The following is a 72,089-nucleotide window of genomic DNA, read 5'->3' on the forward strand; positions in this document are numbered from 1 at the left end:
CCATAGGAGAACCTCGAGACTCCATTTTCGTCCAGGACTACAAACATTTAGGTCAGCGGACCCCCACCCCTCACTTTTATTTTTGTATTACTCCCAATCAGTGGGTGGATTCTTTCGCTGGATCGATTCTATTGTTTTTCGTTTTCCTGTTACCATACTTGTATGCGATGTACCAGCCTAAAGTTTGGTGATTCTCTGCACTGCAGGTATGACGCTCTATTGACAGGTTCACCTTGGTTTGAAGCATGTTAAATATTTCTGATCCAACTTTTGATTTATTAGTGAAGCCACTGCTCCAAATTGTAGAAAAACCAGAGTTGGCACGAAGGTGGATGATTTACCTGGATCTATTGTTTGCCAAACAAACTGTTGAGTGCTTATAATAGATAACCAATTAGTCATCTAGTCGCCAACAGGATTATGTCAAAAATCTGAAGGCTATATTCCAAATTCAAGGAGAAAGTCTCGGCTGCTTATTTCTTATCTCTACCAATTTGGACGAGGAAGTCTCGATTTTTCTCTCCCATTGTGCATCATTTTGGTCCGTAGTTGTTAAATTTTACAGATGTAATTTTGTTGATTTGGAAAATGAATCTCGTGATAAGTAATTCTGCTTCTTTTTTTAAAGTCTAGTGCTAGTTGGTCCTGCTCAACTAGGTTCTATGCAAAATACCAAATTTAAAGAAACTAGTTACGCAAATAACAGGTACAGATGCTGATACAAATGTAAAATGCAGAGGACATAAATGACAAGAGATTAATAGAACAACCTGCACTGTTGTAGCTCAAAATGTTATCTAAGCAAGGACACCATTAGACCTTTAATGTGTTCATATCCTAGACTTAGTTCACATGAAAGTAATAGTGCAAGACAAAATCCAAGAAGTCAATATTTTCACATTCTGCTAAATGTTGAGATTAGTGAAACAAACCGTAGAAATGGCTTATATAGGAAGATCCACATATCATTGTTGGTTCAGATCCATGTATACTCTAAGGCATTGGGTTTTTTCATCTTCATCCCATTTTGCTATCTTGTACAGCTGTACATTCAAGTATGGTCAGTTTCTAATTTCGGAAAATTTACCACGGCCATAGACATACTTTTCTTTGGTCATTTTAATTGGTTCATTTACCCTTTTATATCCAAGCCTTTTCATAAATTGCTTATCCAATCTGATATTCATCACTTCCATTTTGTCATATTGTCAATAATCGAGTTAATAGTTCTGAAACTTTGCTTCATAATTATATGTCTATTTTTTTCAGCTTGTAGCTGGCTTTGGCGATGGGTACCAGCGCTTGGCTTGGGTCGGTGGCATGACCTTTCCATTCTAAATTGAAGTTTGTCTCAAAAGGTCAGACTATATGGAGGTTGCCATGTGAACATGGCAAGGCAACTGAATAAGTTTTCCATTGACAGGTGAGACCCCAAAGCGATGCTACATGACCACATGTTCTAACTAAAGCTTCACTTTTCATCTTAACCATTTGTTGAGTACCATTTTTGATGCTTGTTACATTTTTTTTCTGCCATTCAGGCATGAAGGCGGCAACTACTCACCATTGCAAGGAGAAAGGCATAGCTTCTGCTCTCAACTAAGAAGCCTGGCAGTTATGGCAAAAGGAAAGGAACTAGCAAGTTGTTAGTGGTTAATAGTATAAACATCAGTGTTTTTCACTCCGCATACTTTGTTACACAAATTTATTCTAGTATAAACTTTATGCAAATGTAGTTGCACCCATAGTTCTTACAGACACGTGTGTGCATCAGTGTATACTATCTACCATGACTTGGAGGTCCTATGTCGTGTTATCAGAAACATGTTTCTTTTTTCCAAGATTGGCACCTGGAAATCTTGGGTGACATAATGTATTCAGAATTTGATGTATGAGAATTCTCTGTGTGACATAATTTATCTTACGTTTAGTTAGTGGACCATAATGTATCTTAAGTTATGGTGTGTTACCAGGGCGGCAAATTCTTAGAAGCATGTGTTGTTACAGCGAAACACTCTATTAGTTCTTATATATATCGATGGGTGGCTGAATGACTTGCCTGAGATGAGCTAGTGGACTCTATTAGTTCTTATATCGATGGGTGGCTGAATGACTTGACTGGGATGAGCTAGTGGGCAGTGGCAGCAGTTCTTATATCGATAATTTCCCTGCCGCATCCTAAACTTGTATATCAACTACAGTAGACTAAAGCAAAAAAAAAAAGTACATTAAAAATAATCTGCCTTTCAATAATATAACATTGTGCATGTTAAATATTTTACTACAATTTGAAAGGAAATGCTATGTAAACTATAGAGCAAGTCTTATATGGAATCGTAGAAAAAAGTGTAGAAATAGTGTGCAATATGAACTGTATTTATCTATGTAGTACAGTCGAAGTTCCACTTCACCTTCTAACCAAGATTCTACAGTGTAGAATACAATTCGGCCAGCACCCCTAACGGCTGTAACACCTGTTGAAAATTCCGTTAGCTCACTCTACTGCTACACATAGGAATCTTCATCCATTGAATTTCTAGCACACTATATCCAATGGCTAATGATGGGTGCATAGCTAGCCACCATGGTAGCAAATCCGCGTCGATGAGCTGGACTATTCTCGAACCCCCCTTAAGAGGGGTTCTAGAATAGCTATTCTACAACCCCCTCAAACCACCTTCTACTCCCGACCCGACCCGACCGACAAAAAAAAAATAGCCCCGATGCGAACCCACTCCCACGCAACTGAACCGCCTGTTGTAACCTCCCCAAATCCAATCCCGCCTCCTACCTTATCGGCGCCAGTGAGCGAGCGGCGGCGGTAGCCGACGCGAGGGAGCCGGTGACGGAGTCCGGCGAAATCCCCCGAGGAAAATACACGGACGCCTCCCTACCCCGGCGACCCGGCGACCCACCGCCCCACATCCTCCAATCCAGGCGCGCCCCACCTCCTCCCGCCCAGGCGGCGCCCCATCCTCCCGCCCTGACGGCGCCCCACCTCCTCCAATCCCGGCGGCGGCGAAGGTCGGTGGATGATGATGGCCGGTGGCGGGGGACTGAACCGGCGACGACGAGGGGGCAGCTGCCGCCGCAGGAGCTGCTCGACGATCTCTGCAGGTTCGTAGCCCTAACCCCCAATCCCACACCCCCGCAAGTTCATTCGAATCCAAATCCAATCTGCTCGTGGCAGCCGGTTCGTGCTGAACGTGCCCAAGGAGGATCTGGAGTCGTTCGAGCGGATCCTGTTCCTGCTAGAGTGCGCGCACTGGTTCTACGAGGACAACTCGCTCGAGAACAACCCCTCCCTCAAGTCCCTCTCCTTCAAGGACTTCACCACCATCAGTAAGATTCATTCTTTGTCTTCTTAGGGTAATCCTCGATGACACCCATGACAGGGTAATTCATTCGTTCTTCCTATAACATATTATAACTGCCTCCCTCAATGATAAAATTGCACCATTCTTCTGACAAATTGCCACTCTGCCTTGTGTGAAAAATACACTAGCTTGCTATCATTGAAAACTTGCATGTTACATTCTTTTTTCCCATCACAGAAGGTAGTCGTAGAATTACTGTCATTTCCTGTTTATGAGCTCTTACATGTCCATTGTCCATTGTGAAATTTGGAAAATAAATAAAACTATGTTCAGTCTGTTTCTCCACTTGCCTTTCTGACAGAAATCCCTTGCTTAATTAAATGAAGCTACATGAGTTTGTGCTAACATGATTTGCTATGTTATCTCACTGAAATGCAAGTTCGCTTGTCCACATATGCACAAAAAGGTGAAGTTCGCTTTTATTTAAAATGCAAGTTCGCTTGTCCACATAAACACAAAAATGTGAAGTTCGCTTTTATTTAAAATGCAAGTTCGCTTGTCCACATAAGCGCAAAAATGTGAAGTTCATTGTTATTTAAAATGCAAGTTCGCTTGTCCACATAAACACAAAAATGTGAAGTTAGCTTTTATTTAAAATGCAAGTTTGCTTTTACTTAAAATGCAATTTTGCTTGTCCACATAAGCACAAAAATGTGAAGTTTGCTCTTATTTAAAACGCAACTCCTTGCATCTGTCCACATAATCCTGCTTTTTTTCATGTGAAGCTCGCTTCTTTTTTTAATAGGACTTAACTACCATAACAGTGCCCACAAACAGCATGGCAACAAGCTAGGTGTTCTTGCGGCTGCCTCCCGCTGTTGTTATTACAAGTGCAATTCAGGCTCTTCATTTCATTTGGATGAAGCAACCGAACACAAGTGCACAACCAGAATAAAGATGTGGAGATGAAGAACTCATTTTTTCTAATCCATGGAGTTCATTTCTCCTAAATTTTGAAGTTCACATCTCCTGCTAATTGGAGCTAGGTAATTCAGTTCCCCTCACTTCTTATTCCCAGCACAAGTTCATTATTTTATTTTTGGGCAGTTCATTTTCTGCGATGCACAGTTAAGGTCTAAAAAGTACAAAAGAGTAAAAATTCAGAGAACTACAATATAATTCGAAAGTTCACTTTATTTCTACAAGAGGTTTAATTAGTCCGATGTTGGGACTTCAGTTAATTTTGGCAAAGTTCACATTTATATTGTGTGGAGTTCACTGGCGTTGTGCCTCTGTTTGGGAGCAGCGAAGGCAGTTATTTTTTGGCAGGTAAAATTAGTAGGTCCTGAAAATAGACAAACAAGTGACGGTAAAAAACACATTCAGATAGCACGTGTGAAGTTGATTTTATTTATTGGGGCAATTCGCTTTGTCCAACACACGTTTTCACTTTTTCGGGGAAGTTCAGGTTTATTCTCTGGTAAAGTTTGTTTCGTTCAAGTGCGAAATTAGTTTCATTCTTAAAACTTGAAGTTCAAATCTCAAACTATGTCAGTTCGCTATAAAAAGTAAGAAAAGTTCACTCTGTTTAGAAATAAATTGGCAAGTCTTTTTGCAAACAAAAAATAGAAATATGACATGCTTCTCCTCATAAAATAAAATTAAGACCGCTTGCTGGTGTGTACCTTATAATGAACCCAACAAGTCCACCTTTCTTGTAAAAGTTGTAAGAAAAGTCCATATAATATACACTTGTTAAATTTGAGAAGTTCATGGACGTTTAAGATTTGATGGAAAATAAGAGAAGCCTTCAAAGCTGCCACCATGGAATAAGTAGCGGTGATGTCTGCCTTTAGTCTTGGGAAGTTCACTAACATGTAGTTCGATGTTCAGATTTTTCTTGGATTATGGTCTGCTAGCTGCAATGCTTGAGCGTTCCAGTTCGCCAGCGCCTCCCTCCGGTAACCACTGTGCTCGATTGGGAAATTCACTGTGAGCATCCTGGAAGTTCACCTCCACACAGTTTGGTTCATTCGCAGACTAGATATTACATCATTTTTGTCAAAGCAGAGGGTAACATTGAATCTCCGGCCAACGGTGCTGCTCCCTAATTTGGTGAAGTTCACATCTCCTGCTAGTTTAGATATTCCTGCTAGGTGAATTAGTCTTTCCAAATTTGATTTTATTTGTTAACTGAATTTCGAAGCTCACAAATGAAGAAATCTGAAGTTCAGAAATAGAAACAAAGCTGCAGCCATTGCTCCTGGTACTTGGTCTCGCCAACGACCTCACAACTAGCCCCGCGGTAGTTCCCTCTATTCATAACTGAAGTTCATTTATAAATTTATGGGCATGTTTTATGCTTTCTGCTGTTATTGCTGTATGGCTGATGGGAAAGAATAGAAGCTCACTTTATCTATTTGACAAGTTCACTTTTATATTTCCAGGGGTTCGGGAGCACCATGCTGTTCTGTGTTTGTTGTCCGGTCGGTAGTTTCGTGAGACGTTCAGATATAGGAACCCAATCTACAAAAGGTAATTAGGACCCAGGTCAGCCTACTCATCTCGATAATAACCTACTTAAATGTGAGCAGTTCAATTAGGCCAAATAGGGAGTTCACATTCCTGTTAAAAATATATAGAAGAAAAATGCCCTCAGCACACTTGTTAGTTTATTTGGTGGTGGAGAAGTTTAGATATTCTTCGGAGGAAGTTTAATCTATGTTTTTGAAAAGTACAGTATGCTTTTATTTAATTTTGGTTTGATTTGTGTGCTTTTAGCTTGTAATTATTTAATCTAGGTTTTATCGGGACAGGTGCGGGATGGTGAAGTTCACTTCTTCTAATCATTACAGTTCAGTTCTCCTTAATACCATATGTGACCCAGTAGCCATGGCGCAGTTTACTGTAGGCCATGTTGCAGTTTGCTCTTTGTACATTGGAAGTTCGCCTTATATAAATAATAAGTCCGTTCATACTGCTGGTTACAAAAGATGATTGCTGCGAACAATATCTTATATTTGAAAAAGTACTATAACTTTGAACTCCCTGCTGTCAACTCCCACAAGAACCACTCCGCACTCCCATGAGCTACCTTTATAACTGACTTATTGACTAAACTGAACTACATAGTTAGCACTACTGTGCCCTGTAGTTTTATTTACGTGGGATATTTAGAAGCTAACTTTGTTTCTTCAATCTTAATATTTAGTTTCTTGTCTCTTCTGGTCCTAACCATAGTCTCTACATACTGATCCAAGTATAACCATTGCACTGATGCAGGTATACTCTACCTTTTATTCCAGGAAGTAAATCTGACAATACTTGGAGCTCTCTTAAGATGGCGTTTGGGGTACTTAGCGGAGGTTCAACTACGATCTACATCCCGTGGATTCGTTGGTGTCAACATGTCAGCATCATATACATCAGGGAAGTGCACTCCATACATTCGGGCAGTTCACTCTGTGTGATAAATTTTTAGAATGTACCACGTTGTTTCTCATGGTTCAGTTTTTTTCTTTCCTGAAGTTCAGTTCATCATAATGCATCAAGTTCACTTATCATAAGCTATGTGTTGCACTGTTGCCGCCTACAGGATGACGTGCAATTTCAGGGAATGTATGATTTGTGGCAGGCTGTGAATGGAGTTACCAGCACATGTGGTAATAACATGTAAGTCTTCCCTTGTACTGGGTGCCAGATACTGATACAACATAGCGACATAATTATTCATACTATTAAGAGCGTTTTGGTGCCTCGTTGCTTACTATAAAAAACACTTCTGGCAGTGAAGTATATTTGATATAGAAAATCAGTTCATGCAATTCTGTGTGTTGATGCGTGCCTAATAAAACAAATAGAACTCATTTTGTTCTTGGAGAAAGTTCACTTTTATATTGTCTGGAGTTCACTGTCATTGTGGCTGATAAAACAAATATTTCAAGTGTTTTATTCACCCAATTCTATCTTTGGTGCCAGGTAATTTAGAAGTCCACTTGCATTGTCCGAGCATTACACATATACAACAAGGACTCCTCGAGTGCTGCCACCCCGACAAGGCGATGCTGCATAGGACGAGGACATAAACGTGGTGCCAGCCTTGCACTACTTCCTGGTGGTGGACACGGCTTGCCAGTCGCTCCCTTTTAATGGTGGCGTCGAACCCAACTGTTGCGCCGCTGGGGCGTCTGGTGCAAGAGCATTGCGGCACGGCGTAGGCTGACTGAAGTTTACTGATACCAATTCCTGAAGTTCATGTCTCCTGATAGTTCATTTTAGAGTATTTCTGCTAGTTGGATTTTTATTTCAATCTGCTAGGTGAATTATTCCTGATGTTCGCATTTGATGTTTGTGCTGCGGGGTGGATGATTTTTGTACATTAACTGTGTGAAGTTCACTCTTATGCATCTAGGGGAGCATTACATTTCTTTGTGAAAAAGATGTTCAGTTACCATATAAAAAAATATGTAAATTCACTTGTCTTTGTCAGTACACCTGGGCATCTGCAGTGCATTGGCAAAAAAAAAAGCATGTGTATACAACTTTAATACCAGAAGGTTCGCTCGTTTGGCTTTGGCATTAAACAAAGAAAGTACATTTTTCAAAGGGAAGTTCGCTCTCTGGACTACATATGTTCATTGCAACAGGGATGGAAAAAAAGTTGGTACTGGAAGTTCTCTTTTATTTTATTTGCTAGGTAGTTTGATTCGTTTCTATGCACCTGATTCCTAGAAATAACTGTTTCTATGCACCTGATTCGTAGAAATAACTAGTAGCACACATTATTATCAAGGGCGTTCTACTCTATATTTCGTGGGAGTTCGTTTAGCCTATCCGAGAAGTTTATTCTTTCCAGTGAGAAATTTATGTTCCTATATATGAAAAAATTCACTAAAACACACATGATGCCTATATTCATCCAGTAAACTTTTCAGAAGTTTGTTCAATATTTACAATCTCAAACTTCCACTTCGAAAGACTAAGCAAAAAACACATAGGAGTTATATACCATAATTCGCGACGGTAAGTTCACTAACACTCGTAGTTCACAAATATTTACAATCTGAAAATTCCATTTCAAAATACTAAGCAAAAAAAACACATAGGAGTTCGAAAAATGCATAGTTTCGTATATACCATAAATCGTGGTGGGAAGTTCACTAACACTATCCTCGTAGTTCACAATATTTACAATCTCAAAATTCCACTTCGGAAGACTAAGAAAAAAACACATAGGAGTTCGAAAAATACATAGTTTCGTATATACCATAATTCGCGACGGGAAGTTCACTAACACTATCCTCGTAGTTCATGCATGTAGTATGATGTTCACATACTTTTTACAGGGCGGAAATCCTACATACTAAATCCATCCATACGAGCTCCGATTAACCAAATCGAGCTCCTCCTTGAGTAATTGACACCAATATGAGCCTAATATCACTAACATGTCGGCCTGCCTCAATCGACTACTGAAGGCGTGTAAATTTCAAACCGTTGGCGTGCCGGCGACCATCACTATTTTTAGTATATATCAAATTACTTTCAAACAGTTAATAATTTGGGAAAGTGTTCAACACGAAAAATTTGCGCAATCTCCACACGTTTCTAACGGTATATCACACACATCAATCCGGCTAATGGTTTGAAAATAGCGCAAAAAATAGTACTAACTCGAAGAAGTTCACGAAAACGGATTTGAGTATTTTCAAATCTGCTCTTAAACCGTGAAAAATTTGGGAAAACCATCTGAACGAAAAAGATGCGCATTTTCCATACCTTTTCAATGGTATATCGCATGCATCCATCCGACAAACACTTCGAAAATAGAAGCCAAAAAACTGTACGACAACTCTGAATTCCGCGAAATAGTATTTTAGTATATTTGAAATTATTTTTAAACCGTGAAAAATTTGGGAAAAAGTTCTTAATGAGAAAGTTGCGAAATTTCCATATCTTTACAACGGTATATCATATGCATCATTTAGATAAACGGTTTAAAAATCATCCTCAAAAACATTGCCCGTTGAGACATAGAATTCTCGTGTTCCGCCGAGAAGTTCACTTCTGTGTAGCGGGAAGTTCAGAAAGGGTTCGAGAATAGCTATTCTCGAACCGGTTCGAGAATAGCAGACCTATATATATGTATATATTTATATATATAGTGCACATATGGGGCACCATGGTGCCCGGGCACCAAACGTGTATTTCGTACATACCTGGAGTGTACGTGTCTAAATTACACATACCTAAGGTTTACATACCTAACATATACACATAAAAATTACACATACCTAACATTTACATACTTAACATACACACATGCAAGTTACACATACCTAACATATATATACACGTATCAGTGTACGTACACCTTAGATATGCAATATCTTAGGTATGTATCACTTGAGTATGCATATCTTAGGTATGTATACCTTAGGTATGTGTAACTTAGGTATGTATACCCTCAGGTATGTGTACTACAAAGCAAAAATACGCGTATCTACGTATGGTGCCCGGGCACCATGGAGCACCAGTTAATTTACCTATATTGTGAGGCAACTTAATCAAATGTACGTATTTTCATTCGAGAACTTGTCAAAATTCAAGTTAATTAATTTATCAATGCTAATTAGTTAGGGTTTAGGGTTAGGTTTAGGGTTTAGGGTTTATGGTTATTAGGGTTTAGGGTTTTATTAGGGTTTAATTTTAACTTGTTGTGAATTAAAATACAACTTTTTTTTATTTGTGTGCTACAATTAATCAAAACTAGATCAGTCGAGTGCGCACACACATGAATTATTAGAGGCACCCGCGTCTTTGCGCATAAAGTGCATGCATATGTGTGTTGTTCTGGCCACCAACGATACATCGAGAGAGAGAGAGAGAGAGATTGAAATCCCCAAGAATTAATATGTTCAAATATATATATACAAATATATGCATGCATGGTATATATATTGCTATAGGCCATATATCGGGAAGCAAGTTTTTTCGAGAACTCTTCAAATATATATATATATATATTCAAGTTTACCTATGCTAAATGTACACTAGTGCACATATTTATAGATGACCCCCTTGATGCGCAATTGTTGGCCATTTAGTTTGAATCCCATGAATTTTCATACATGATCATCCATATGAAAGTTTTTTTGAGAACTTTCAAAATTAAATACAACTTTATCGATGCTAATCGAAACTACTATTGCACACATTAGAGGACCCCAACCCTTGCACAAGTGTGTTTACCACCATCTATAGATTGAATCACAAGAATGTTTATACACATGTGGTATGCCATATTATATCGTGAAGCAAGTTTTTTCGAGAACTTGTCAAAATTCAAGTTTATCGGTGCTAATGGAATCTAGCTAGTGCACATTAATTAGAGGACACCCCCCCCCTTTCGCAAGTGTTGGCCATATATATAAAGTTTGAATCCCAAAAATATTCATATATGCATGATATAGGCCAACAATCGCGAAACAAGTCTCTTGAATATACTGTCAAAATTCAAGCTTATCAGTGCTAATAGAAACTAGTGCACACTAGAGGACCCCGTTGCGCAAGTATTGGCCATCTATATATAGTTTGAATCCCAATAATGTTCATACATGGTAGGGAATATGTGTAAAGCAATTATTCCCGAGAACTTGTCAAGATTCAAAATTATCGGTGCTAATGGAAACTAGTGCACATTAGAGGTCCCCCTTGCACAAGTGTTGGCCATCTATATATAATATGAATCCCAATAATGTTCATACATGCTAGGGCATATGTGTGAAGAATTTTTTTTCCGAGAACTTGTCAAGATTCAAATTTATCAGTGCTAATGGAAACTAGTGCACATTAGAGGACACCCTTGCACGCGTGTTGGCCATCTATGTATAGTTTGAATCCCAATAATGTTCATACATGATAGGCCATATGTGAATCAATTTTTTCTTCCAAGATCTTATCAAGATTCAAATTTATCGGTGCTAATGGAAACTAGTGCGCACTAGACGAGCCCCTTGCGCAAGTGCTGGCCATTACATGTAGTTTATGTGCAAAGGAATTTTTTTCCCGTGAACTTGTCAAAATTCAAGTTTATCGGTGCCAATGGAAACTAGTCCAAAAAATTACATAGAGGTCCAAAAGAACTAGACAATAACTAATAGGACCTGCAACTTTACAAAAAGGACCCCAAAACATATAGAAGAAAAGCAATTGAGTCCTTCTCGACCGCACATCAGATCTCTGCTCCGCATCCTTTCCAGCAACTCCTTCGCCGGGGACGCACCACTTGGGACGGTGTCGCCGGTAGTCGCCAGGACGAAGGAGAAGAAGGGCCTCAGCAACGGCATATTGGCTCTGAGAAGGGCCGCTGAAAGGCCAAGATGTGCACGGGCAAGACTGATGACGCCATCGTATGCCCCGAGCTTGTGAACGTTAGCAGCTTGACTTCCCCATTGGCCAGATCTGAAGCACTGACCAAAGCAAGCCTCACCATTAGCGCCATCACCTTGATGGCACTAGATCGGGGTTTGGCTGGCAAGATCCGCCAGATCTGATCCGCCAGATTCACCATAGGCCAGATCTGAAGCCGATGACGAGATCCCCGACTGCATTGCGCCATTCTCCTCATGGGAAACACTTGATCTAAGATTACAACAACACTAACTCCCTCGGATCCAAATTAGCTGACTCAACTTTTCTTATCGAAATATGGATGTATCCACACATGTTTTTACTCTAGATACATACACGTCTAAGGAAAGTTGAATCAATACATTTAGATCGGAGGGTGTACGATATATACAGAGAGAAGTCTGCCTCGTCTCCGGCCGGCGAGGCCGCCGGAGAGAAGGGGGAGAGGAGCCGGGAGAGTGGGAGAGACTCGAGAGAGAAAGAGAAGAGGAATAAATGAGAGCTCCCTGGGAAAGAACATTATTTTTTGTCGTTCTGCTCGTAGCTTGAAACTGAAAATTTCGGCCGCGCGCCAAATCATCTCGCAACATCGATTCGAAAATCCCGTGACCAGTTTTACCCTTTTAACCCTGGTCTGGAAGCTACAACCCACCGACCATGGAGGGCTCATTCGGTAACAATGAAATATCTTGCCTAGATCCCGAACCCTCCCACACGCCCACACCCACCCACCAACCATTCGTCCTATTCGCTCAAAAATACTCTCACACGCCAAAGCTCTGACTCTCTACAGTACTAGATCTGCTTCGCCGCCGGCATACTCCTCCACAGCGTAGCCTTGATCGTGTTGGTTGTCCACCCACCAGATCCGCTCCCCTGCCGCCCTCGCCACCGACGGATCTGATTCACCGCCGACCTCGCCACCGACGGATCTGCTTCACCGCCGACCTCATCCACAACGTAGCAATCAACGCCTTTCCTGTCGATGCACCGGATCATGTCCAACGGAGCCGGGTCTACTTCACCGCGGCCGCCCCTCCACAGAAGCCGATCTATTCCACCGACTACCTCGGCGCAACGGCTGTATCAACTTCACCGAATCCCTTGCTAGCCAACCAGATCTGCTTCACTAATGCCCGCTTCTCGTGAAACAGGAACGATTCATCGTCTCCCGCGTTCGCCGCTGCTGGAATGCAAGCTGCCGCCCCCGTCCACCCCGCCGCGGCTTGGTTAGTACGCTGGCCCGTTAGATCGCGGTGTTTCTTTAGCCATGTTTTGTGTAGTTATTTGCAGATCTCATATGCCATTAACATTCTTGATGTGTTGCTTCGCATGAAGTTCGTTTAAATATTGTACAGTACAAAAGCATAATCTGGTCGCTACCATCCTGTTCATTCTACTGACACCTGTGTGCATCCACATATTTATAGCCTTATACCCATTCATTTGCTGCCAGCTGTTTTTGTACTGCATGCTATTGTCGCACTGCTTTTATAGTCATTCTATGGGCATTTCCAATCTGGTTGTTCTTATACCACGTCATTAGCTCACCGCTAGCCGCTAGCTGTTTTGTCGTGCCTGCTATTCTCACACTGCTTTTATAATCATGCTATGTGCATTTCCAATCTGTTTGCTCTTATACCTCGTCATTAGCTTATAGCTATTTTTTTCCATGAATGCTCATGTCGCACAGCTTGTATAGTTATTGTTGCGTGCATGTCTGGTCTTTGTATTATCATAGACTAATTTGTCATTGTTATTTTTCCTAGGGATTGATCATGCGAACCGCTTATTAGAACTTCCAACATTAACAGCGGGGACGCTAGGGAAGGTTGGAATCTGAGTTCGTGGTTGGTAATTTTGGCAGTTTACTTCCGTTATTACTATAACCTATATGCATTGTTCCTTATGCAAGAGATTAACACTTGGAACCCTGCCATAGCAATGCAATTCATGCTTTACTATGTTTCTGCCTATTTGATATGCTTGTCTTGGGGCAACTGCGAAGGTGATTTAAACCTGACATTTGGTCATTCTTAATGCCAGTTTACTTTATGTGGAAAACCTTGGCATTACCCTACTCTAAATCTGAATATCAGAAATTCGTATCTCATGCAAAGCAACATCTAGTTGGTTTTAATATGATATCTGGTAAATATTGGCTTATTCATTTGGCATCTCAAGTTTTTTGTTATTTGAAACCATCTAACTTGGTCTTAAATGTGATATCTAAACACAGATTAAGGACAATGGAGCAGGAGGATTAGCATTTCACCTGATGGCTGAACCTAAAATGACAGGCATGTCTGTAGGGATTCGTTGCATAGAAAACAAAAATTTTCCTACCGCGAGAACGCAATCCAAGCCAAGATGCAATCTAGAAGACGGGAGCAACGAGGGGATGATCAAGACTAACCCTTGAAGATTTCCAAAGCCTATAAGAGTAGGCTCTTATTGCTGCGGTAGACGATCACTTGCCGCTTGCAAAAGCGCGTAGAAGATCTTGATCACGGTGCCACGATCGGGCAGCACCTCCGTACTCGGTCACACGTTCGGTGTTGATGAAGACGACGTCCTTCTCCCCGTTCCAGCGGGCAGCGGAAGTAGTAGCTCCTCCTTGAATCCGGCAGCACGACGGCGTGGTGGCGGTGGCGGTGGAGATCTCCGGTGGAGCTTCGCTAAGCGTGCGGGAGAAGAGGAGGAGAGAGGGGGCGGCTAGGGTTTGGGAGAGGGGGTGGCTGGCCACCTAGGTGTGCGGCCAAGCTATGGGCTTATGGTGGTCAGCCCCCTCTCATAAGCCCCTCATTATATAGGTGGAAGCCCCAAGTGTTGGACTACAAGTCTTCGAATAAGACCCGAACCAAAAACCTTCCATGTGTAGGGAAACCTACCCAAGGTGGGAATCCCACTTGGGGTGGGATTCCCCCCTTCCATAAGGGGGGTTGGTCGGCCACCCTTGGGGAGTCCACCTTGGACTCCTCCCCTTTAGGGTTGGCTGGCCATGCAAGGTGGAGTCCCTCCGGGACTCTACTTTCCATGGTGATTTCTTCCGGACTTTTCTAGAACCTTCTAGAACCTGCCATAAATGCACCTGATCATTTCCAAACTTGGAATATGACTTCCTATATATGAATCTTATTCTCCGGACCATTCCGGAACTCCTCGTGATGTCCGGGATCTCATCCGGGACTCCGAACAAATATTCGAACTCCATTCCATATTCAAGTTCTACCATTTCAACATCAAACCTTAAGTGTGTCACCCTACGGTTCGCGAACTATGCGGACATGGTTGAGTACTCACTCCAACCAATAACCAATAGCGGGATCTGGAGATCCATAATGGCTCCCACATATTCAACGATGACTTCAGTGATCGAATGAACCATTCACATACGATACCAATTCCCTTTGTCACGCGATATTTTACTTGTCCGAGGTTTGATCATCGGTATCACTCTATACCTTGTTCAACCTCGTCTCCTGACAAGTACTCTTTACTCGTACCGTGGTATGTGGTCTCTTATGAACTTATTCATATGCTTGCAAGACATTAGACGACATTCCACCGAGAGGGCCCAGAGTATATCTATCCGTCATCGGGATGGACAAATCCCACTGTTGATCCATATGCCTCAACTCATAATTTCCAGATACTTAATCCCACCTTTATAACCACCCATTTACGCAGTGGTGTTTGGTGTAATCAAAGTACCTTTCCGGCATAAGTGATTTACATGATCTCATGGTCATAAGGACTAGGTAACTATGTATCGAAAGCTTATAGCAAATAACTTAATGACGTGATCTTATGCTACGCTTAATTGGGTGTGTCCATTACATCATTCATACAATGACATAACCTTGTTATTAATAACATCCAATGTTCATGATTATGAAACTAATCATCCATTAATCAACAAGCTAGTTAAGAGGCATACTAGGGACTCTTTGTTGTCTACATATCACACATGTACTAATGTTTCGGTTAATACAATTATAGCATGACATATAAACATTTATCATAAACATAAAGATATATAATAACCACTTTTATTATTGCCTCTTGGGCATATCTCCTTCAGTCTCCCACTTGCACTAGAGTCAATAATCTAGATTACATTTGTAAAGATATAACACCTTGGTCTTCTGGTGCTTTATCATGTTTTGCTCACGGGAGAGGTTTTAGTCAACCGATCCGACATGCTCAGAAACGTATGTATTTTGTAATTCATTTGCATCTCAACGCATCACTCATTTCCAAATGAGTCGGCATTAAATATGTTTGGTCTTTCTGGTGGAACCTTAATTCCGCGGTCTGAAATATGTCACTAATATTGTCACACACAATATAGCTTCAAAGTTCTGACTCTGTCGGAACTACACCAAGTTCTCAAAGAACCTTTTGACTTTAACATCCTTTGTCATTGTCGAAACAATGACATACTCTGTCTTCTTTTGTAGAATCCGTCATAATATTTAGAACTCTTCTAAATCTAGCATAGACAACTTCTAGCTTATTTGTGCTATCTTTTAAACAACACTTAGTCTAATTTGAGATTGAAAATTTTATTTTCATATGTGACAAAACAAATATCGGTGCAACACCTTACAGCGATTTGTTTGTCATTTCTTCATACAAAACTATATATATATATCCTTGATTCTTCTTAAGTACTCAAGAATATTCTTACTGTTTTTCAATGATCATCACATGAATCATTCTGGTACATGCTCACAACATTTTTTTAAAGCACATGACATCTGATTGTGTACATATTATTTGTGATCTATAATCACTCATGTGTTTTTACTTATTGAGTGTCAGATACACTCAAGTCTTGTTAAACCTTCACATGACAAGAACATTTTCTTAATATTTCTATATTGAACTACTTCAATATCCATTCTATGTACTTTGACTAAACTTATTATGTGTTTCAATCTATCTTCATAGATCTTGACACTAAATATGTTTCAGTCCATATCCTTTCATTGAAATTAATTTCTCAATGAAACCTTTTAATCAAGTATATAATTACATCATTTATAACCAACTATATGTCACCTACATAAAGTATTATAAATATGTCTTAGCACTCCCACTTAATTTCTTGCAAATGCAAGCCTCTTCATCGTTTCTGATGAAATCAAAAACTCTTTGACCATTTCATTTGGTGAAGATTCCAACTCCGTGATACTCACTTCATCCAATTGAAGTTTGTATACCTATCTAGTATTCTATGGACTAGCAAAACAATTGGTTGTATCTTGTATACACCTTTAATACACACTTATGTTAAGTAGTGTATTTTGCCATCCTACTAGCATATCTCATAAAAGAAATATGTAGTGATTACTAGAATAATCCACATAGACTATAAGTATTGCTACGGAAGATCTAATCTTATCGTAGTCAACTCTTTGAACTTTGTCGTAAACAACTTTTCGACAAGTTGAGCTTCTTCAAGGATATTTCATCCAAGTCCATCAATTTTATAGATCTATTTACTTTCATAAAGTATTTATCTATCTTGGATTCCATGGCATATAGCCATTTTAACGGAGTCAGTGCCCATCATAACTTCTTTGTTTTGTAGTTGGTTTATCATTGTTCAAAATCAATCCTTTGTCCACAAATCATTTATTTGATCACAAAGTAAACCATACCTACAAGGTTCAATAAGTACTTCGATCTTCATGGCTAAAACACTTTGTAGTCATGGGAGCCATGATCGTCGTGGCCGCTTCCGAAACCAATTCCGATGTTGCGCTACTCTGATCATTATGCTCAGGTTCATAAACCCTATCAAAATATATTGTCCTCCCACTCAAATACTTCACTAGAAACAATTTCTCGGAAATAAGAAACATTGACAAACACTTTTTTCTTTGTCTCGTGGGAAGAATTCCCAATTAAATCTCTGGGATAACCAACAAAGACATTCATCCGATTTTGGTTGTAAACTTTTAGACCAAAATTTAAAGAAAAAGACTATTAGGGTTTATACCCATACCATAACTTGTATGGTGTCATTTCAACGGATCATGATGATGCTCTATTCAGTGTAAAAGTGGTAGTCTCTAAAGCATAATCCACAAAAATATAATGGCATTAATATTTTATCTCATCATTGACCAAACAAGGTTTGGATACATCTCTCGGATACTTCATCATCACTATGATACTCCAAGAAACGTGAGTTGTAGAACAATTTCATAACTCTCTTAGATATTCGCTAAAACTAGTAATTCAAATATTTCCACTATGATCCAATCATAGATATTTGACTTTTCTATTACGATGATTTCCACTTCATGCTGAAATTTATTTGAATCTATTCAAATGTTTCAAACTTCTTCCTTATCGAATATATCCACATATATATACTCAATTCATTGTTTGAAGTTTTCATGAAGTAGAAGAATCTCCCGCACACAACTATGTCCAGTGAACCACATATATCATCATGTATGTTTTCACTAATTTAGTTGCCCGTTCAACTCTTGGCCTATGAACGGTATTTTAGTCATTCTCTTTAGAAAAGATTTGCAAGCGCCAAATGATTCAAAAATCAAATGACTCCAAAATTCCATTTGCATGGAGTTCCTTCATGCGTTCCTTTCTAACATGACCTAAATGGCGGTTCCACAAATAAGTGGAATTCAAATCATATGCCTTATGGCATTTTAGCGTTAGTGTTATGTATGTGTGTTTCACCATTAAGATTTATAATAACTTATCCATCGTACATGGAGTAATGTCATAATTTAAACAACTCATTGTTTTCATTTGACCAGAGCAAAATAACAATTATTAAGTTCTTTATTATAAATTCTAAGGGCTAGGTAGAATGCTAACGACAAACATAATAACACTTTATTATGTTCCAGACGTGCATTATTACCATATTCCTTGCCAGTCACTTAGGCCATTGTATTCTTGTATTGCGTTGTTTTGTATGACACTTCATACCAACCAATATAGTACTAATACCCAAGAATTTCATAGTGTGACCTAACTAGGAATACAACCATAACATGTATATCATTTATATACACCTGAGCTAGACTTTCTAGTCTTTTCTTTCTTTCTGCCAAAATATCTTTTGCAGTTTCTCTTTTAGCTTTCCTCATTATTCAGAAAAACACTTCAACATCAATAACTTCTAGGTTTGTTGGTCTAATACCAATAACCTTGAGGTTCTTATTTTGAAGTTGATCATCATATGACAAGTGTTCTAGATTTCACTATTAGTAACTTTGTAATACGATGAACAATTTCACTCATAATTTTATCCATCAATTCATGAAAACTTTCTGAGACCATGTCTGTACATGCTAGGCTCATAAAGTTTAACCTTAGTATTCGCATGTGTAAATCTGGTTTGCACCCGTTGTATGCACACGTAGAATCTATCACACTCGATCATCACGTGATGCTTCGATACGACGAGTCTTTAGCAACGGTGCATACTAAGGATGATAACTTCATGGATATGCGAATATCGTTAGTGCCCCAATAGTTGGAGGATTGGGACGTCTTGCGTCTTTAACCTTCGTACATTCCCATAAAACTTATGAGTTTATGTAGTCTCACCAAATTATATTCTATCATCTTGCAATAAGGTCTTAGATATCACATATATCTCATACCTTGATTATTTCTGAAAACTAAATTTTCAGCTCCTTACTTTTCAAACAGATTTGAACTTCAAGTTTCACGGAGACAAGATAACTTTATATACTAATTGCAACCATAGCTCTTTGAATCAACAATGTGAGGTTTACTAAAAGTTTGCTATAGGACTTAATCACTTCTTGATTCTTTAACAATACGGTACCAGTCCGTAAAGTTTCTTGTCAGATTTTAACAGTATTTCTATCTCAATAACAAGACTAGCGCATGGTAGAAAAACGGATGCCAATACTACAAAATTAATTCAAAATACTACTCAGACTATGTTTATGATAATTAGTTCATATTTTAATCTAATTACTAATGAACTCCCACTTAATACAACATCCCTCATAGTTGTTAAGTGGTACACGATCCACATCCACTACACCAAAACCGATCATCACGTGAGATGATGTAGCTTCAATGGTGAACATCAACATGTTGATCATATCATCCATATGACTCATGTTCAACCTTTCGGTTTCTGTTGTCCCGAGGCCATGTCTGTACATGCTAGGCTCATCAAGCAAACCCAAGTATTCCGCGTGTGCAACATGGCTTACACCCGTTGTATGTGAATCGTTGAATCTATCACATCCGATCATCACGAGATGCTTCGAAACGACGAACTGTACAACGGTGCATACGAGGGGAGAACACTTTATTATCTTGATATTAATGTGAGGGATCATCTTATAATGCTACCGTCGCGATCTAAGCAAAATAAGATGCATAAAGGATTAACATCACATGCAGTTCATATGTGATATGATATGGCCCTTTTGTCTTTGCGCCTTTGATCTTCATCTCCAAAGCACGGACATGATCTCCATCATCTTCGGGCATGATCTCCATCATCGTCGGCGTAGCATCAAGGTCCATGGCGCCATCTTCATGATTGTCCTCCATGTAGCAACTATTACAACTACTTTGAAATACTACTCAACATGAAATTTAAAGACAACCATAAGGCTCCTACCGGTTGTCACAATACAATAATGATCATCTCATACATATTCATCATCACATTATGGCCATATCACATCACCAAACCCTGCAAAAACAAGTTAGACGTCTCTCATTTGGTTTGCATATTTTACGTGGTTTAGGGTTTTCGAGAGAGATCTAATCTACCTACGAACATGAACCACAACGTTGATACTAATGTTTTCAATAGAAGAGTAAATTGAATCTTCACTATAGTAGGAGAGACAGACACCCGCAAAGCCTCTTATGCAATACAAGTTGCATGTCGAACGAGGAACAAGTCTCATGAACGCGGTCATGTAAAGTTAGTCCGAGCCGCTTCATCCCACTATGCCACAAAGATGCAAAGTACTCAAACTAAAGATAACAAGAGCATCAACGCCAACAAAACCATTGTGTTCTACTCGTGCAACCATCTATGCATAGACCTGGCTCTGATACCATTGTAGGGATTCGTTGCATAGAAAACAAAAATTTTCCTACCGCGAGAACGCAATCCAAGCCAAGATGCAATCTAGAAGACGGGAGCAATGAGGGGATGATCAAGACTAACCCTTGAAGATTTCCAAAGCCTATAAGAGTAGGCTCTTATTGCTGCGGTAGACGATCACTTGCCGCTTGCAAAAGCGCGTAGAAGATCTTGATCACGGTGCCACGATCGGGCAGCACCTCCGTACTCGGTCACACGTTCGGTGTTGATGAAGACGACGTCCTTCTCCCCGTTCCAGCGGGCAGCGGAAGTAGTAGCTCCTCCTTGAATCCGGCAGCACGACGGCGTGGTGGCGGTGGCGGTGGAGATCTCCGGCGGAGCTTCGCTAAGCGTGCGGGAGAAGAGGAGGAGAGAGGGGGCGGCTAGGGTTTGGGAGAGGGGGTGGCCGGCCACCTAGGGGTGCGGCCAAGATATGGGCTTGTGGTGGTCAGCCCCCTCTCCTAAGCCCCTCATTATATAGGTGGAAGCCCCAAGTGTTGGACTACAAGTCTTCGAATAAGACCCGAACCAAAAACCTTCCATGTGTAGGGAAACCTACCCAAGGTGGGAATCCCACTTGGGGTGGGATTCCCCCCTTCCATGAGGGGGGTTGGCCGGCCACCCTTGGGGAGTCCACCTTGGACTCCTCCCCTTTAGGGTTGGCTGGCCATGCAAGGTGGAGTCCCTCCGGGACTCTACTTTCCATGGTGATTTCTTCCGGACTTTTCTAGAACCTTCTAGAACCTGTCATAAATGCACCGGATCATTTCCAAACTTGGAATATGACTTCCTATATATGAATCTTATTCTCCGAACCATTCCGGAACTCCTCGTGATGTCCGGGATCTCATCCGGGACTCCGAACAAATATTCGAACTCCATTCCATATTCAAGTTCTACCATTTCAACATCAAACCTTAAGTGTGTCACCCTACGGTTCGCGAACTATGCGGACATGGTTGAGTACTCACTCCAACCAATAACCAATAGCGGGATCTGGAGATCCATAATGGCTCCCACATATTCAACGATGACTTCAGTGATCGAATGAACCATTCACATACGATACCAATTCCCTTTGTCACGCGATATTTTACTTGTCCGAGGTTTGATCATCGGTATCACTCTATACCTTGTTCAACCTCGTCTCCTGACAAGTACTCTTTACTCGTACCGTGGTATGTGGTCTCTTATGAACTTATTCATATGCTTGCAAGACATTAGACGACATTCCACCGAGAGGGCCCAGAGTATATCTATCCGTCATCGGGATGGACAAATCCCACTATTGATCCATATGCCTCAACTCATAATTTCCAGATACTTAATCCCACCTTTATAACCACCCATTTACGCAGTGGTGTTTGGTGTAATCAAAGTACCTTTCCGGCATAAGTGATTTACATGATCTCATGGTCATAATGACTAGGTAACTATGTATCGAAAGCTTATAGCAAATAATTTAATGACGTGATCTTATGCTACGCTTAATTGGGTGTGTCCATTACATCATTCATACAATGACATAACCTTGTTATTAATAACATCCAATGTTCATGATTATGAAACTAATCATCCATTAATCAACAAGCTAGTTAAGAGGCATACTAGGGACTCTTTGTTGTCTACATATCACACATGTACTAATGTTTCGGTTAATACAATTATAGCATAACATATAAACATTTATCATAAACATAAAGATATATAATAACCACTTTTATTATTGCCTCTTGGGCATATCTCCTTCAATGTCGACCACGACTAGTGCACGCAAGAGAAGGACCTGCAGAAAGCCAGTATGTGCTTAGTACATGTATCATATCTTATCTTGTGCTTATTTCTGCTACATGCTGTTATCTGATCTCTACATTGCATAATACATTTTTGAATAGTTAATTGTTGTAACTATGTTTGCAATATTACCAGAATGCAGTTGTAATGAAGCAGTCATCATTAGAAGATAGTCGCCAAAAAAGGATCTGTAGCGACCCTGTGCAACATTATGATGTAAGTCTGTGCTTAGTACAAGTTCCATACATTGTCTTATTTATGCAACTTATTATTATCTTATATCTACATTGCATAATAAATGTTTGAATAGTTCACTGTTGTAACTATGTTTGCAATATTACTAGAATGCAGTTGTAATGAAGAAGTCCTTAGTAGAAGATAGAGGGGAAAAAAGGTTCCGGGGTGAGCCTATGCAACGATATAATGTAATTCTGTGCTTAGTACTTGTGACTATCTCATATCGACAATGCTTAATACATGTTTGCATAGTTCATCATTTAACTTTTTTTGCATTATTATCAGAATGCAGTTGTGATGAAGCAATCTTCATCAGAAGAGAGGCCCACAAAAAGTTCTAATCTTTCTTCTGATGCATCCTCTCATAGTCGTCAACCTAGACCATTCCTTTCATCAAACAGTAAATATCTCAAGGCTGTGCTGTATGAAAGACATGGTATTGCTGCTTTAAGATCTGTAGCTGATATGTTGACAAAGAGTACACAAGATTCAATTAAGGTGATTGCCAAATGTCAACGTGTTATTGATGATGCTAACAGAAGTCCTCCATGATTATATGTAATTTTTTTATTTGGGCACATTAATTGCCTTGTATATTTCGCAGTTATTTTATTTGTGTATGTAATTGTGTGTATCATTGATATCAGATTTTAGGCTCATGAAATTTAATGTGCCTTCTCATAAGCCTAATTTGGCTGGCCCAGAATGCAAGTTGACTAGTCAAACAACCAGGGACCCACAACTTAGTGGGCCGGCCCAATTACAGTAGTGTGGGACCCACTTTCATTTTGGGTTGGCCCACTTACTTATTGGGCCAGCCCAATTCCTTTAAGTGGAACCCACTCACTAGCCGGGCCGGCCCGGTAACAGGAAAGTGGGACCCATCTACTTATTGGGCCAACCCGATGGGTCCCACAGGCTACTTGGGCCAGCCCGTTAACATGATAGTGGGCCCCCCTTTTATTATTGGGCCGGCCCGCCAACCTATTGGGCCAACCCACTTGCTTTATGGTGGACCCCACTTTATAACTGGGCTGGCCCGGTTACATGAAAGTGGGCCCCACCTGCTTATTGGGCCGGCACACTATCTTGTTTGGCCAGCCCACTTGCTATATGGTGGACCCCACTTGTTTAATGGGCCGGCCCAACAGAAGGAAAGTGGGACCCACCTGTGTTTTTTGGGCCGGCCCACTAGCTTGTTGGGCCAGCCCACTTGATCTATGGTGGACCCCACTTACTAAATGGCCCGGCCCGATAGCAGGAAAGTGGGACCCACATGCTAATTGGGCCAGCCCACTAACTTCTTGGGCCGGCCCACTTGCTTTGTGGTGGTCCTCACTTGTTAAATGGGCCGGCCCGATAACAGAAAGTGGGCCCCACATGTCTAGTGGGCCAACCCTTTTGCCTGTTGACCGGTCAAACGAGTGCATTCGGCCCGGCCCACATGCTTAGTGGGCTGGCCCATTTAAATTTTGACTAGTCAACCTTAGAGGTTAGGCCCGGCCCACGTAACTACTGGACCAGCCCAGCTATATAGTTGACCGGTCAAACTAAGTTAGCTGGCCTGGCCGACAAACTAAATAGGCCGGCCCGCTTAAGGCGTGGCTGGCCTCGTGTGGGCCTACCATCTACCACGGGGTTTCTGCCGGTTAACGCCGTTAACTGCCAGTTAACGGCGTTTGCCACGTGTCAGTTTGCATGACGTCAGCAGTCAACGGGCTCCCGAAAACACATCTGCAACGGTCGGATTTTCCGTGGCGGAAGGGCGCCCGAACGCGACGGACCGAAAAAAACGTGGTAGGACTTTGCCTGACGCAGTTTCGACCACAGAACCCATATCGTCGGGTTAGGCCCATAGACGACGAAAAATGGGCCTTAGTGGACGATTTTCGGACGTTGTGTATTTGAACTTTTCTTGTAGTGGGAGACGCTTCCCCCAAGGGAAGCCACCGCCCCTCAGGACGTTGTCGCCTCCTCCCGTGGACGCCGCCACGGGGATATTCATCACCATCTCCTGCAAGGGCTGCGCCTCTTCATCAACACCGTCAGCACCACCTTCATCTACCCGTTTTTACTATCTTGGCAAACATGATGTGTATTGCAATCTATCACTTTTCCATGATATTTTGTACTTTTATGTCTTTGTTTGAGTACTTTCTTGTTCTTGGAAATTGTGAGATAATTTGTGATGGTTGCATATGAGCATTTGTTATCTTCTATGATGATCTCTTGTACTGATAAATGAGTGCACACATATGTTGGGGAATATATGAGGTTGTCACCGTTGCATGATGATAGGAGGAGGGACAGATTGAGCTTGACAGAAACCATGTTCCAATTCTTAGATTCATATTATAATGATTCATGGTTAATACATGGGGGGTATAACTATGGGGACCTTTAAAATTACAACGGTGGTTGGACTTTATGTCTTAATAATTCCCTTTTTTAACTGGCCTTGGGATCAATCACTAGAGGTGCAATTGGTCATATCAATGGGTGCACATATCTATGGCTCCTCTCTAGAAGAAAAGACTAAAAAGACTATACTAAGCTTCACTAATTATGACAAGCACACAAATGAAATAGAAATTTGCAAGACACTTACTTCCTTGAGTTACTTCCTCCTACTCCACTTCATATCATTTTACTTATATTGCATTGATTTTACTTCTTTGCATTTTATTTTAGGGATTTGGAGAATAGATAGTTTACCTTCAGCTCCTCGTGGGTTCGACACTCAAATACTTATCGAATTGTACTACGGTGATCCCCTGCACTTCAGGGTTATCAAGATACTTTTCTGGCGCCGTTGCCGGGGAGCGGAGCACTAGGCTTCTATTCTTGTTTGCATTGCTAGTTTACTTTCAGTAAACCTTTCATATAAAATTAAAACCATAAAAAATAATAGATAATAAAAGATGTTATGGAGAATTATATGAAAAATCATTTGCAATAAAAGTTACATACGTGTGTTTACCTTTTTTTAGAATTCTAAAATTCAAAAGGGAAAATAGAGTTTCTAGAGGTTTTAGATTTTGCTGAAAAAAATCCTAAAGGGGCAAAACTTACTCGTGGCACATCGTAAGTACAGGTGCGTCACGGGTATACTGGGGAGCCCTAGATCCTGTTGCACGATCCAATGGCTCCCCATATCTGTAAAGAAGCACGCGATCAATGTTCTCTTGATTGTGCCTTCTTATTGGTCAATGTAAGGTAGACATCCTCTCACCGTCTCTCTCTTCTTGCTCATCCTCTCTATTTTTTCTCATCTAATCTCTCACCCAACCTCTCTTCTTCCTACCTCTCTCTCTCTTTCAACCCGATGTTGGTGCCTCCTCTCTTGTCTCTGCCACCGCAAGGTTGTTGCTGTCGGCCCCGCTCCTCCCTCATCTAAGGCACCGCCTGCCTCCGGACACCACCTCAGCGAGCTAGGCTTAGGGGTCATCACGAGCAACGACCAGCACATAACATCATCGGACAGAAAATTAAATAAATTACTTCCACAAAAAATTCTCAGAAAAAATTCGATTTTTTTCCGCAAAGATTCAAAATTTAAAAATATAACCTTGGCGCACCACATGGTATGCCACGACTGTGGACACTACCCGTGGCACACCAAACGGTACTTGATACATCTCCGACGTATCGATAATTTCTTATGTTCCATGCTTGTTTTATGACAATACCTACATGTTTTGTTCACACTTTATATCGTTTTTATGCGTTTTCCGGAACTAATCTATTGACGAGATGCTGAAGTTCCAGTTCCTGTTTTCTGCTGTTTTTGGTTTCAGAAATCCTAGTAAGGAAATATTCTCGGAATTGGACGAAATCAACGCCCAGCATCTTAGAATCACACGAAGCTTCCAGAACACCCGAGAGCCGCCAGAGGAGGGCCCTGTGGGCCCCAGACGACAGGGTGGCGCGGCCCAGGCCTTGGTCGCGCCCCCCTAGTGTGTCACTGCCTCGTCGACCCTCCGACTCCGCCTCTTCGCCTATTTAAAGGTCCCTGACCTAAATCTTCGATACGGAAAAGCCACGGTACGAGAAACCATCCAGAGCCGCCGCCATCGCGAAGCCAAGATCTGGGGGACAGAACTCTCTGTTCCGGCACGCCGCCGGGACAGGGAAGTGCCCCCGGAAGGCTTCTCCATCGACACCGCTGCCATCTCCACCGACATCTTCATCACCGCTGCTGTCTCCCATGAGGAGGGAGTAGTTCTCCATCGAGGCTAAGGGGCTGTACCGGTAGCTATGTGGTTAATCTCTCTCCTATGTACTTCAATATAATGATCTCATGAGCTGCCTTACATGATTGAGATTCATATGAGTTTTGTATCACAATTCATCTATGTGCTACTCTAGTGATGTTATTAAAGTAGTCTATTCCTCCTGCACGGTGTAATGGTGACAGTGTGTGCATCGTGTAGTACTTGGCGTAGGTTATGATTGTAATCCCTTGTAGATTATGAAGTTAATTATTGCTATGATAGTATTGATGCGATCTATGCCTCCTTCATAGTGTGATGGTGACAGTGTGCATGCTATGTTAGTACTTGGTGTAGTTGTGTTGATCTATCATGCACTCTAAGGTTATTTAAATATCAATATCAAATATTGTGGAGCTTGTTAACTCCGGCATTGAGGGTTCGTGTAATCCTACACAATTAGTGGTGTTCATCATCCAACAAGAGAGTGTAGAGTATAGCATTTATCTATTTATCCTGTTATGTGATCAATGTTGAGAGTGTCCACTAGTGAAAGTATAATCCCTAGGCCTTGTTTCCAACTACTGCTATCGCTGCTTGTTTCTTGTTCTCTATCGCATCCGTACCGCTGCAATATTACCACCATCAACCACACGCCAGTTGTAGCATCAAGCTATTTTCTGGTGCCGTTACTGCTGCTCACATATATTCATACCACCTGTATTTCACTATCTCTTCGCCGAACTAGTGCACCTATACATCTGACAAGTGTATTAGGTGTGTTGGGGACACAAGAGACTTCTTGCTTTGTGGTTGCAGGGTTGCATGAGAGGGATATCTTTGACCTCTTCCTCCCTGAGTTCGATAAACCTTGGGTGATCCACTTAAGGGAAACTTGCTGTTGTTCTACAAACCTCTGCTCTTGGAGGCCCAACACTGTCTACAAGAATAGAAGCACCCGTAGACATCAAGCACTTTTCTGGCGCCGTTGCCGGGGAGGAAAGGTAAAAGGTACTCACACTCCGGATCTTGGCTACTAAGCTATTTTCCAGCGCCATTGTAAGTACTCGAAGCTATTTCCTTTAGATCCTACAATTGCATCTTTTTGTTTCTTGTTTTACACTAGTAAGGCATAATGGAAAGCAACATGGAGCTTTTTATTCTTTTTCCTGAGTTAAGACATGGATGGTTTGATTCGAAAATTAAAAAACCCATGGAACATATTAGTATGAACACTTTGAATACCATTGTTGCTAATGATATGGAATATTCTAAGCTTGGGGAAGCTAGTTTTGATGAGCATGATCTTTTTAGTCCCCCAAGCATTGAGGAGAAAATTTACTTTGATGATACTTTACCTCCTATTTATGATGATTATAATGATAGTGGTCTTTTGGTGCCGCCTGTTATGGAGGATAAATTTGATTATGATTACAATATGCCTCCTATATTTGATGATGAGAATAATAATGATAGCTACTTTGTTGAATTTGCTCCCACTACAATTAATAAGAATGACTATGCTTATGTTGGGAGTAGTAATAATTTTATGCATGAGACTCATGATAAGAATGCTTTATGTGATAGTTATATTGTTGAGTTTGCTCATGATGCTACTGAAAGTTATTATGAGAGAGGAAAATATGGTTGTATAAATTTTCATGTTACTAAAACACCTCTCTATGTGCTGAAATTTTTGAAGCTATACTTGTTTTATCTTCCTATGCTTGTCACTTTGCTCTTCATGAACTTGTTTATTTACAAGATTCCTTTTCATAGGAGCATGTTAGGCTTAAATTTGTTTTGAATTTTCCTCTTGATGCTCTCTTTTGTTTCAAATACTATTTCTTGCGAGTGCATCATTAAAACTGCTGAGCCCATCTTAATGGCTATAAAGAAAGAACTTCTTGGGAGACAACCCATGTGTTTATTTTGCTACAGCAACTTTGTTTTATATTTGAGTCTTGGAAGTTGTTACTACTGTAGCAACCTCTCCTTATCTTAGTTTTGTTGCATTGTTGTGCCAAGTAAAGTCTTTGATAGTAAGGTTCATACTAGATTTGGATTACTGCGCAGAAACAGATTTCTTGCTGTAACGAATCTGGGCGTAATTTTCTGTAGGTAACTCAGAAAATTCTGCCAATTTAGGTGAGTGATCCTCAGATATGTACGCAACTTTCATTCAATTAGAGCATTTTCATTTGAGCAAGTCTGGTACCTCTTAGAAATTCGTCTTTACGGACTGTTCTGTTTTGACAGATTCTGCATTTTATTTCGCATTGCCTCTTCTGCTATGTTGGATGGATTTCTTTGTTCCATTGACTTCCAGTAGCTTTGGGCAATGTCCAGAAGTGTTAAGAATGATTGTGTCACCTCTGAACATGTGAATTTTTGATTATGCACTAACCCTCTAATGAGTTGTTTTGAGTTTGGTGTGGAGGAAGTTTTCAAGGGTCAAGAGAGGAGGATGATACAATATGATCAAGAAGAGTGAAAGCTCTAAGCTTGGGGATGCCCCGGTGGTTCACCCCTGCATATTTCAACAAGAATCAAGCGTCTAAGCTTGGGGATGCCCAAGGCATCCCCTTCTTCATCGATAAATTATCAGGTTCCTTCTCTTGAAACTATATTTTTTATTCGGCCACATCTTATGTACTTTACTTGGAGCGTCTGTTTGTTTTTGTTTTTGTTTTTGTTTGAATAAATGCTTGTGTGGGAGAGAGACACGCTCCGCTGGTTCATATGAACACATGTGTTCTTAGATTTTAATTTTCATGGCAAAGGTTGAAACTGCTTCGTTAATTGTTATATGGTTGGAAATGGGAAATGCTACATGTAGTAATTGGTATGATGTCTTGAATAACTTGATACTTGGCAATTGTTATGCTCATGATTAAGCTCTTGCATCATATACTTTGCACCTATTAGTGAAGAAATACATAGAGCTTGCTAAAATTTGGTTTGCATGATTGGTCTCTCCAAGGTCTAGATATTTTCTAGTAAAGTGTTTGAACAACAAGGAAGACAATGTATAGTCTTATAATGCTTGCAATATGTTCTTATGTGAGTTTTGCTGTACCGGTTCATACTTGTGTTTGTTTCAAATAGCCTTGCTAGCCTAAGCCTTGTATTGAGAGGGAATACTTCTCGTGCATCCAAATCCTTGAACCAAACACTATACCATTTGTGTCCACCATACCTACCTACTACATGGTATTTCTCCGCCATTCCAAAGTAAATTGCTTGAGTGCTACCTTTAAATTTCTATCCTTTATCTTTGCAATATATAGCTCATGGGACAAATAGCCTAAAAACTATTGTGGTATTGAATATGTACTTATGCATTTTATCTCTTATAAGTTGCTTGTTGTGCGATAACCATGTTCCTGGGGACGCCATCAACTACTCTTTGTTGAATATCATGTGAGTTGCTATGCATGTTCGTCTTGTCTGAAATAAGGGCGATTTACCATGAGTTGAATGATTTGAGCATGCATATTGTTAGAGAAGAACATTGGGCCGCTAACTAAAGTCATGATCCATGGTGGAAGTTTCAGTTTTGGACAAATATCCTCAATCTCATATGAGAAAATTAATTGTTGTTGAATGCTTAAGCATTAAAGAGGAGTCCATTATCTGTTGTCTATGTTGTCCCGGTATGGATGTCTAAGTTGAGAATAATCAAAAGCGAGAAATCCAATGCGAGCTTTCTCCTTAGACCTTTGTACAGGCGGCATAGAGGTACCCCTTTGTGACACTTGGTTAAAACATATGTATTGCGGTGATAATCCAGGTAATCCGAGCTAATTAGGACAAGGTGCGGGCCCTATTGGTATACTATGCATGAGGCTTGCAACTTGTAAGATATAATTTACATGATGCATATGCTTTATTACTACCGTTGACAAAATTGTTTCTTGTTTTCAAAACCAAAGCTCTAGCACAAACATAGCAATCAATGCTTCCCTCTGCGAAGGGCCTTTCTTCTACTTTTATGTTGAGTCAGTTTACCCATTTCTCTCTATCTTAGAAGCAAACACTTGTGTTAACTGTGCATTGATTCTTACATGCTTGCTTATTGCACTTGTTATATTGCTATGCATTGACAACTATCCATGAGATATACATGTTACAAGTTGAAAGCAACCGTTGAAACTTAATCTTCCTTTGTGTTGCTTCAATACATTTACTATGAATTTATTGCTTTATGAGTTAACTCTTATGCAAGACTTATTGATGTTTGTCTTGAAAGTACTATTCATGAAAAGTCTTTGCTTTATGGTTCATTTGTTTACTCATTGTCTTTACCATTGCTTAGAATCGCTGCATTCATCTCATATGCTTTACAATAGTATGATCAAGATTATGTAAGTAGCATGTCACTTCAGAAATTATCTTTTATCATTTACCTACTCAGGGACGAGTAGGAACTAAGCTTGGGGATGCTGATACGTCTCCGACGTATCGATAATTTCTTATGTTCCATGCTTGTTTTATGACAATACCTACATGTTTTGTTCACACTTTATATCGTTTTTATGCGTTTTCCGGAACTAACCTATTGATGAGATGCCGAAGTGCCAGTTCCTGTTTTCTGCTGTTTTTGGTTTCAGAAATCCTAGTAAGGAAATATTCTCGGAATTGGACGAAATCAACGCCCAGCATCTTAGAATCACACGAAGCTTCCAGAACACCCGAGAGCCGCCAGAGGAGGGCCCTGTGGGCCCAGAAGACAGGGTGGCGCGGCCCAGGCCTTGGACGCGCCCCCCTAGTGTGTCACCGCCTCGTCGACCCTCTGACTCCGCCTCTTCGCCTATTTAAAGGTCCCTGACCTAAATCTTCGATACGGAAAAGCCACGGTACGAGAAACCATCCAGAGCCGCCGCCATCGCGAAGCCAAGATCTGGGGGACAAAACTCTCTGTTCCGGCACGCCGCCGGGACGGGGAAGTGCCCCCGGTAGGCTTCTCCATCGACACCGCTGCCATCTCCACCGACATCTTCATGACCGCTGCTGTCTCCCATGAGGAGGGAGTAGTTCTCCATCGAGGCTAAGGGGCTGTACCGGTAGCTATGTGGTTAATCTCTCTCCTATGTACTTCAATACAATGATCTCATGAGCTGCCTTACATGATTGAGATTCATATGAGTTTTGTATCACAATTCATCTATGTGCTACTCTAGTGATGTTATTAAAGTAGTCTATTCCTCCTGCATGGTGTAATGGTGACAGTGTGTGCATCGTGTAGTACTTGGCGTAGGTTATGATTGTAATCCCTTGTAGATTATGAAGTTAATTATTGCTATGATAGTATTGATGTGATCTATGCCTCCTTCATAGTGTGATGGTGACAGTGTGCATGCTATGTTAGTACTTGGTGTAGTTGTGTTGATCTATCATGCACTCTAAGGTTATTTAAATATGAATATCGAATATTGTGGAGCTTGTTAACTCCGGCATTGAGGGTTCGTGTAATCCTACACAATTAGTGGTGTTCATCATCCAACAAGAGAGTGTAGAGTATAGCATTTATCTATTTATCCTGTTATGTGATCAATGTTGAGAGTGTCCACTAGTGAAAGTATAATCCCTAGGCCTTGTTTCCAACTACTGCTATCGCTGCTTGTTTACTGTTCTACTACATCTGTACTGCCTGCAATATTACCACCATCAACCACACGCCAGTTGTAGCATCAAGCTATTTTCTGGTGTCGTTACTGCTGCTCACATATATTCATACCACCTGTATTTCACTATCTCTTCGCCGAACTAGTGCACCTATACATCTGACAAGTGTATTAGGTGTGTTGGGGACACAAGAGACTTCTTGCTTTGTGGTTGCAGGGTTGCATGAGAGGGATATCTTTGACCTCTTCCTCCCTGAGTTCGATAAACCTTGGGTGATCCACTTAAGGGAAACTTGTTGCTGTTCTACAAACCTCTGCTCTTGGAGGCCCAACACTGTCTACAAGAATAGAAGCACCCGTAGACATCAGTACTCCACGAGTAATTATTACCAGTGGCACGCTAGCTGTGGCGCATGTTTGGTGCGCACGGATAATCTGTGTCCTAGTAGTGACTAGCTAGCAAATTCTTGCTGCAACTGGGAGGGATGGGAATAACAACATTTTCTCTATTACCTTTGGTGTAATGGACAAGGAAAATACAGCTAGCTGATTGTGCTTCTTAACACAACATAGATACTGCATTGGAGAATCAGGGCAATTTAGAAATTATACAATAACATCAGTCCTGGCATCCCATCACATAGGGTGTAACGACGAGCATCGGTCTCTGTTTTACTCTGAAACTTCTAGCTAGGCAGGCCTCCACGTCACGGGTATGTGTCTTGAAACTGAAGGCTTCATCAACTTTTTTTCCAACAAAGGAAATGTATCAATATTGTCAAGATATCAATTATATCTAGCCTCTGCAGCAATGAAATGTGCAAAAGATACTACAAATGCACACAATCTACTACAGAAATAAGAAGGAAAATGAAAAATCCCAATATGGCGATCGAAACCTTGTAGCTGCAACACAAACCACTACCAATACATCACCCGGAGTCCGCGCTCTCAAAATAATTCCTTTAACAAGGCAAACACAAAGCTGATGTCAAGAAACACAAAGCAAACCCCTCATCGCATCCAAGACTCAGTCCATGCTTACTAGACGTCAAACCTTGGTCGTCACGACATTCTCCGCCATTGTAGTATTATAAATCTGAATCAATAAATTATTGAAAATAAACGTTTTAAAATTATTTATTGTACATTAAAATGACTCTTATTTTTCTTGATTTTGTTCTCACGACCAGATAAACATACACCTTTGCCGCTCACGGTTAGCTTCCGTCCTTGGCCGTCATGTCCATCCATACAACCAAACGGGCCTTATGCTAGCGATTTGCGGTGGGTTCCACAAGATTTTGGTGGTGGGCATTGACCGTTGCCATTGGTATCTGCTAGCTAGTGATTTCACTTATGCAGTACAAGCGCAGATAGCACGAGCAGTGGGCGCCATGGGAAAAATTAGTCAAGTAGGCCATGTCCACGAGCTTGTCCGGCACCGACATTTTTCGTTCGTGCGATTGACCTAGCTCGGACACGCTTTCCATTGGCGATGAGGCAGGCGCCCTTTTCTGCATGATCGAGCTCCTTCCTTGATTTGGTTGATCCATTCCCCTTCTTTCGAGCGATCACACTATCTCCCACGGGGAGCGAGATCTTAGATGCTGGAACGGCGGCTTCTACAGGTGAACTGTGTGGGCGTCTTTATTGTTAGCAACGCTGTGGTGGTGATGGTCTCTCTCCTTGGCTAGGTGATTGGCGAGGAGCAGACGGCGGGAGATCTTGGTGCTAGCGGCGCTTCGGCTTTGACATCTCGCAGATCGCGTGGTTGAGTCCTAACTTGGGGTTCGTTGGCGTCCGAGATATTGGGAGCAGTGCGAAGGTTTCTTCGGGCGAAAGCCCAGCACTTCCGCGACGCTTGCGGGTGTTGTTACCCTCTTGCGAGCGAAGTTGTCGGCACCTTCTTCGTGATAGGGATTTGGGTGAAAACCCTTGACCATCGGTCTTCAAGATGGCGGCGTGATGCGTCGTTGGCTTCTTGAGGCGTCGTCGTGGAGCTTAGGCCATCACCGGCTTTGTTCTGCTGCCTTCCGTACGGGTGGCACGCTTGGTCTTCCTTGTTCTTTTTTTTTAATCTTTGATTTGTTTTGTAATAGGCCGGCTTTCTTAACACGTTATATCGGTACAGAGGTTTAACTTTGTTTTATATTTATTTATAAGGCGGGCCAAAAATTGAGGATTGCCTTGTTCTATATTCTTTTGCAGGCTAATTAGGAGTCGATGTAGTATTTCACGCCCTGAGAGCATCTCTAACCCACCCGCTTTCCTTGACCGGATGAAAAAATTTGCTCCTCTAACGGCCGAAAGCGGCTCTAATCGAAGCCACAAAATCAGTTAGATGAGCAAATATAGGATAGTGAATCCTATAATATTTCCCCTACTCTCTCAAATATACTCGGCCGCGAACTTGACTCCTAAAATTTCCCTCCCGCCCCGCCGCCAGTTGTCGTCGGCGTCGGGATTCTCCCCACCCCCAGCCGAAATGTCACCAAAGCTTACTTTGGCAGCCTCGCCGGAGTTTCCCGCCGACGCGACACCGCCAGAATCGACCCCCCCCCAAACGACTCCGGTGTCACGGAAACGGTTGGGCACCACCTGCATAGCATGGTTGACGGTAGCGGCTGCCAAGCCCACCTTGTTGTATTGTGATCCAAATTCATATACTAAAGGGAGGCTAACTTCTGACGAACGGTACGGATCGTTGGCAACGCCTATATATACATCTTGTAAGCCGCCGGCTAGGGTTTATCAGATTATAAGATAACCCACGGCGTTTGTAAACACCTCCCAATATAGTAAAGTTTTGCTGGCTGGCGCCCGTGGTATTTTCCCCTTCTGTGTTGGAAGGGGTTTTCCACGTTAAATCTTGTGTCCCCTGCGTGTGTTCTTGTTTCGTTCTTCGTTATTTGCTTGTCGCTTTTATAACAAGTGGTATCAGAGCCCGTGTTTCAATCTAGGGTTTTGCGACATGTCTTCCTTGAAGTTCGATCTACCGCAGCTGGATTATACCACGAGATTTTCTCTGTGGCAAGTGAAGATGAGGGCGATACTTACCCAATCTTCTGATCTGGATGAAGCTCTTGATGGTTTTGGCAAGAAAGATGCCAAGACCTGGACCGACGATGAAAAGAGGAAACACCGTAAGGCTTTTTCATTAATTCAGCTTCATCTATCCAACAATATCTTGCAGGGAGTGCTGGCTGAGAAATCCGCAGCGACGTTGTGGTTGAAACTGGAGTCGATCTGCATGTCCAAAGATCTAACCAGTAAGATGCACGTGAAGATGAAAGTTGTTTTCGCACAAGCTGCAAGAAGGTGCATCAATGATGAATCACCTATCGATCTTTAAAGAGATCGTTTCTGATTTACTGTCCATGGAGGTAAAGTATGATGATGAGGATCTCGCTCTTATACTGTTAGTCTCGTTGCCTAATTCCTTTGCGAATTTTCGAGACACCTTGTTATACAGTCGTGATGAACTAACCCTTGCCGAAGTTTATGAGGCCCTCCAGCAGAGGGAAAAGATGAAATTTACGGTGCAGGCAGAGGGTTCGTCATCTAAGGTAGAAGCACTGCAGGTCCGAGGCAGGACCGAGAACAGAAACAACAACTACAATAGAGATAAGAGCAAGACCGACAGAGGTCGCTCAAAGTCCAAGGGACGAGATGGTAAGTTCTGCAAATATTGTAAGAAAACTAGCCATAATATTGATGATTGCTGGAAGTTGCAGAACAAAGAGAAAAGAAACGGTACTTACCAACCGAAAAACAAATCCGAGGGTGATGGTAAGGTTGATGTTGTTTCCAGTGATAATTCTGATGGCGATTGCCTAGTTGTGTTTGCTGGTTGTGTTTCTGGTAATGATGAGTGGATCCTTGATTCTGCATGTTCGTTTCATATTTTTTGTAACAAAGACTGGTTCAGTTCTTATGAGTTTGTGCAGAGTGGAGATGTTGTGCGTATGGGAGATAACAACCCACGTGAGATCGTGGGCATTGGTTTCGTTCAGATCAAGATGCATGATGGCATGACACGCACTCTGACAGATGTGAGACACATACCTGGCATGGCCAGAAATCTGATCTCCCTCAGTACCCTTGATGTTGACGGGTACAAACACTCCGGTTCTCGCAGAGTTCTGAAGGTATCAAAAGGTTCTCTCGTTCACATGATTGGTGATATGAATTCTGCAAAGTTATATGTTCTTAGAGGTAGCACTTTATCTGGTATTGCTGCTGCTGTTATTCCTGATGAACCTGGTAAAACTAATCTGTGGCATATGCGACTTGGACATATGAGTGAACATGGCATGGCAGAATTGCACAGGAGAGACCTGCTAGATGGCTGCAATTTGAGTAAGTTTGAGTTCTGTGAGCACTGCATTTTTGGTAAGCAGAAAAGAGTTAAATTCAATGCTTCTGTTCATACCACTAAAGGGATACTAGATTATATGCATGCTGATGTGTGGGGACCTTCCCGCAAGACTTCTCTTGGTGGTGCAAATTACATGCTTACTATCATAGATGATTACTCCAGAAAAGTGTGGCCTTTCTTTCTGAAACATAAATCTGATGTGTTTGATGCTTTTAGACAGTGGAAAGTTATGGTAGAGAAGCAAATAAAAAAGAAAGTTAAATTGCTTCGTACTGACAATGGCATGGAGTTTTGTTCTACTGTTTTCAATGATTATTGCAGCGACGAAGGCATTGTCAGGCACCACACCATCCCATAGACTCCTCAGCAGAATGGTGTGGCGGAGAGGATGAACAGAACCATCATCTCCAAGGCTCGCTGCATGTTGTCCAATGCTGGTATGCATAGACGTTTCTGGGCTGAAGCGGCCTCCACTGCTTGTTACTTGATAAACAGGTCACCTTGTATTCCGCTTGATAAGAAAACTCCTATTGAGGTATGGTCTGGTTCACCTGCTGATTATTCACAGTTGAGAGTTTTCGGTTGCACTGCCTATGCTCATGTTGATAATGGAAAGCTAGAGCCTAGGGCTGTTAAGTGTGTGTTTCTTGGTTATGGTTCAGGAGTTAAGGCATACAAGTTATGGAATCCTGAAACTAAGAAAGTTTTGCATAGCAGGAATGTAGTCTTTAATGAGACTGTCATGTTTTATAAGAGTTCATCTACAGATGTTACTGATGCTGTTGATTTTTCTGATAGTTCTGATGATGAGAAACAGAGGATCAGCTTGCAGGTGGAGCACGTGGAAGAGAAAGAAAATGAAGTTGCTGAAAATGATAATACTGTTGTTCAGCACTCACCACCTGTTTTGCAGCAAACAAATAGTTCAATTGCTGCTGATAGACCGAGGCGTAACAAAGGTCCACGTCCTCGTTTAATTTAAGAGTGTAATCTTGTTCACCATGCTTTGAGTTGTGCTGAACAGGTGGAGCAAGATACTGAACCTGCTACATATACTGAGGTTGTTGCATCCGTTGACCGCATGAAGTGGATTTCTGTTATGCAAGAGGAGATGCAGTCACTTGACAAGAATGGCACATGGGATGTTGCGCCCTTTCCTAAACACAAGAAGGTTGTCCGCTATAAGTGGATATTTAAAAGAAAGGAAAGTTTGTCTCCTGATGAGCCTCCGAGGTTTAAGGCAAGGTTAGTAGCAAAAGGTTTCAGCCAAATTCCAGGTATTGATTATAATGATGTATTCTCTCCGGTTGTGAAGAATAGTTCCATTCGTGCATTCTTTGGTATTGTGGCTATGCATGATCTTGAGCTTGAGCAGCTAGATGTAAAGACTGCTTTTCTGCATGGTGAGCTTGAGGAGGAGATATACATGGATCAACTTGAAGGTTTTGTTGTGCCTGGTAAGGAGGATCTTGTTTGCAAGTTGAAGAGGTCCATTTATGGTATGAAACAGTCTCCAAGACAATGGTATAAAAGGTTTGATTCATTTATGCTTGCACATGAGTTTAAGAGATCTAAGTATGATACTTGTGTTTATATCAAGTTTGTTAATGGATCGCCAATATACTTGTTATTATAGATCATATGTTGATTGCTGCCAAGAGCAAGAAAGAGATCACTACTTTAAAGTCACAGTTAAGTAGTGAGTTTGAGATGAAGGATCTTGGTGCTGCTAAGAAAATACTAGGTATGGAAATTACAAGAGACAGAAAATCTAGTGTGTTATTTCTTAGTCAACAAAATTACATTCAAAAAGTTCTTCATCGTTTTCATATGCATGATGCAAAGTCGGTTAGTACACCAATTGCTTCTCACTTCAAATTGTCAGCATTGCAATGTCCTAGTACTGATGAAGATATTGAGTACATGTCTCGAGTTCCATATTCTAGTGCTGTTGGTTCCTTGATGTATGCCATGGTTTGTTCTCGTCCTGATTTATCATATGCTATGAGTTTGGTCAGTCGATACCTTGCTGATCCTGGTAAAGAACATTGGAAAGCTGTTCAGTGGATTTTCAGGTACCTTCGTGGCACATCCAAAGCTTGCTTAAAGTTTGGCAAGACCGGTAGGGACTCGTAGGCTATGTGATTCAGATTTTGCTGCCGATTTGGATAAGAGAAGATCCCTCACAGGTTATGTGTTCACTGTTGGTGGATGTCCTGTGAGTTGGAAGGCAACGTTACAATCTGTTGTTGCCCAATCTACGACCGAAGCAGAATATATAGCAATTAATGAAGCTGGCAAAGAGTCTGTTTGGTTGAAAGGTTTGTATGCTGAGCTTTGTGGAGATGATTCTTGCATTAACTTATTTTCTGACAGTCAAAGTGCAATATACCTTACTAAAGATCAAATGTTCCATGAGAGGACAAAGCACATTGATATCAAGTACCATTATATTCGCGACATTGTTGCTCAAGGTAAACTGAAGGTATGCAAGATAAGTACTCATGATAATCCTGCTGATATGATGACAAAGCCAGTTCCTATTTCCAAGTTTGAGCTTTGCTCGAGCTTGGTTGGTATAACTGTTTTAGCCCAAGTGTCTGTTGGCGCCAGCAAGTGTTTTTCTTTGATGTTCAGGAGATTGTTAAAGTTCATGCTACAAGATGGAATTTGTCTCAAGGTGGAGTTTGTTGTATTGTGATCCAAATTCATATACTAAAGGGAGGCTAACTTGTGACGAGCGGAGCGAGGCCCGTCGCCGGAGGCTTGGGCCGAATCGTTGGCACCGCCTATATATACATCTTGTAAGCCGCCGGCTAGGGTTTATCAGATTATAAGATAACCCACGGCGTTTGTAAACACCTCCCGATATAGTGAAGTTTTGCTGGCTGGCGCCCGTGGTTTTTTCCCCTTCTGTGTTGGAAGAGGTTTTCCACGTTAAATTTTGTGTCCCCTACATGTGTTCTTGTTTCGTTCTTCGTTATTTGCTTGTCGCTTTTATAACACACCTCCAAGTCGTTCGAGGCCACAACAAAGGCGGATAAGGTGGGTCGTCCACCCCTTGCGCTGGTGCTGAGCGGGCCGCGGACGCGGAAGCCGGCGGAGGTCATGATCGCCCTTTCGTAGGAGGCAGTAGAGAAGAAGAAAAGAAAGGTCACGTCCAAGCCGACGATGAAGGGCAAGCCCAATGGTACCTCCAAGGCCACATCATCGTCCTCCTCGACGGCCACCGACACACCTCAAGATGATGCCGGCGAGGTGATCGATGATATTCACAGACTGACTCCAAGTACCACCGAGGTGTCCGTCACCCAGTTGATGTCACAGCTCGATCAATCTCACCACCAAGGCCTCGACGACCTCAAGTTCAGCGGCGATGAAGAGGTGTTGGCCGACGACAACTACTTGGCCGGGGAAGAGGAGGCCATGGTGGAGCCGCCGACCAAGGGCAAGGCCAAGAATAAGGACAAAGTCATGGGCAAGCGGTCTACTAACTTTTGAGAGGAAGAAGATGTGGCATTGTGCCATGTTTGGACGAATGTGTCAGTTGATGCATCGATTGGCGCCAATCAATTGAAGGATAGGCCGGCTTTGGTGAAGAATTGAGGTGTACTACAACAAGGTGGCCACTTAGTCATCGTTGGGGCGCAATACTTGAGTGTTGCAACCGATGGGCCGTGGCCATTGAGCTCAAAATGTTGGAGGAGGAGAAGTGGCGTTCCAAGTTGGCGGTGATGGAGCGAAGGATTGCACTTTAAGAAGAAAGGACGACGAAGGAGAAGAAGATAGAAGAGAAACAGCTAGCACTTGAGAGGGAGAAGTTGGCCAAGCAGAGGGGGGTGCCAACCTCAACATCATGTTCATGAACCCAAGCACATTTGATAACAAAGCTAGGGTATATTTGGAGATTTCTTGTTCGAGGATCTTGGCCCGAGAGAATAGTGGTGGTGGTGGTCTTTGAGGTGGCCAAGATGGAGAGGGCCTCACGTTTGGAGCTAACTTGCTTGATTTGTTGTATTATGGATTATATTTATGCATGTTTGTATTATGAATATGTGCCATGATGTGGTGTGGAGATTTGAAAATGATGATGAATAAATTTAAGTCTTCTAAATTTTTAGAGATCAAATCCGGTGGCCGAAATTTAGAGGAGAAAAAATATAGAAATCCACTTTAGGGATCCGTTTTCTACTCTAAGTTAAGGGTTAGAGATGCGGCTGCTCTGCATCTTCCACGACAGTGCACTGCCGAGGCACATGCAGTGTAACCCGGCCTTGGTGCAATTAGGACAGAGCGTCTCGAATTTAAACCTCGTATGGTAAAGGTCATTATTTTCCTTTCACATTCGACAGACACCACAAAGTTGTACGAATCGTGCCACAGCATGATAAGCCACGACCTATGGCCACAGCATGATAAGCCACTACGCTGCCGAGCAGAAGCCTTGCCATGTTTGGTCATACGCGGGGTGCTAGCGCGTGCTTGGATAGTACTACGATTTCATTTGCTACGATCCAGCCTTGCAAGACGTTTCAGGCACGCATTTGCTACTTTTGCCATTGCACAAACAGAATTCCAATCCGGGTACTTGCGTGTGTTCTCACTTCTCACTGTGTGCTCCCCTGTGTGTTAGTGTGCGTGACTGAGAAATTTTGCGGAAGTCTTTCTCATATGCTCACACCGCGTTTCAATTATCCCGAGGTGTATTCCAAAACGGAGAGAAATACAGAAATCGTCAAGTATAGATGTATCTGTGGCACAAAGTAATGATTTCACGTCCTTTTTGCACAAACCGCTAATTATAAGCGTAATTTGTTACACAGAGGCATAAATTTATGATTAAGTTGCTTAATACCAAATTATCTGATTGAGGAGCACCAACTTTTTTATTCCTTCTAACAGACATTCTTGAATATCACAAGGAAGTTATAAATATTTTAAATGGGTGATCATTCCAAACTTTTCTAGATATGTTAGTACTTTATATTGTTTCAGTTACTACAAATTTTTCATTTTTTTAAATAAATGCTAGTTTTTTTGTCACAAAATAAATGTCTGGCTGATTTTTCGATAAAGGGAATATATTAATATAAAAAAGATACCAATTACACCCAGCCTCTGCAACAACGCACCAACCTAATGGCACTACGAATGCACACAGCCAAAAAACGGTAAAGAAAACTAAGAAACAAAAGTCCCGCTACAGTATCTCAGGCCTAACAACAGCAATACATCCACCACCAAGACAACACCTGAAATTCAGACTCTCCAAAAACGCCGCCTCCAAGAAGGGAACAGTGCTCTAACACCGTTGCCCTAGGTTTTCACCCTGAAGATAGACCCCGCTCTTAAAACAATGCCTCCAACAAGGTCATTGCCAGGCACAACCAGTTAAGGCCAGACATTGGGTTTTCACCCTGAACGGTAGGACTCTAAACTTCACCTGTGTTGTCGCCCCCACTTTCATACCGCTGCTGTGAAGCTCGGAACACCAAGCAAGTCCCTGAACAGCGCAGAGACTTGAACCTCCCTTAGCAAGTCCTCCCCTCCGGCTGATGACAGTGGATGCTACATCATCCTTTCCAATTACATGGGTCGTTAGATTTTCTGTTAACAACCTTAATTATAGATTCAGGCGCCTCTTATCGTCCTTTCTGGCTAAGAAGACTTGAGAATCGCCCATGAACTTTTCCAAGGCCTAGCGCAACGCAAGGGCTGATGCCTTCCGAGATCGACCTTGCTAGCCTTATGGCCCCGGGGACGAGGTGGAAGGGCATTATGTCCAGGTTCATAATATTTGCAGTCAACGACCACCGTGGTTGTGCCTTTCTTGATAGCTTCATGCTAGGCCGCATAGCCAACCCTCCATTTCGATGCCTAGCTTATCCCAACAATGGACCATATGGAAGCCATTCTTGTGTGTTGCCTTGAACATCTTCAAGGTCATGGGTACCTAAAATAACTAAAAGGTAGATTTATGATATGCTAAATGCCTCATAGATACATGGAATGACGATGCCCCTTACTTACCACCACGCCCATGCCGCTCTCTGAGTATGTAAAAACATGGTAGACGGCGGCCAAAATTTTGGAGGTCTCCTGTTTGATGTAGGTTCATCTTTTTTTGGATGGACTCTTTTGTGCAATCGTTGCCCATCTCGTAGGGCTTATGGCGCTTCTCTCATGGTACTCTTGGACCACCTTTAGGAATGAAGTTAGAAACAAATACCGATGGGGTCATCTCTATACCTTCTCTATGACACCGGGGTCAGCCTCCATAAATCATCATGAGTTAGTACTAATTAGTGAAGATTTTGCACATTTTTACCAGTGGCACTAAGGCAGCTCTGTCCCTGACCACCTTGCTCCACTACACCTTGCTCTTTTGTTGGGCACCGTTTATACAATCATGGCTGGTAACGAGCCACGTATCGCACAAACATTTGTCCTAGTCGTCGGCGAAGTCGTTGGTCCAATGGCTCTCCTCCTTCTTCTTGGTATCATCATGCCCCAATGCCTCCTTGTCGGCATCGATGCAGACGGTTGTTGGCTAGGTGACGAACAACTGTTATGCCCTTTCCAGTGTGTGTGCTCACTGATCCTCCTTCTCTGGGCAGGGATCCTGCGTCCTTGTCCCGACGCCGCCTTCGCAAAAAAAACCACCACCGTAGAACACGGCCGCAATATCGCCCTCCCTGCGCCCCGTCCAATAGGCCTACGATTCAAAGTATGTCAGACGAATGATACACTCCAGACCGAGACAATGAGAGTGAATGTACCGCGTCGTCCATCGTCGGGGCAGATGGTGGCATTTCCTCAAACAGGCAACGGCATGTTCTCCTCCGGTACCGCTCGCGTCTTTTGTGTCGCTGCTGGGCACAAGTCACCGCTTCTCGGCATCTGGTTGAGGTCAGGAATTGGGGCCCCGTTGAATTGGACTGGTGCGGCGCCGGACGCGAACCGGGACGCCACGAGGACCTGCGCACGGGCGGAAGGCATTCCAGGACGCATCAGGGAACTTACCGAGCTCACCGATGATGGCGAGGGAGCGATGGCGACGATCCTCTCTTGCTTGACGTAGAGCATGGCCTCGGCGAGGCTAGGATGAAGGCCTACCTGGTCGTTGGCTTTCGCCTCAATCTCCCAGGCCATTTGGGCGGCCACCATCGCCCCGTCTTTCCTCTCTTTAAGATTCATGCGCATGCCCCATCTTCCCGGCCTGGACCCCTTTCTCCTCCTTTGTCAGCATCTTCTTTAGCGCCTACGCCTTTGTTTCGCGGCCTCCGGTGGGCGGTGGCGGCACGCTTTGAGCCCGCCGGAGATGCGGTCTCGAACGGAGCTGTGGCGGTGGCTACGGCGGTGTCAGGGGCGGTAGCTGCGAGGGTTTGCTCGGATTCCATGATGGCTGCGGGCTGCGGCCAATAGGACGTCCATCGCAGGGGCTGGAGTGTTGGCGCAACTTTACCTCTGACGGAAATGTGAGCAATGTCTGAGGCACTGGCGCGCACGGGCCATATATTAGGAACGCGGTCACTCGGCGCAGGGGAGCCACACTAGCTCAGTCACATGGCCTCGTTTTGACTGTACTTGATAGTAGTTGGTTGTGTGCCAGCTCTGCTATATACCAGCTGCTTTGATCGCAGCCTGAGAGACGGCAACGGACTTCTTCACCTTCCTCTTCTCCTTCTCATCTTTCATCTCCCTCCGTGTCCCTCTCGATCAACAGAGCAACAAGGGTTTGTTTCTGCACAAGACTCAACCCGCCGCTACTTTTAGAACCTTCAGATCTTGCTTGTTGGTATTGCAGCTGATTATTTCCTCTCAACGCAGGCTTCTCCTTCGATGGGCGAGCGCGACATTGAGCTGGGGCGCCTGCACGCCGACGCTACTGCAGTCTATGGACCTCAGCACTACTTCCAGGAGGTTAGCGAGCTTGGGGTGTTGCTGGAAAACACGGGGAACATGGTTCAGAAACTGAAGGTAAACTCATCGCCATCCAATGGTCAGAACATGTTTACATGCTTACTACGATCTAATTTCCGTGCATCTTTGGCACCACAGCTCAATTGCTCTTTCCGTGTACTGATTTCGCTTCTGCAATTCTTTTTTTCTTTACCCCCTGCAGGCAGCCAATCTTGAGTGCAGTTCAGTCTCTGGACATGATGCTATCAAAGGTGTGGACTACACCTGTTGTACTCCATTCAGAGTCTTGCATTTTTTTTGAGAGAATAATCTTGCATTTCTATTATCTTTTGAGATAATAATCATTCAAATATTTTATTTTTTGAGAGAATAATCTTGTATTTCTAACTGGGACATATTTTTATGGCATATCTTCTAGAAATCAAGGTGAAGATACAGGAGGAAATAGATGAAGTGGGACAGATGGCCCATAACATGAAGGAAAAGTTGAATAAGATCTTCCAAAGTGCGCTGACTCCAATTCTGAACAATTTGTCAAAAGGCCGTGGATATCCAGTCACCCTTCCCAAGACCATGGATCCATCAGCAATGTCGATGACCATGTAAGACCTTCATCCATTTCTCTAGTAGATCAATAATCTGGAGTAATTAACTTATTAGTACAGTTCCTAGTTCACCACATAACTTGTACCTGGTATAAAATAAATCCAGATAAGTTTCATATGCTGGAGAAACATAACCAATTTGTCCTAATGTACTTGACACAGTTAAAACCATGTGCTTGTTTGTTCACTGAAAGATAGTGAAATCTGACTAGCTCTTGTTATCCAGGGAACTGAAGATAAAGTTAAAAGAAAAGGAGAATGATTTTAAGGTTCGCTTATATAGATCGTACACCTTCTGTGACCATATTTTAACAGAAATTTTGGGTAGAAGTAATGCCTAGTAGTTACAGAATCTGCGGAAAACTGTCTGGGAAGAGTACGTAGAAGTCGTTCAGAGGAGGACTTTCACAGGTCAGCAACTGAACATGTTAAACTTTCTATGTTGTCTTTCTGGTACATTTTTTTCCTTCCGAAAAGTTTCTTTCAGGTTTATAACTTAAGTATATATGATCTTCCTTGTGTGACCTGTTTTTGTGAGTGACAACACTGGATCTTATACCTTGAGCAGTCACCGGAATAAAGCTTTCTGATGAGGTAGGCATGCCAGTTCTACTGCACTAGAAACATGGAAATTAACACATTGTGTTTTCTTTTAATCTCATTCTTGTAAGACGCACAATATATGTCTAGGTGGTTCACATGATTACCGCCAGCAACATCGTGCAGATGTTTGAGAACGCACTGCAGGGAATAAATCCAGAGCAGGTCAGTTAATTAACGGCGTTCCATGTCACTCGATCAGAATAAGGAATCTCTGACTCCATGTCATCATTTGATAATCTTACAATTGGTTCGGTTTACAGGTCGTCCCCGCGATGATGGATGAAATCAAGGAACGGCAGGCCGCGGCCATGGATTTAGACAAGAAGATTCTTGAGCTGCAACAGGTAGCTAGTCTTGGCTTACTAGACTGCATGTACACTAATTGTTTTTGTGCTTAATTAATGTCTCCCAATGGTCCGTTGATTGTCTTTGCGCATCTACCGTTCTGTTCTCAGAATTTCGCAGAGATGGGGGCACTCCTTGAGTCACGCGAGAAGATGGACAAGGCCCTGAACAAGGTAGATCCGTGGCTCTCTTCGTCCCGATCTTTTTCTGTTTGCTGTAATCTCCTTTACTTTGTCAACCATTGTCTAAACTGATTCTTACTAGTATTACTGAATGATGTATATGCTGCCAGGTTCGGAAACTTACAGTTCGTGGACAGTCTACTCAGAAGGAGCTGCGCAAGGAGATGGCGGAAAATGACCGACTGCTGGAAGAAAATGGCCGGCTTTTCACACTGGTCATCAGTCTTGGAATATCCCTCTGCATGATTGCGATCATTCTTCTTCTCCAGGTGTAACCAGTGTATAAGTACGTGCAGTGTGAATTCTCTACACTATAAGATTACTAGTTGAGTGCCCGTGCGTTGCCACGGCCTCCTTCTTTTTAGTTTCATATATAAATATGATCCATGTGAAAATACACGTTTATAGAAAATATATAGCTACGTGGTGTATGGGGCATATATGCTCTTGGTAGCAAATTTATATATGTCCTAAAAAACATTACGATTTCAATATCCTTGAAGCATATTTCAGTAAAGCAAATTGGATGTCATGGACAGAAAGCAATGGTTAAACTAATTTTTTATTCACCTAGATCTAGTCTAGGAGGCCTTTTGAATTCCCTTGATCAAACGTCACAAATGTTGTCTTCAGCTTCATCACTGTTGACGTCAAGCAATGCGACACTGTTATACAATTGGTGTCGTTCTTCTCAGGCAAGGCAACCCCGTATTACTTGCAGTAGCCATATCTGGTGTCCAACGCGTTGAGTTGCAACCTATCCCAATGGATGGCATTAGCGTCGCTATCGTCGTTGAAAAGTTTCAAAACCTAGAGGAGCTCGGACGAAAGATATTATGCAAGGAGATGAGCAAATATTGCTGAAGGACAACATCAGGAAGAAAAAATTTCTCAACAAAAAAGCAGACATTTAGTCCTCTTACATTTGTGATGCTCGGTAGGTATTAAGGAATTCGACTAATGTAGAGAGTGGCAGCGAGGGTCATTCTTCGACCTAAACTCTTCAGCCAACATAATGTTACACAACTGCCTTCTTTCCGACCTGCATAGGCGGCAATATTAATCAACAGTTCATAATTCCATAATTCCTCCTGCATTGGAGTAACCCAAACATATTTTAACTTAGAAAAAATAGAACATAGACAATAATACTTATCGTACATATCATGTGTCAAGTCGTTAGGATATCTTAGAAGATGGGAAGAAACTAATGGAATAGACCCATGAGATGTCTGGAAACAAAGACATGACTTTGTTTTTTATTAACAGAAAAACAAAATACAAGAGGGGCTTTGTCAAGAAAAGGTTAAGGCATCAATAATATAAGAAAGTTCAGTAACAATAAATATCATGCAATAGTTCGTCCGTCAGAAAAGGTTACTACTTAAAATTCTCACTTTGAGTAACTATTTCTTCGATATGCTTGTTTAAATGAACAGAAAAGTGCAATCTTTAGTCTCATGTTTACTATCTGTACTAAATAGAAAAAAGGTTGTTTGAAAGGTTCTTGCCAAAAAGTAGACGTGTCAAGAAAAGAAACAATTACTCCATCTGCAGCTACACACATTATGCATAACCACCCATAAAAAGTTATAGGCTATATTTCTAGTATGAATTTATATCTGGCTCAAAACATAAATACAACATATACGTTTGTTATTACTTCTAGCTGTTTTTAGAAACATCATTGGCAGATGAAACAGAGAATTCAATGCATGTCTTTGAGAAGATAGCACATGCTCACAGCATAAAGACCACATAGAACGGTGCAAGGAATAGATTTGACAGAATATCAACCAAACTACAGTTTTCACAACATGCAAAGGTCAGTATTGCTAACACTGTTTTCGCGAGTAAGGAAAACTAAGAGCAAAATGATAAAAGTTAGTAATACCAAGAAATTAACTTTTCACCTTGGCAGTGTAGTTATTATAATTAAGAAACCTCTATTGGCAATCAGAAGGCTTATAGGACATCTGCCTCGCTTGGCCATTAGCGGGCAAACCTGTTGTCAGCACAAAAATCAACAATTCATTTGTGCTTGGGAATAATCAATGTAACCACCTCTACATCAGAGCTTCACTACATTTTGTACAAAAAGATAAACTAATAAAAACTATGATAGCAGGATTGTGGATGTGATTTTAATCATCCGATATGCGCTGCTACAGATCAACAAAGAATAAATAGATGAATGCGTGTATGGTAGAAAGATTTGTTGATCCCGTGGGGGGGTTTCCTTTTTGATAATTACAAGATTAATTACATTTTCACTTAAATTAAGTTAAGAGATGAGAAGTTATTTCAGGAAGAGATTTGAATTATTTGCTATCCTTTGTAAAATCGATATAAACCTCTAGATCTAGAGGATGCCCCTTTACAACTATAGAATGGCATGTCAAAAGTGCCATATCCCATGTAAATAAGAGAGCGAAACAAGCAGCACTCTATTTCATTCCAGAGCCATACACAAAGAGCTGACTGGCCATGAAAAATTCTAGCTTGCTTAAACTTATTATATTACCAAATGGAGGGAGTAAAAAAATATCTATCAAGTGACTTTGTTGAACTCAAAGGATAAAGTAAGGATGCAACATAGGCTCTTGAGCATCAATATTGTGATGGAAATAATACCTAAAATAATCAGAAAACTATGTATATCCATAAAATAATCTTTTCGACACTTTCTATTGAACCAAATTTGAGTGCTCCACTAAATCTGCACCTAGAATATATCTACAGAGTCCAGATAATATTTTTCATGTAAACATAGACATGTAGATTTTTAACAAAGTGATAAGTGTCTAGCAAATATGAATCAGACTCGAATTAATATGTAGGATGATTGTTGCAAAAAATATCCATAGATTTGTGCCCAGACACAACTTTGATACGCAACTGATGCCCCTATACTTGGTAGTGCAGGGTATACTGCTATATTTGATGTTTGGCTCTGAAATCCTGTTGGTCTGATATACAATATTTAAACAGCTGTAATCAAAATGTATAAGAACATACAGTGCACTTGGACATATTTCAGAACTGAACAAGAACTGATACTGCACTTAGACTTAATTATGTATCTCTTCGCTCTCACTGGCTAAAACAGAAAACAAAAATACACTTAATCTTAACCAGACAATGATGAAATGTGGCATTCTATGGTTTAGAAAAGACTCCCTAGTTACCACCTTTAGTAGTAGTAACGATCAAGGGAAGTGCTCCTTTACAGAGCAGTCTGAACCAAGTGCAAATGAAGATCAGATTGGAATATTTCAGTCCACAATATCCAGGTGCTATATTATCTGCACTATATATGAAATTTATGTGGGGACTTGGCAACCTGTGTCAGGATGTGTGAGATTAGGGTCCTCGACTCCGGTAGTAAACACTGTGAGGCGCAGATTCGCCACCCATCAGCGCCATTGTCATTTTGTGCCCATGCTGATGGTGCACGGGCACACCCGATAGTCGCCATCTCGGTGCCCCCACCGATGTCACGGTGGTGGCCAGAGACTCAGGGCTGCAGAAGAGGAGGTCGTGTGAATGGCGAGGCTGAGGGAACGTCGCGGCCGGGAGTGACCAGACGCCATGGCCGTGCGACTCCTGCAGGGGCCCTAGCGCCTCGAGGTCGAGATTGGGGCCTTATGGTCGTCACCCAAGGACTCCTGGTGCTTGGCAGCCTCAAGGAAGGGTAGGACAGCGTTTTTTTTAGATGCAAGGATGGCGTGTTGGACTGCAGGAGTAGATCATGGTGTGGAGAAGGGCATCGGTTACTGCGGGCAGGGTGGACGATTGCTGGTTTATTTCCAAATAAGCAAGTGGTAAATTGCAAACGTGATGACCCTCCAATTAATTCCATTGCTATTGAGCTCAAGATAAGTTCCAAAAATATTGACATGGTATAAAATAACTTATGACTGAGATGCCTAGAGAAGTATAATTCATGAAGTGTGATCTCTTCTATTATTCTCATGGGATAGCTCAACATCAGTGGAAAAGAAGTGTGTACTACCATTGAGTCGTTTATCAAACATGATATGCCAAACTATATGCATTTCATCAACCATCTAGTCTCAATAAATCGAACACCCAATAAAAATCCATTCATCTCCACCTAGTTCCTTGTAGATGTTTACATATTTAATGAAAATGAAATCAGCAAGAGAAATTACCATATCCATATCAATGCTCCTGACATCTCAGATGAAATCGTATCCTTGCTCCCATTAAAATGGACAAATCTCCAGTTGTGACAGTGGTGATGGACAAGACGCTAGGATGTCTTTCTACTTGCTGATTTCAGAGTCACAGACAAATGATCCTATGATGAACCACAAGCATAATGAAGGCATCACTTCCATTTAAAGGCACAAAAACAGTACCTGAAATAAGAAATAGAATATTCAACTCACTATCATTTCTTTGCCAGCGAGAAATTGTCAGAAAGATACAATAAATTCAGCAATAAAGATGATATATAGATAACAATGCTTATCGGAAGAAAAAACAGCCTATGCTCGTTATGGAGCGACATAGAGCATCAGTAAGTGTGGATAGAGTGCTACAAAAAGAACTACACCTGCAACTCCCTTTGCCAATGACTATCTGAATCTTCTATCTGTTACCATCGACATATTCACAAAACAAGTCGATCTCCAATGAACTCTGAGAGAAAGCGCAACTTATCAAGTTAATAACTGCAAAATGGAGAACATTCTCAACACTCGCAATATAAATTTTTGAGTTATTCCGTATAAATTTATATATATTCCATTTAGGTATGTTTTTCATCCCATGGTTGGCCCTTCCTATATTTTTCTTCATGTCAATTGCATTCAGATTCTATCCGCATAAAGAACCCTAACCAAAATTGAATTCCTAATTGATTCAGAAAAAAAAAGAACAGGAAATGGGGGTGAGGTGAGGAGCATACCACGATGGAAGTAAATTCCTTAGGCTGAGATGTGAACTGAAATCCTGATTCACCAATTATAGCAATTAATCCAAGTGTAATTGGTATCTTTGATATTAATATATTCCCTTTATCGAAAAATAGCAATTAATCCAAGAAGCCTGACGAGAGGGATCGTTCAATTGTAGACTGTCACCAGGAGCAAACAGCCACGAAGCTGCCAGGAAACGACCAACTTCTGCATCTTATGTGGCAGCTATGGCCCAGATATGATGCACAGACAGGGACGGGCGTAAAGAGGATCTCGGCGTCAAAGCAGGCCGGCGGCGCTCGGAGGTACGGCCAAGGGGACAGCCGCGCATGGAAAGACGGACGAGCAGTGCACGGATGTACCACGGCGTGTCGGCGGCTGACCATGACAAATATCGACCTGCGCTGAGCAGTTCGAAATTACAACACCTGAGATTGGGATGATGGGAGGCGGCGCTGGAAGAGCAGATTGGCAGCCCGGGAGCAGGCGCCCGCCGGTCCCCTACCGTGTTGAGCGCTCGAGCGTGTCCGTCGTCCTAGGAGTATGTTGCTGGCAAGATGGGGCGCGGCGGTGTTTCTATGCGGTTGGACTTCAAGGCGTGCTTGCGCGTGTATTTCCCATCGTGGGCTGCAGAATCGTTTATCCGGGTGCTTATTTCGTTTGCGGGATCAAAATTGAGGAAGTTTTTTTTTGGAGTGGAGAGGACGTACCACGAGACACCACCTCTAGAGATTTAATGTAGTAGAGATTTGTTATGAAAAACATGAGGCAAAACTTTAACTCTAGTAAAGTTTTTACTAGCGAGAAGTTCAGACAAGTTCCAAAGATCACAGACGGAAAACATGAGAACCTGAGCTGAAAAAAAGAAGACTACTCTCATGGCATGATCCCTAAACTGCCTCGCCCCCGCAAATTTCCAATTATTGTTCTGGTTCTTAATCCCGTGGAATATTATTGTAGGCATGATACATGTGTTAGGCCAGGTCCAATCCTACCTAGCCTCCCGTTTGCTTTATTCGACTCCGGACTCCCCTTGCCACACCGTTCACCTCGCCGTCGGCGGAGGAGACCGTCCAACCGGCGGACGGCGGTGGCAGCGTGTCTCCGCCCTTTTTTTTCTGGATCTATCACCTAGTAATCCTCCTGATCTAGCCGCCATCTTCCCGCGTCAACTGCTTTCCGATCTGGCCAATCTGCCGTACCAGCACGCGTTGCCGGCGACCCGATCTAGCTAACAGTTCGCTGCTGGTTTTCGACCTACCGATCTGGACGTCCTCGACTCAGATTAGCAGTGTCGGGCATGAGCTTTCATCTCCACGTCTTTGGGTTGGCATGAGTACGTGCGAGGCTGGAGCCTGATGCATGTCTGATCGATGCTGGTGCCTGCGGCCGGCAGGAGCACCTTGGCTGTGCAGATGCATGCACCAGCGGCGTGAAATGCAAAATGGAGACTTGCTGGCGCCTAGCCATGCACCCCATAGACGCCCCAATACAATTTCATATATAATTTAATTTGAACAACAAATAAACTATGATAATTTATTACAACTTAAATAAATTTAAAAGTTTAAATCACAATGGTAAACAAATAAACAAACTAGACGTTGCCTTTAAGGAATCCACAAATGCTCCACGAGATCATCTTGCAGTTGGTGATGAGTGTTGGAGTCTTGGAGTTCTTGACGCCTGGCGAGAAGAGCAGCAAATGCGGGAGGCACATTGTGATCAACATCTGCAAGAGGATCCGTCCGTTCATATGTTCATGTGGTTCAGTGTCAAACACTGGAAATCCCCGCTCGCTCTCGATGATCATGTTGTGCATTATGACACAAGAAATCATGATCTCCAACATCTGCTCTTTAGACAATGGCAAAGCGAACTTGGAGCACACCAAATGCCCTCTCCATATCCTCCTCCTGCATTTGAGCAAACCAAGCTTTCTTCCCTTCAGGTACATGGTTCGAGATTGTCTTCACAAATGTTGATCATCTTGGATAGATGTCATCTGCAAGATAGTATCCCTTGTCATATTGGTGGGCATTGATCTCCAACTGCACCGGAGGGGCATTGCCTTCGACAAGCTTTTGGAACACATCGGAGCATTGCACCACATTTATAGTATTGCGTGATCCTGCCATGCCGAAGAACGCATGCCAAATCCACAGGTCCTGATCAGCCACTGCCTCAAGCACCACACGGCATGCATCCTTGTGTCCCTTATATATGCCCTGCTGTGCAAATGGACAGTTCTTCCATGCCTATTGCATACAGTCGATGCTGCCAAGCATCCCAGGAAAACCTCTCTCTGCATTTTGTACCAAAATCCGAGGTGTGTCTGCAGATAGTTATTTTCAAACACCGTCACAATTGCCCTGCAGAATCTATACATGAAATCAATGGCCATGGACTCTTGCATGCGCAGATAGTCATCACATGTATCACCTGCAATTCCATAGGAAAGCATCCGAAGAGCCACCTTGCATTTCTGAATTGTCGAGAAACCAAGCTCGCCGACGGCGTCTCTCTTTAGTTTGAAGCAGTCGATCTCCCTCAAATTCTTGACTATCTTCAGGAAGAGCTTCCTATTCATCCAAAAATGACAGCGGAATACACCATCCCCGTGCAATGGATCGTCGGCAAAGTATTTGGCGCAGAGCATGGAGTAGCCTTCCATCCTCGGTCTTGGCTTGATATTGCGGCGCCCCGACATGGAGGCACCAATGATCGGCTTGTTCTCCTCGGCGATCATGGCCTAGAGGGAGATGAGGATCACAAGATGTTCGTCGTCTCCAGCGGCATCCCTGGTAGCAGCCGCGACATCGAGCTCCTCGTCCATGAGCGTGTCCATGATGTTCTCGTCGTTCGAGTCCATCGCTATGGCAAACAGCCGAACACCTCGCGTGCAAGGTGGGAGTGTGGTGGGTATGGAGGTAGCAGTTGTGGCGAGAGCGGGTGAACGGCGACGGTGGGAAGGGCCGACGAGGTGGCGAGGGTTGCGGCGGATTGTATGCGGCTATGGAGTGGGTTCCTACCGGCAGCAATGACCGTCGCGGCGAGGGGTGGTTGCGAAGGCGACATCGGGGATTGGAGGTACTTACGAGGCGAAGGAGGAAAATATTTGTGTTTTTTTTGGCTCTGGTCGCCGATAGGGATGCCCCGTGGTGTTTTCTCGCTACGCCGGCGCCCCGCTAGTCCCCCTGTAGATTGGGTTCAGCCAGGGGGCGCCAGATGGAGAGTTGGGCCGCGCCGACGGAAAAACAAATTTGTGGGTGATGAGCGCAAATTGCACGCCATTGGGGAACCCCAAGAGGAATGTATGATGGGCACAGTAGCAAGTTTTTCCTCAGTAAGAAACCAAGGTTTAATCGACCAGTAGGAGAAAGGCGTGACTTCTGAAGGTCTTGCTAGCTAACTTATGCCAGTGCGCACTATCGGCATCAGCAACAACATGGAACCTACACACAACAAAACCAAAATACTTTTCCCCAATTTACAGCGAGGTTGTCAATCTCACGGTTTGCTGAACACAAATGATAAAACGTACAGTGTGGAAAGATAATGATTGTTTGCAGCGAAATGAAAGAGAACATTGCTTGCAGTAAGGTAACAGAACATGATGATTGTATTAGTGTAAAAGAAATGACCGGGGTCCACAGTTCACTAGAGGTGTCTCTCCATAAAGATGAATAACATGCTAGGTGAACAAATTACAGCGAGGCAATTGACAGAATAAAGAACATACATAACAAGATGATTACTATGAGATTCGTTTCGACATTACAACATAATACATAGACCATAATCCAATTGCGTCTATGACTAATAATCCACCTTCCGGTTATCGTCTGAACCCCTTCCAGTATTAAGTTGCAAGCAACAGATTATCGCATTAAGCAATGTGTGTAAAGTAAATAATAGAATTACCCTTATATAAAACATTGTTGTTTTCTCCCTAGTAGCAACAACACATCTACAATCTTAGAAGTTATTGTCACTCTTCCAGAAAACTAGAGGCATGAATCTACTATCGAGCATAAATACTCCCTCTTGGAGTCACAAGCATTTATTTGGCCAGAGTATCTACTAGCAACGGAGAGCATGCAAGATCACAAATAACATATGACAAATATATAATTGATCTCAACATAGTATTCCATATTCATCGGATCCCAGCAAACACAACATGTAGCATTACATAAAGATGGTCTTGATCATGATAGGCAGCTCATAAGATCTAAACATGAGGCATAAATGGGAGAAGACAACCATCTAGCTACCGCTATGGACCCATAGTCTAGGGATGAACTACTCACGCATCAATTCGGAGGCGGGCATATCGATGTAGAGGCCTCCGGTGACGATCTCCCCCTCCGGCAGGGTGCTGGGAAGAGCATCAGAACCCTCCCGAGCTCGGGTCTGCAATGGCGGCCCTGATGGAACTTTTCGTGGATGGAGGCTCGGGTGTTTAGGTTTTTCCCGAGATCGTGAATAAATATGCAGAAGGGCGAGGTCGGTGGAGGCCAGGGGGGCCCACACCACCCCTTGATGCGGGCCCACCCTTGGCCGTGCCATGGGCTGGTTTGGCTGCCATGTGGCGCTTCTTCGTCCCCCCCTTTGGACCCCGTCTTCGTTACGGTAAAATATTGACTTCGGTTTTTGTTTCGTCCAATTCCGAGAATTTTTTTTGTACAACTTTTCTGACACTGTGGCATATTGTTAATAGGTTAGTGACGGAAAATGTATAAAAGTGCAACAAAGTGTAAGAAAAACATATATAAATTGGTGTAAAACAAGCATGGAGCATAAAAAATTATAGATACGTTTGAAACCTATCAGTGGGCCGTGGCTGGGCGTCCGTTTTCGCGCCGGCAGCCCCCAATGGACTATTGGGGGCCATTTGGGAGGGCAAGTGCAGATGCTCTAAGCCGTGCCATTGGAGAGCAACTCCTCGGCAGTTGGGTGCCCCGACTGACATCTATCTGGTTTTTGGTGTGGCACTGCCACCGATGATGCACTGTTAAGGGCTTGCGTCTGAAACTAGACGTTAGGAATGACGAAAGACGCACCTACGGTGGCCCCGCTTGGCCCCCTCCCCCGCAGTTTGGGTATGGCATGGGAGCGCTGGATGGTAAAACGCTCTTTTCCAGCCCAAAAAAGTTTGAAAAGTGAAAGTTAGAAACATAATGTTAAGGTCAGTTCCACAGGATTAACGCCCACGACCCTTTCACGTATGTGACTTTTTCCCGTATGCACCTTGATCGGAGGTGCCTAAACTAACTCTGATGGTTTGATCCGTCGTCACATTGTGCCATATATATAAGAGAGGGGAGCCTCTTAGGGAAAATGTTGATCAGTTCACAATATGCTACAACACAATATTTCCTCACCCTACTGATTTAGGGAGGCTAGAAGCGACAGGAAGTTTTTTTTAGATAAAAGGCCACACAGAGACCGACTTTAACTTATTAAAGCCCTCAGGTTTAATACAACACACGACATGCTGCGGCATACAACTTAGCCAAATAAAGTAGCGGACACCACAAAACACCCTGGGGGTGGCACCCCACAACAGCCGCACTAGGATAAGGAGGCAGGGTTAAGCCGCAGGATTTGACTTGGATTTATTGGTCTCACGGATGCATACAACTCCCTCGGCTCGCTTGCCAGCCATATGAGATCCTCCATGTCTCCTGCCTTTGCCTTGACGGTCCAGAGCTGCAAGAATATACATGTTTTGAAAATAATGTTCGCGGGGTGGTTCATAACTTTCTTTTCAATAGTAAGCTTATTAAGCATAGTCCACAGACCCCAAGATTAGGCAAGGAAGAGGATCCAAAAAATTCTCGTGGCCTGACCAGAGAAACTAGAAAGGATGGCGTGGAATTGTGCAAAGTTAGCAGGGCACCAGTTGCACCCAAGCAAACTGTGCATAACACTCCAAGAAAATTTCTCCATTGAACAAGAGAAGAGGATATGAGCCGAGTCATACGGAGAGCCACAAAGAGCACAAGCGCCTGTAGCTGGACCAGGCCTACTGGTCACCAACATCATGGAAGGGAGCCTATCTAGGATAAGCAACCAAGCGAAGATCTTGATTTTGAGCGGGACCTTGGCCTCCCACACGTCCTTATGATAAGAAACCGATGCCCCTTGCGAGAGTTTGTGGTACATGGATTGGACAGTGTATCGACCGGAGGCAGGGAGATGCCAGACGACTCTGTCTTGTGCGTCCGTTGTGGAGAAGCTATGTAGGTGACTAAGGAGCAGATTCCACTGGATCATACCCTGTTGATCCAGGGAGCGGTGAAACCTAATATGAGGGCCACCTAGGGCACAAACAGAAGCAAGTGATTGAGAGGGTTCCTCACACACCGAAAACAAATATGGGAAAGTGTCCTTGGGAGGCTCTCCCTCGGACCACCAATCCAGCCAGAAACATGTCCGACGCCCATCGCTGACAGAGTGCTTAGCGCCAAGCTTGAAAAAATGCTTAACTTTGAGGAGAATTTTCCAGAATGGGGAGCCTCCCTACCCCATTCCTGAGAAAAGGTCCTCCGCGTCCGTGTACTTTGCTTTTATTAACTTGGACCAGATAGTATCCTCCTCGTTGTATAGCTTCCAAAAGTCTCGGCCCCCCAACGGCCTTAGGGCGACATACGGTAGGCCAATTGACCAAGTGGTACTTGCGTTTGGCCCTAGTGCCTTCCCAGAAGAATTTGGATCAATGAGAGTCGGAACGAGCATGTATGCCAGCGTGCAGTAGGAACAGTCCCGTGCCGAAGATGGGAATGTTGTCAAGGCAAGTGTTGGAGAGGATTATCCTACCCCCCGAGGTAAGTAACCTACTCAGCCAAGGCTCGATGCGGGCGGCCAACTTCCTTACTAGGAACATCCATTGTTCGATCAGCAGTTTTCGGTCAGATATGGGCATGCCAATATATAGAAAAGGGAAGGACTTGCAGTTCAGTTTGTTGGCCACCTAGATTTGTTCCTCTCTAGGCTGTCCCATGACGATAACTTCGCTTTTATGGTAGTTGATTTTGAGGCCCAACATGTCTTCGAAGCACATGAGCAGGAATTTGAGATTGGCAATGTCTTCCTCCCTGTTCTGAATTAAAATTAAGGTGTCATCTGCGTATTGGAGGTGGGAGATGCCACCAGGAAATAGGTGTGGTTGCAGCCGTGAGCATTCCAGAAAGAGCTTCCCCTATGAAATTGAAGGTCACCGCCAGTAATTTGCAACATCCCACTTTCCATTGTTATGGGCTTCACTGCATCGAGCAGGCACGAGAGTTCTTCATCTATATGTCTACTAATCGTTGTGCCAATTCATTCATTAGATGTTCTAATGCGTGATTTGATTATATTTATCACTACAAGAAAAGTTGCCATGGCCGACGAAGTTGAAGTCGCGCCGTGGTTGCTGGTGTACCATGGCCGACGATTTTGGGTCTGTCCGTTGTGCATGTCAAAACGTTTTTTTTCTCGTTTTTGAGGCCACCTAGCCCGACGAAACCGGCCAAAACGTTGCGTATGGTGGCCCGGGACGTGGTGCATCTCGAATTCTCGGGTTCGCCGGCCGAGTCAACGCAAATCCGCACCGCCGAGGGATGTAGGGCCCAGATGGCAGCCTCTCTGGCATTGTTTTTTTTTCTCGATCGCGCCATCTCGTTCAACGTTCTCCGATCGAGCCGTTTACGATGCAGGATCATGGGTCCCGCATGTCATCCTCTATGAACCAAAATTCTTTCTATTCTTGGATTTTTTTGACCCCCTGATTTCTGGCTACTTCCTTTTTCTTTTGATCCCTTGCCGCCTTGGAAACGTTGACACCGCTGCTGCTAATTGGGACCCGCATGTCATCCTCTATGAGCAATCAACTTTCTTTTCTTGGAGTTTTTTTTGGCACCTCAAATTTGGTCACTTGCCTTTTTCTTTCGATCCCCTGCCGCCTCTCAAACGGTGATACCGCTGCTGCTAAATGGGACCCGCATGTCATCCTCTATGTACTATAAAACTTTCTTTTCTTGGATTTTTTTGGCACCTCATATTTGGTCACTTACCTTTTTCTTTCGATCCCCTGCCGCCTCTCAAACGGTGAGACCGCTGCTGCTAAATGGGACCCGCATGTCATCCTCTATGTACTATAAAACTTTCTTTTCTAGGATTTTTTTGGAACCTCATATTTGGTCACTTGCCTTTTTCTTTCGATCCCGTGCAGCCTCTCAAACGGTGATACCGCTGCTGCTAAATGGGACCCGCATGTCATCCTCTATGTACAATCAAGTTTCTTTTCTTGAATTATTTTTGGCTCCTGATATTTGGTCACTTGCATTTTTCTTTCGATCTCATGCCACGTTGAGGACGCTGCAGCTACATGGGACCCGCATGTCATCCTCTATGTACAATAAAATTTCTTTTCTTGGATTATTTTTGGCTCCTGATATTTGGTCACTTGCCTTTTTCTTTCGATCCCGTGCAGCCTCTCAAACGGTGATACCGCTGCTGCTAAATTGGACCCGCATGTCATCCTCTATGTACACTCAAGTTTCTTTTCTTGAATTATTTTTGGCTCCTGATATTTGGTCACTTTCCTTTTTCTTTCGATCTCATGCCACGTTTGAAACGTTGAGGAACCTGCTGGCTCATGGGACCCGCATGTCATCCTCTATGTGCTATAAAAGTTTATTTTCTTGGGTTTTTTTTCACCCTCTGATTTTTGGCTATTTCCTTTTTCTTTTGATCCCCTGCCGCCTTGGAAACGTTGAGTAAGCTGCTGACTCATGGGACCCGCATGTCATCCTCTATGTACAATCAACTTTCTTTTTCTTTTGATCTCAAGCCGCATTTGAAACGTTGAGACCGCTGCTGCTAATTGGGACCCGCATGTCATCCTCTATGTACAATAAAGTTTTTTTCTTGGATTATCTTTGGCTCCTGATATTTTGTCACTTGCCTTTTTCTTTCGATCTCATGCCGCCTTTGAAACGTTGAGTAAGCTGCTGGCTCATGGGTCCCGCATGTCATCCTCTACGAACAATAAAAGTTTCCTTTCTTGGAGTTATTTTTGACCCCTAATTTCTGGCTATTTGCCTATTTCTTTTGATCTCCTGCCCCCTTTGAAACGATGACGACGCAGCTGGCAGGTCGGTCCCACATGTCATCCTCTGTGAACAATAAAAGTTTCCTTTGATGGATTTATTTTGAACCCCTAATTAATTTCGGGATATTTCCTTTTTTCCTTTGATCCCCTGCCGCCTTGGAATCGTTGAGGATGCTGCTGCCTCATGGGTCCCGCATGTCATCCTCTCAGAACGGTAAATGTTTCTTTTCTTGGATTTTGTTGACCAAACGATTTTTGGCTTATTTTTTCTTTCGATCTCCTGCAGCCTTTAAAACGTTCAGGGCGCTGCTGGCTCACGGGTCCCACATGTCAACCTCTATGAACAATAAACGCTGAGGATGCTACTGCCTCATGGGTCCCGCATGTCATCCTCTCAGAACGAAAATGTTTCTTTTCTTGTATTTTTTACCAACAGATTTTTGGTTTATTTTTTCTTTCCATCCTCTGCCGCCTTTAAAACGTTGACGACGCTGCTAGCTCATGGGTCCCCGATGTCAGCCTCCCCGTACAAGAAACATGTGATATCTTGATTATTTTGCAGACAATAAACGTTGTATTTCGCTCTGAGCTATTGCAAACGGATAAATTAAATCTTTATTTTTACATAAACAAACTTATATGTTGAGTCTCCTTGTTTTGTGCTTTTGCGAAGCATAGGACTTTCCTGTTTTTTTTAGAAAAATCCGAACTTTCCTGTTTTGGAGTGGGCTGAAATTGTACGAGTCAAAAGGCCCAGCAGGATAGTTCGAAGGCCCAGATGTCCAGATGCAGTCCAATTGAAATCTTTCTTTTCTTGGATTTTTTCACCCCCGATTTACGGCTACTTCATTTTTCTTTTGGTGCTGTGCCGCCTTGGAAATGTTGAGACCGCTGCTGCAAAATGGGACCCGCATGTCATCCTCTATGTACAATAAAATTTCTTTTCTTGGATTATTTTTGGCTCCTGATATTTGGTCACTTGCCTTTTTCTTTCAATCTCATGCCGACTTTGAAACGTTGAGGAAGCTGCTGGCTCATGGGTCCCACATGTCATCCTCTATGAACAATAAAAGTTTCCTTTGTTGGATTTATTTTTTACCCCTAATTTCTGGTTATTTGCCTTTTTCTTTTGATCCCCTGCCCCCTTTGAAACCATGACGACGCAGCTGGCAGGTCGGTCCCACATGTCATCCTCTATGAACAATAAAAGTTTCCTTTGATAGATTTATTTTTTACCCTAATTAATTTCTGGCTATTTCCTATTTTTATTTTGATCCCCTGCCGCCTTGGATTAGTTGAGGATGCTGCTGCCTCATGGGTCCCGCATGTCATCCTCTCAGAAAGGTAAAAGTTTCATTTCTTGGATTTTGTTTACCAACTGATTTTTGGCTTTTTTTTTGTTTCGATCTCCTGCCGCCTTTAAAACGTTGACGACGCTTTGGCTCATGGGTCCCCAATGTCAGCCTCCCGTACCGCAAATCCTCTTTACGCAAAGGTTGTATTTCTAGCTAGATAGCTAAGGTGGATTCGAATCGCCGTGGTTCGGGCAGCTCGGGTAAGCCTTCTTGCACTGATTAATGGAACTAGTGTATAGCAAGGTCAAGACATGTGGCTTGGTGTAATGAATCTATTTGAATCATGTTGTGGATTCAATCTGATAGTTCTCTAACAGGTCAGCCAAAATAGAAATTAAGTTTTTTTCTAAAACGGAAATGCAAATTAAGATGAACACAAACATTAGTTATCATAATAGCTGATCATACATACATACTTGCTAAGAGCAAAAGCTTGCCAGAGTTTTACCACCCATACAATTAATTAGCGATTCGAGATAAGATAACCTTATATAAGTATAACTACAAATGCATTTGCTAAGGGCTCATGGGACAATAGAACTAGACAACCGCAAACTTGATGACCAGCATGTCACAGTGGCATCGAAAGATCTTGACCTTCAACTTTGATCCAATGCAAAGTTTGGCACCGTCAATGAACTTTTTCCACCTGGAAGTAACAGCCAAGCGGCCATCTGTGGGACTGACGGAGTACCGTCCCTCCACGGTGAGACCTTCACTCTCCATGACGAGGGAAATCTTGCCCCTTCGGCCAGCATTGAGATCCTTGGCGATAATTTTAGGCAATTTCTGATTCAAAGCAAGAGATACCAACAAAAATTAGTCAATGGCACCAATACACTGAAGACTGAACCATGTGAGACTTTGAGCAGAGAAGACATCAAGATAAGAGCAGTTATGCTGTCATATACTCACGAACATAGCCTTCAGATGCGTCCTGGTCACCACACGGGTGGCCACAACAATGAGCTGAGACCTCGGTGATCTGGCTGGGGCAGGTGCAGGAGCCTGGGCTGGTACACAAGCTGGTGCTGATGCAGGAGACTGCTGGGCAGGTGCAATAAACGGTGCCTCTAGAAGAACCGGTGCTGATGCAGGAGACTGTTGGGCAGGTGCAGTAAACGGTGCAGCTAGAGGAACCAAAGGTCTTGATGCAGGAGCCCGCCGGGCAGGTGTAGTATATGGGGCCTCTACAGAACCAATGCTGATGTAGGGGCCTGCTGGGTAGATGCAATAAACGGTGCATGGTACAGAACCGGTGCTGATGCAGGAGAGTGGGAAGCCGGTGCCGGTGCTGGTGTGGGTGCCCTTTGTGACATCCGCTCCTGTTCCATCAGGGGATCTGCAGCTTTGATCATGTTAAACCCAGCAAGCTAGAACAGAGGGAATGGTTTAGAACAACTGCTCAGAATGCAGTAATCAAAGGATATGAGTACAAAAAAGTTACATATTATATATTTGGAAGTGTCTCCAACTCTGTAAGCAGTTACGTATATCTGCCCATTTGAGTTTCTGATGCTCAGCTCGTCGCCCTTCTTCAGACCGTAGTCAAAAGCAAACTTTCTCCAATCATGTCCATACAAATATGTGATGGCATGCGTCTTGTAGACATACACCTCATAGACCGTGTAGGTGTTCATCAATTTGCCATTGCCATGCATAGTAAAAGACCCTTCATGCGGACACATCTGGTTAATCATTGGACGAAGTTCACATGGTACAGTCTGCAGGTGAAAATTGATACTAATGTAAGAAGCAGGAAGACTAAAAACAAGACTTTACTATATGCCAATTCATGCTAAACCACTGAGAATACATACCTGTAACTCTGTGAAGGAGTTATTAGAAAGGTAGATAGAGCCATAGGAGGTGTTATATGCGGGGTATGTACATGGGCCTGCCATATTCCCGCAAGCTCGGCATCGGGATGGTGAAGGAAACATGGGAGGTACTACTGGTGCGTAGCGCTGAATGTAAGTGGAAGAATTAGGTTGTGTAAAGTGCATAGTTCAGAGCAATGCAAATGTTGACAAGCGAGTGCATAACACTATGTTACAAACTGAACAGTCAAAATTTAGTGTATGATGAATATAAGCATGCTAATTTGGTGTTTCCGAATTCCAAGAAGCAGTAGACAGAGCCGGTGATAATATCAGAAACAAATCATGGCATGTATATGTGGCTTAAGAAAATATACCCGAACCCTTGGATGGTTACGGCCCGGCTGGTCCTTGGACTTGAGCTTATATAAGCATCCAGAAGGTGGGGCTGACAGTAACTTGGTGGCAGCCTCTGCAGATGCCTCATCGCAGCAGCTTGCAATCCTTTTGACCAATGAAGGCTTAGCAGCTTTCGATGCATATGAAAATTGATGAGCAACAGACATCAGCAGTGATATATAAAATGAATCTATGAGACACTGATGCATATAGTGCTGGATGTAAGTGGAAGAATAGGGTTGTGTGTGTTTCTGAACTATTGGTAAGCATAATTAGACAAAGCCGGCAATAAATGTACAAATCAAATCATGTATGAGGATTAAGAAAATATACCGCTTAAAAAGGATACCACCCAGCTGGCCTGTGGCCTTGTGCTTGAGGAGGTTTTCGTAAGATGGTGGCGGCACCATCATCTTCACAGCCTCATCAGGATCATTTTTTATCCATTTGAGTAGCGGCACAGAAGCTTCATCCTGCATATGAATAGCAACAGAACTCATCATTGATATTTAATAAATCTATGAGATGGACTGATGCAAAAAGTGCGGGATGTAAGTGGAAGAATAGGGTTGTGCATAGACAACAGTTGACAACAATGCAAATGATTACAAAAGAAGCCAACGAAACTCAACAGTTTATATACTGGATGAGACAGACTGAAAAGTGAAAAATTAGTGTATGATGATTGTAAGCAAACGCAGTGTTTCTGAACTTTTGGTAAGCATTAGGCAAAGCCAACAGTAATTAAACAGATAATAATAAAATCATGTATGTGGATTAAGAAAAGATACCAGATTCATTAAAAGGTCACCACCCAGCTGGCCCATGGCCTTGTGCTTGTAGAGGTTTTCGGATGATGGTGCCGGCACCATCATCCTCACAGCAGCCTCATCAGCCTCATTTTGCATCCACTTGAGTAAAGGCGCAGCAGTTTCAGCCTGCATAAGAATGGGAACAGATCTCAGCAGTGATATTGAATGACTCTGAGACAGACTGATGCATATAGTGCTGGATGTAAGTGGAAGGGTATGGCTGTGTATGGACAACAGTTCACAACAATGCAAGGGTGTGTTCGGTTCTGAAACAGTGTGGAATGGAATGGAATGGTTCCATTTTAGAGGAATGGAATGGTTACATTTTTTCGGTTGGGAAAAATGGAGAGCGGAACAGATCAAGGTTAAACTAATCTTTTGCCTAAAAATTGTAATTAGCAATTGCAAATGACATTTAATCTCAAAATCGTAATTAACAGTGCCTAATGGTGCTCTTTTAATCTAAAAATCGTAATTAACATCATTTTTTGTTGGGTTAGGGGAACTGGAGAGTAGATGAACATTACTGTATGATGATTGTAAGCAAACGAATTTGGTGTTTCTAAACTTTTGGCTTCGAGATCTTATGGGCTTCAACTATAGCCTACCCCAACTTGTTTGGGACTGAAAGGCTTGGTTGTTGTTGTTGTTGTTGTAAACTTTTGGCAAGCATTAGAAAAAACCGACAATAAACAGACAAATATCAAGGCATGTTTTGTGGATTAAGAAAATATACCATATTCATTAAAAGATCACCACCCAGCGGGCGCGTGGCCTTGTGCTTGTAGAGGCATTTAGAAGATGGGGGCGGCATCAACATACTGGCAGCCTGATCATCCGCAGTTTTGATCTTCCTTTTGAGTAAAGGCCCTAAAGTTTCAGTCTGCATATGAATAGCAAAACAAAAGGCAGACCTCAGCAGTGATATTGAATTACTGTATGAGATAGACTGATGCATATAGTGGATGCTCTTAGCCTTTTGCACCATGAACACTAGCTATGGACAGACAAAAAAAACTACTCCAGTTGACTCATCTTTGTCTAGATACCTCCATCCCAAAGCTTAAGGCTTATTTATTTTTGAGAAATCAAAACAAGTAAAGTTTGACCAAAATTTTAGAACATTCTATCAACAAATATAATATTGTGTAGATACCGTAGGAAAATATATTTCACAACCTATTTAATGATATTAATTTTGTATTTTGCATGTTAATAATTTTTGGTAAAAGCTTAGTCAAACATGGTATAGTTTGACTTTCGAAAAATAATATAATCCCTAAGCTTTGGGATGGAGGTAGTAGTATCTAGAGCTAAAAACACATCTAGATACATCCGTATCTACAGATAGTTGAGTCAATTAATTTGGATCTGAGGGAGTATCAGATTCAGACTACATCATGGTAAGTTGGTTAAAAAAATTACCCCTCGGCGGTCCCCGCCCACTCGGCAAAGTTGGCATTTCGCTTCTTGTGCCGCAGATCGGGCCATGCTCCTGCAGCAGGTGGGCGCTATTCTCGTTCCCCGTAGCCTCAAGACGGAACCCGGAGGTACCAACCTGATACAGTAGAATATAGAGCATGGTGTCACGTAGGCTTTATGCACAAACAGCTGAAGACATGTGCTACTTTAAGCATCTTCCGTATCAGGAACAGATTGAGGATGCAGACAGACAGAGTGGATAAGCAAACGGAGTACCTGCTTTGCGGGGCTGGGGACGCAGCTCAGGCTCAGCCAACTGCCCACATGCGTGGTGGCCTTACGCTCCATTGCCCCCCCACCACCACCGAGGTATCTCCTTTCCTGTACAAGCTGACAAAAGATACATTGAGGATCTGCAGAAACTACAAAGGTTGCAAATGTCGACAAATAAAGGAAGAACACCCCAATCCAAGCAAAGGTAGCCCCCGCCCCCCACCCCCATCTATCACTCCCAGCGCGAGGGTGACCAGAAAGACACCCCTTCGCCCAGAATAGGAAATAGTAGATGCGCAAGATATCGGGGTGAGGAAAAAAGAACCGATCTCGAGAAAGGGAAGAGCATTACTAGTACTACCTAATCCGCTTGGTCTAGATGCAGCTTGCCCCTCCAAGCTGGATGCCTGGACGGTGGAGGCGAAAGGAGGGGATCGAGCTAGCGGCTTGCATCCGTCGGCTGTCGGCACTCGATCGGGAGAGACAAAGGGGGCTACATAAAGGGGAGGGGTAACATATTTTATTACACAGTGAACTTACTGCTGTGACTAGTCATTACATGTCTCACTGAAACTGGGGCCCATAGTGTGGCACCCCAAATTCACTTGAACCTGCACGGCGGGACGCATTGGCGTGTCAAGAAAACCCCCGAATTGTAGCGGGGAAATGAAACATTTCACAAAAAATCGAAATTCAAGCACATTGCCACGCGCCAAGCACGCGGGCTGTTCCTTCCTCTTCCTCGGTTCCTCCTCCCCTATCCGAAAAAACCCCAAATCCCAAGCTCAAACAACAACAAAAAAAAAACCAAATCCCCTGGCCGCCATGCATGTCCTCGTTAACCCGCTGGAGATCATTCCCGGACGAGGCGGAACCCCCGCCCTGAGATCCCGAGTTCGTCCGTTCCGTCCACCTCGAGGCACTGCGTGCTGTCTCGCAGCGGCGGCTTGAGGGCGCTGCAGAGGAAGTTCCACCGGAAAGTGCTCATGGCAACCGTGCAAGCTCACCGGCGTGCTGTATCCCGAGAGGAACTAGTCAAAGCTTTGCTATTCGCAAAAAAAAAGCGGGCCAAGATCTGGTCAAAGCTTCGTCGATGGCTTGCCGCGAGAGGCTTGGAGTCCAGAGTCAATAAACTAGCTGCTGGAGGACTTGGGCGGTTTACACCGATTCATATTAACTGACTCAAGTTTGTTAGTCTAGTTAACAAATGCATCTAGATACATCCATATCTAGACAAAATTGAGTCAATTAATATGAATCGTAGGGAGTGCCTGAAAGTGTTTCATGCTACCAATTAATGCGCTGGCAGGACTGGCTGTAGAAGTAATTGTGCTACTACTCATACGATGAACTGATTGTGTGGGTGTCAAATTTTGCAACGTGATCATCCACTGAATGCTTAATTATAGTTCTAGCGCCAAAGGCGTACAAATCATAACAAAGATAGTACATAAGAGTACGAATCATAAAGTAGCTCAACATTTTGCATTAGGGCTAGGTGGTCCTGAGACTACCGGGACGCCCCTGATGATCTCCGGGCGTGCATCCGCTTCAACGCAAGGATGTGTACTCGGTCCACGGCCTCCTTCTGTAGGCTGGATAATCTCAGGTGCAGGACCTTCGTCTATGAAAGGCTCGTCATCAGTACCATCCACAGGTGCATCAGGGCTGGGTGGTCTTGAGACTACCCGGACGCCACTGATGATCTTTGGGCATGCATCCACTTCAACGCAAAGCTGTGTACTCGGTCCACGGCCTCCTTCTGTAGGCTGGATAATCTCAGGTGCAGGACCTTCGTCTATGAAAGGCCCGTCATCAGTACCATCCACAGGTGCATCAAACTGAGATTCATCTTCAAATCTCCCATCAAACTGAGAGACCTCTTCAACTCTATGCTTCTGCAATTAGTACATCTACAGATTAGACAAACATCTAAGGGATGCAACCTGAAAAAATGCCGTTTTACATATTTACCTTCTCATCTGGCACAGCACATGTCCCAGAGCTGAAACCCGGTTCCTGAAGCAAGCGCTTTTTCTCTCCTTCTCGTCCATCCATCTGCAACAAGTTAAATTTGAGTACAGAACTTGCACAGCAATGCAAACTATTGATCGAAACAGCGGCAGCATCAATATAAATAATTAACTACATATGCCAGCACACATACAGTGTGAGCAAGATCTGCTTCTCCCGCTGAAGGATCATTATGTGGTTCACCATGATAAACCCACCTAACATATTTGCGGTCCATCCCAAAAATGTGTAAATGATCTTCCACTACATGGTGAGGCCTCTTCTCACCATTCATACATGTGCAGCGCGGGCAATACATGTCCAGGTCGTGACCTTCGTGAGCTCTAATAAACCCCATAAAGGGTTGAACACCATTTATATATGAAGGGGAACATAAGTGTCCATGCAGTATCCAAGTTCTGTCCATCTGTTTAATTATGAGATACAATGGTTGGTGATTAATTTAAGGCGAAGTAGGAAATGTATATCCATCGAGTACAAAACTATACTAGTACATGATTATGCATTTCAGCAATCATGTCGAGTACAAAACAAAAAATGCCCATCGACATTTTAGCAAACAGATCGTGTACAAATCTCTGCCATGGCATTTCAGCAAATTAACGGATCGAGTGCAGAACTGACTCTATATGCCCACGCAAATGAACAAATTGATCGAGGACAAATCGAGCGGAAAACTATAATGTGCCAACTAGTTCGAGCATACTGACGATTTTTTTTAGCAGCATCAAGAAAATATAAATCGTTAGGCCGTCTTGCCCGATGCATGATTGAGCTAGAGATAGCAACCCTACCGTGGATCAACTTGACCACCGGTGCGTCTCAAGAAGAACGACGGGGAGGGGAAGCTTCTTCTTCGCACGGACGGGACGGGGAGGGGAAGCTCTTCGCACGGACGGGGATAAGTTGTGTAGCGGTGGGTGGGGGGTCATGCGGCCGGGCCGCCCGGTAGGTGGTGTTTAATGGAGTTGCGTGTGTAATTTGCCGTGCACAAGGTTGAGGAATAGGCGGTTCCCTTTGCCGCGCGCACAATTCAAACTATCCCGCCCATATAGTTTAAATTCGCCCTATTTTCGTTAAATCGACATAAAGTCATGTGAGTGGGTGGAAATTAGCAAAGTTGCTTGAAAAATAGTAAAACTCTGGAATTATCCTTTAAATATGCTCTACTTCCAGTGAAAATCGGGGTGTGGACTGTGGAGGCATGTTGAGCTGTTTTATTTGTACCTTCTTCATTAAAACTCCCATTTTATGCACTTTGGATGGAAAGAAATCATTTGTACATAAATTTTGACAACGCCATTTGCAAACATTAATTGTTTTACATGCCAAGATGCACCCATCCACCAAATATGGGGCAAAAGTTTATCACAATCTAGATATATATGTATAATTAGTGAGGGACCCCTTTTGATTTTGTGCAATTTCCACTAATTAGCTAGAGAGAAGGGGTCAGTTAATTAGGCCATGTTAGGGGCTATGTGTTTTAGATTAGGGTTGTGTGGATTCAAATACAACTTCTATATTTGTGTGCTATGATTAATCAAAACTAGACCGATCGACTGCGCACACATTATTAGAGGCACATGCCTTTGCGCACAAAGTGCATGTGTGTGTTGTTGGCCACCAACAAGAGAGCGGCGAGAGAGCGATTGAAATCTCCAAATTAAACACATATATAAGCATACATGGTTAGGCCATGCATGCATATTTATTATATATATTGTGAGGCAAATAAATTAAAGTACATGTGTGTATATATAAGTGTGTTTCTTGGCCACCAACGATATATAGATCGAGAGAGAGAGAGATTGAAATATATATATCCCCAAGAATATCTTCAAACATGTATTGAAATATATGCACGAATGATATGCAAGGTATGCCATGCGCACATGCACACTAATTATATATATTATGAGACAACTTAATCAAATGTGTTTTCATTGGAGATCGAGAACTTGTCAAAAATCAAGTTAATTAATTTATCAGCGCTAATTAGTTAATTGGTCGCCTACTTGATGAGCAATTAAGTGTCGTTGGCCTATATATATATATATATATATATAGGGTTTAATTAGGGTTTAGGGTTTAGGGTTAGCTAGCTAGGGTTTTAGGGTTAGGGTTTACGGTCTAGGGTTTAGGGTCTAGGGTTTAGTGTTTAGGGTGTTTAGGGTGTACATTTAGGGTTTATGGTCTAGGGTTTAGGGTCTAGTGTTTAGGGTGTTTAGGGTGTACGTTTAGGGTATAATTAGGGATTAGGGATTAGGGTTTTAGGGTTTAAGGTTTAGGGATCAACGATCGAGTGCACACACACATTATTAGAGGCACCCGTGCCTTTGCGCATAAAGTGCATGCGTATATATATAAGTGTGTTTCTTGGCCACCAACGATATATAGATCGAGATAACAGAGAGATTTAAATATATATATATCCCCAAGAATATGTTCAAAAATATATTGAAATATATGCACGAATCAAGTTAATTAATTTATCAGCGCTAATTAGTTGGTCGCCTGCTTGATGCGCAATTAAGTGTCGTTGGCCTATATATGTAGGGTTTAGGGTTAGCTAGGGGTTAGGGTTAGGGTTTAGGGTTTAGGGTTTAGGGTTTAGGGTTTAGGGCTTTAGGGTTTAGGGTTTAGTGTTTAGGGTGTTTAGGGGGTGTATGCTTAGGGTATAATTAGGGATTAGGGATTAGGGTTTTAGGGTTTAAGATTTAGGGATCATCGATCGAGTGCACACACACATTATTAGAGAGGCACCCGCGCCTTTGCGCATAAAATGCATGCGTATATATAAGTGTGTTTTTTGGCCACCAACGATGTATATATAGAACGAGAGAGAAAGAGATTGAACTATATATATTTATCCCCAAGAATATGTTCAGATATATATTGAAATATATGCACGAATGATATGTGCAAGGTATGCCATGCGCTCATGCACACTAATTATATATATATATATATATTATGAGGCAACTTAATCAAATGTGTTTTCATTCAAGAGAACTTATCAAGATTCAAGTTAATTAATTTATCAGCGCTAATTAGTTGGTCGCTTGCTTGATACGCAATTAAGTGTCGTTGGCCTATATATATATATGTAGGGTTTAATTAGGGTTTATGGTTTAGGATTAGCTAGCTAG

At 42.7% G+C, this 72,089-nt stretch overlaps 2 protein-coding genes and 2 long non-coding RNA genes across 8 annotated transcripts in view; 2 read left to right on the forward strand and 2 right to left on the reverse strand.

Annotated features, from left to right (window-relative positions):
- LOC127333179 (uncharacterized) overlaps positions 1-1,924 on the forward strand; it is a 2,350-nt gene extending 426 nt beyond the window's left edge. The window contains exons 1-3 of one of the 2 annotated variants that reach the window (XR_007871006.2): positions 1-51; positions 207-1,423; positions 1,542-1,924. The exon at positions 1-51 is cut by the window's left edge and continues 426 nt beyond it. This is a non-coding gene — a long non-coding RNA (uncharacterized lncRNA). The remainder of the gene's footprint in view (positions 52-206; positions 1,424-1,541) is intronic. The other variant, XR_007871005.2, reaches the window with a different exon arrangement.
- A 41,483-nt stretch (positions 1,925-43,407) lies between these two features.
- LOC127333183 (uncharacterized) lies at positions 43,408-44,581 on the reverse strand. The gene is made up of 2 exons (XR_007871007.1): positions 43,895-44,581; positions 43,408-43,830 (listed from the first exon to the last, which is right to left on the reverse strand). It is a non-coding gene; the product is annotated as an uncharacterized lncRNA (long non-coding RNA).
- A 69-nt stretch (positions 44,582-44,650) lies between these two features.
- Positions 44,651-47,211, forward strand: LOC127333181 (syntaxin-132-like). 4 transcript variants are annotated; one of them, XM_071826121.1, is made up of 11 exons: positions 44,651-44,851; positions 44,946-45,095; positions 45,241-45,289; positions 45,457-45,640; positions 45,870-45,912; positions 45,988-46,054; positions 46,209-46,237; positions 46,334-46,408; positions 46,507-46,590; positions 46,702-46,764; positions 46,884-47,211. In XM_071826121.1, the coding sequence occupies exons 2-11, from the start codon at positions 44,958-44,960 to the stop codon at positions 47,046-47,048; spliced, it is 897 nt and encodes a 298-aa protein (XP_071682222.1). In that variant the 5' UTR covers positions 44,651-44,851; positions 44,946-44,957; the 3' UTR covers positions 47,049-47,211. The 4 variants fall into 4 exon arrangements, with proteins under 4 accessions (XP_071682222.1, XP_051215469.1, XP_071682223.1 ...); XM_051359509.2 differs by having other exon boundaries at positions 44,653-44,851; positions 46,212-46,237; XM_071826122.1 differs by having other exon boundaries at positions 44,653-44,851; positions 45,994-46,054.
- Positions 47,212-53,704: 6,493 nt separating this feature from the next.
- Positions 53,705-54,468, reverse strand: LOC127328706 (uncharacterized). The gene is made up of 2 exons (XM_051355284.1): positions 54,079-54,468; positions 53,705-53,977 (listed from the first exon to the last, which is right to left on the reverse strand). Exons 1-2 carry the CDS (start codon positions 54,466-54,468, stop codon positions 53,705-53,707), a joined length of 663 nt encoding a protein of 220 aa, XP_051211244.1.
- Between the last annotated feature and the right edge of the window lie 17,621 nt (positions 54,469-72,089).

The sequence above is a fragment of the Lolium perenne genome, chromosome 2 (genome assembly GCF_019359855.2).
Source record: "Lolium perenne isolate Kyuss_39 chromosome 2, Kyuss_2.0, whole genome shotgun sequence".
NCBI classification, from domain to species: domain Eukaryota; kingdom Viridiplantae; phylum Streptophyta; class Magnoliopsida; order Poales; family Poaceae; genus Lolium; species Lolium perenne.

Excerpts from the sequence above, each read along its gene's own strand:
- LOC127333181 (XM_071826121.1), top strand. The coding sequence starts at position 44,958 with ATGGGCGAGCGCGACATTGAGCTGGGGCGCCTGCACGCCGACGCTACT. Across the intron at positions 45,290-45,456 it reads TGGACATGATGCTATCAAAG|AAATCAAGGTGAAGATACAG; the intron begins GTGTGGACTACA and ends CATATCTTCTAG. Across the intron at positions 45,641-45,869 it reads TCAGCAATGTCGATGACCAT|GGAACTGAAGATAAAGTTAA; the intron begins GTAAGACCTTCA and ends CTTGTTATCCAG.
- LOC127328706 (XM_051355284.1), bottom strand. The coding sequence starts at position 54,468 with ATGATCGCCGAGGAGAACAAGCCGATCATTGGTGCCTCCATGTCGGGG. Across the intron at positions 53,978-54,078 it reads TCTGCAGGGCAATTGTGACG|GCATGGAAGAACTGTCCATT; the intron begins GTGTTTGAAAAT and ends TGTATGCAATAG.